Source organism: Theropithecus gelada, chromosome 17 (genome assembly GCF_003255815.1).
Source record: "Theropithecus gelada isolate Dixy chromosome 17, Tgel_1.0, whole genome shotgun sequence".
NCBI classification, from domain to species: Eukaryota; Metazoa; Chordata; class Mammalia; order Primates; family Cercopithecidae; genus Theropithecus; species Theropithecus gelada.
In genome coordinates this window covers 47,141,996-47,214,084 of record NC_037685.1, presented here as the reverse complement: position 1 = coordinate 47,214,084, position 72,089 = coordinate 47,141,996, and the positions used below count along the sequence as shown (strand labels likewise).

Sequence of the window (72,089 nt, the reverse complement as noted above, 5' to 3'; positions counted from 1 at the left end):
TCAAAGGGCCTGTGGATCCTCTTGGCTTTCTCGGTATTTTCCTGTGGTAGTTCTTGGAGCAAAAGTTCGCGATGTGAGTCTCCACCTGCTGCTTTTTCCATCCAAGTGGGAGATGCGGTTTAGTCCTGCCTCCTAGTCACCATTTTCCTCTAGAAAAAAACAACATGTCAAACTTATTACCCAAGAGAAAACACTAGCTGACAGTATAAAGAGCTTCAAAGAATTTAAGAATTAATAGATAGTAGATCCATAATAGATCACTAAATAAAACCATAGTGGTGGCTGCAAACTCCTGATATTCAAGGTTGACACTGGGAGCCAGGAAATAAATCCCTGGAGGGGAACCCCAGAATGTATCAGCAGGAACCTGTACGGATGTATTGCTATGGGCGGAATTGTGCCCCCATTCATATTTGAAGCTCTAAGCCTCAATATGATAATATTTGGTGCTACAACCTTTAAAGAGGTAATTTAGGTTAGATAAAGGTGATAAGATTGGGCACTAATCTAATAGGATTAATGCCGAGAAACAGACAGCAGAGATGCATGCACAGAGAAAAAGCCTTTTGTGGACACAGCAGGAGGACAGCAATCTGCAAGCCAAGGAGAGAGGTCTCAGAAAAAACAAACCCTGGTGACTCCTTGCATTCAGATATCTGGTTCCAGAACCATGAGAAAATAAGTCTCTGGCTGAGTACAGTGGCTCATACCTGTAATCCCAGCATTTTGGGAGACTGAGGCAGGTAGATCATTTGAGGCTAAGAATTTGAGAGCAGGCTGGCCAACATGGTGAAACCCCATCTCTACTAAAAATACAAAAATCAGCCAGGTGTGGTAGCAGGTGCTTATAATCCCAGCTACTCAGGAGGCTGAGGCATGAGAATTGCTTGAACCTGGGAGGTGGAGATTGCATTGAACCAAGATCTTGCCACTGCACTGCAGCCTGGGTAACAGAGTGAGACTCTGTCTCAAGAAAAAGAAAAGAAAAAGAAAATAGGTCTCTTAGTTAAGCCATCCAGTTTGTGGTATTTTGTTATGGCAGTCTTAGCAGATGAATACATATATCATACAATACAGTATAAACACAACACACTCTTATTAACTGATTTTACAAAGCAACTCACGACAATAAGGGCAATCAGGAAAACAAGGAGTGGCATTAAGGCAAGCATTGTTTTTCCTATTTGAATTATGATGAATGCTACCATTGATGTAAAACATAGGTAATTCCCTATGGTGGAGCTCACAAAGCCAATCTGCCAGCAAGCGCCAATGAATGAATATTTCTGCAGTTAAAGGATCCTCAGTTTCTGGCCCCAAATTTCTCCTAATTTGTGTGAATAATAACAGGAGGATAAAGACAGCAGGGCATTTCCAAAGAGGTGAGAAGAGAGGTAGGTGAGGGAGATGAAGTGAGAAAGACTCAGTTTAAATTGCCTGGAAGTGGGGACCTTGTCTTCACCATCTTTGTATCCCCAACTCAAAGGCTTTACTGAACATGGCTATTCTAAAATTAATTTGATGAGTGGCTAAGGAATTAGATTAACTGGTACTAAGTGTTAAGCTTCAGAGCACACTGTGAAACTTGGCAGAGTGGTGAGGGCCCACTGCTGAGATCCAGGCAGGAGGTTCACCAAAGGCCGACACGCAGAGGCTGCGGCTGCAGAGTCCTTGCTTTGTCTTCTTAGGTAAACACATCTTTGCTTCTCACCCTCCACCCGCTTGCTATGGCTCTATGTGGGAAATACTTCCTGTTTTAAATAACTCACAGCCACAGCAGAACAAAAATGATTAACAATCTCTAACATGAGTGCCTAGAAGTGTTTCATAGAGTATAATAGGTGAACACGAAAAATTTAAAAGCACTTTTAGAATTGGGAGCTGTTCTCTTCATTTGAATACGCTATATAATCATTATTTCGTAGATTTAATTCATTTTTGAGAACAAATATAAGAATTTATATTTGCTTAGCCTTTGACAGTTTTAAAACACTCGGCAGACATTGTTTTTGGATCTCTATGTAGTTCTGTAAGGAACAAGGATAGGAATTTCATTCAGATTTATGGATAAGAAAGCTCAGGGGGAAAAGAATAAGGGAAGTGAGTGAGCTTTGTACCCAGCACTTCAGCACAGACTCCTGGGCAAGACCAGGGAACTATTTAAGGACAGCATAGCTTATTTAGACGTTATGTACATATTTGCTGTTTTTCTTCCTGTAAGAGAAATAATAGCTCTCAGGATGTCAATGTGCCACTTCAAGGCAAAATAGGGTAGCCATAAGTGATAAACTGTCTAATATATCAAATTCATGGTGATATGAAAGTGTCAACAACGGTATTTGCTCACTGGAGAGTGTGTGTGTGTTTGTGTGTGTGTGTATGTATGAATATTTTCCTCCCAGAATCACTGCTAGAAACATAAAAATATTTTGGTGGGAAAAAAAATGTAAGTGTTGGCTGGTGAGACTCAGAGAGGGCAGGATAAGGTGAAAAGCATATCCTGCAAAGCAAAAGACCAGTGATTGGCTTGATACCCTGGAGACTACGGAGGCAATGGGAAAAGAAGAGAGATAAAGTGAGGAAAGAAGCCAGGGAGATCTGGGCCACAAGTCTGTAGAGCTGATTGTCAGCTGGGAATGTCATGAACCCTCATGATCCTCTAAATTTTCATTTAAAAAAAAAAAATCACAAAATGCTTAAGAATGGTGGATTTGAAATATACCTTGATGAGTGAGATTAAGCCCTGCATCCAGGCTACAATAGGAAAAGGAGAGAGTGTTACGACAAGGAAAAATAGAAGCAAAAGGAAGCATGATCAGGAAGAGCGCTGGGATGTTAGGGACCATGGGATTAGATTCTGGAAAAGCTACGCAATTTCTGAAAGGCAGGGAGGCTCCTGATGGCATACGGATGGATGGATTGGTTGGCGGATGGATGGAAAGATGAGTTGATGAGAGGCAGACAGATCTATAGTTAAACGGTTATCACGATATTAGACCTAGATGTATTGGAAATTAATGTTTACCTAAGAGTAGTACGAAGATTCTGAACATCATGGAATGTTTCAGAATTTAAGCTAGGGAAGGCCTGAAAGAAGTCATTCAGTTTGATAGTTTGGTATTAGAAGGTGTTGCTGATCTCAGCACATTTTGAGAAAGATTGGCTCCGTTGGTAACACACCCACAATGTCACCCATACGCCTTTTCCTCTGTGGGTGTCCTTTGATTAAGAGTACTACAGAACACCATTTCTCTCTCCTTGGAACATATCTAGGCCAAAGTGGTTAAAATGAAGATAGTTGCACACTAGATCTCACTCCTGAAGTTTCATTTTCCTTTCCACAAAGGAAAAGGCTAAAATTATTTTCTGTGTGAAAGTTACAGCAGACTTTAAAATGTGATTCTTTAAGAAACCATCTCATTATTCACTGACAGTAAAAAATCACCTCCTGTTGGTCTCAATCCAACATTTTAAAGGCTATATCTGATTTTACAGTATTTAAAATCTGTTCTTAAGCATTTACTATTGCTAGCCCATGGCCCTTCTTTTTCTTTTCATTTCTAAGTAAGCATTAGTGTCCAGAGTAACACAAATGGAAAATAGACCAATATCAGGGGCTCGCCATCATAATTGGTCTCAGCTGAGTATGAGCGGCGGCCTGCGCTGCAAAGCTAATGAGTGCTTAGGACAAGGGCGATGAAGCAGAAAGCTTAACAAACTGCACTCATATTGCCAGGCTCTGCATTCTAGATACACTTCACACTAGTTTTTGAGACTCTATGGCACTATTTCCTCATCTGTAAGGTACAGTTAATAATAACATCTGCCCCAATGAGTTGTTACAAAAATCAAATTTGATTTAAACAATAAAAAGTCATGGATGAGGAGAAAATGTTTGCAAAACTCATATCTGACAAAGAACTTGCATCCAAAATAGACAAAGAATTCTTTTTTTTTTTTTTTTTTTTTTTTTGAGACGGAGTCTGGCTCTGTCGCCCAGGCTGGAGTGCTGTGGCCGGATCTCAGCTCACTGCAAGCTCCGCCTCCCGGGTTCACGCCATTCTCCTGCCTCAGCCTCCGGAGTAGCTGGGGCTACAGGAGCCCGCCACCTCGCCCGGCTAGTTTTTTGTATTTTTTAGTAGAGACGGGGTTTCACCGTGTTAGCCAGGATGGTCTCGATCTCCCGACCTCGTGATCCGCCCGTCTCGGCCTCCCAAAGTGCTGGGATTACAAGCTTGAGCCACCGCGCCCGGCCGACAAAGAATTCTTAAAATTTAACAATAAGAAAACAACTCAATTAAAAAGTGTGTAAAAGATCTAAACTGGTATCTGGCCAAAGAAGATATACAGACGGCAGGAAAGCATATGAAAGACGCTTAACATCATAGGTCATGAGAGAATTGCAAATTAAAACAACAATAAAACACTTCTCTTCACCTGTTAGAATGTCTTAAATCTGAAACAGCAACATTAAAGGCTGGTAAAGATGTGGAGCAACGGGAACTCTCATTCCTTGCTTGTGGGAATGCAAAATGATACAGCTACTTTAGAAGGCAAGTTGGCAGTTTCTTGCAAAGCTAACCATAGTCTGGCCATCAGATCCAGCAGTCGTGCTATACAGTATGAGGTATTTGTCCAAATAAGTCAAAAACTGGCATCCACTCAAAATCCTACCTTTACAGCAGTTTTATTCCTAATTGCTAAAAATTAGAAGCAACCAAGATGTCCTTCAACAGGTGAATGGATAAACAAATTGTGGAGTATCCACACAATGGAATACTACTAGGCAATAAAAAGAAATGAGATATCAAACCATGAAAAGACATGGAGGAACATTAAGTGAAGATTGCTAAGTGAAAGAAGACAATCTGAAAAGGCTACATACGATTGTTGCAACTGTATGACATCCTGAAGAAAGCAAAATGATAGAAGTGGTAATGTATTAGTGATTGCCATGGGTTTGCATGCGAGGAGAGAGGATGATGAGGTGGAGCTCAGGGGCTGTACAGGGCAGCAATAATATTCCGCATTACTGTTAATGGTGGATGCAGGACTTTATGCACTCATCAAATCTCACAGAACTTTATGACACAAAGTGATTCTTAATGCAAACTATGGACTTGAGTTAACACATCAACGCTTTTCAAGAAACGCAAAAATGTTCATTAATTATAGCAAATGTCCCAAACTAATGCAAGATTTCATCAATAGGGGAAACTGTGGGGTTAGGAAACAGGGAGTATGTGGGAACCCTGTGCTTTCTGCACAATTTTTCTATAAACCCCAAACTTCTCTACAAAACTAAAGTTTACTAATTTTAAGAAATTAATTTTTAAAAATTAAATTAGATAATAGATGAAATTGTGTTAGAGCAGTGACTGATACATAAATAGCCTAAAAATATAAACAGAAGGAGACAAATATGTGCTATGTGTAGGTGTCAGGATATATCAAAAAAACAATAAAGGGCAGGTCTATATCTCATTGTACATCAATCAAGGATGTGCATATTTTGGGCTGAAGATAAAAAAGCGTTCATAGTCTAGAAAGGGATTAGGAAGTCAAGACATTGAAGAACCAGAAAAAAATATGTCAGACCGAGGAAAAATCCCAGTAACAGTTTCCTGGGAAATACAGGCTAATTTGAGGAGGAGCTGTTTAAAGTCAAAAATGGAAAGAGATTCCTACAAGGCCTGAACCAATTTAGGGTAGACCTTGTCCTCTAACCTCCCTCTCTACAGCCTCTGTCTGCCATCATTCCTCCTCTTTGCCCCCAAGGTCTGGAGATTGTAAGTGTGTCAAAGCCCTCAGGTACACAACTGATTTGGAACTGAACTGGAACCATGGGTTCCAACAAATAGGAAAAAAGTAGAAGCTGCCATGTCGTAAACTTTCATTAGGCACGGAATATGGTTTGAGGAAACACTGAAAATATCTGTTTGGTCTCTTAATATTCTTTCTGTTCATGCTTTTATAAATTTTGGTGTTTGTCTATCATCAATTTAATTGCATTTGAGAATAACCCAACTGTTCGCTTTACTTGTTCAGGTGCTTCCCTCTAGTGGTGAAACACATGTACATCAATGTAAAGGAAGGAATAGGCTACATTGTCTAACCTGAATATTTTGTGGGTTTGTTTCCAAATTAATGTAGCATGTACAGTTAAATAGTTTCATGAGTAAAGAAAAAAATCTGAATTTCAAAGTGATCTCTTGGGAATTTGGCAAACACTATGTGGCCAGGTGATCAGGTACCCTGATTTGATGAGATATGTAAGATATTATTTTCCAAAAGACATATAACCCCCTCCTAACCATAAGAAAAATATCAGATAAACCCAAACTGAGAGTCACTCTATAAAACACCCAATACTCCTTAAGACTGTCAAGGTCATGAAGAACAAGGAAAGACTAGAAACTGTCAGAGACCAGGGGATGTTAGGAGACATGTCAGCTAATGCAATGAGGTACAGGTGACTAGACTCAGGACCAGAAAAAGAACATAAGTAGAAAGACTATTAAAATCCCAATAGAGTATGGAGTTTAGTTAATAACAATGTATCATTGTTGGTTTCTTAGCTGTGACAAATATTTTGTGAGTAATGTATTAAAAATAGGAGAAACTGGGTGAGGAATTATAGGGATTATCTGTACAATTTTGCAACTTTTGTAAATCTAAAGATATTCTAAAATTGAAAAGATATTAAAATTGACATGTTCTCTCAAAGGGTGCATCAAGACTTTTCTCAGCCTACCTTTCTTTCTCTTTCTTTCTTTGTTTCTTTCTATTTCTTTCTTTTCTTTCTTCTTTTTCTCTTTCACCTTCCTCTCTTTCTTTTTCTTCCTTCCTTCCTTCCTTTCTCTTTCTTTTTTCTTTCTTTCTTTCTTTCTTTCTTTCTTTTCTTTCATTCTCTCTCTCCCTCTTTCTTTCTCTCTCACTTTCTTTCTTTCTTTCTTTCCTTTCTTCTTTTCTTTCTTTTGCATATTCCTTTAAGTCCTCTCTTTCTGTGATTCTAATTTCAGGTTCCTAATATTTTTAAGTAAATTCTGTAACTTCTTGCACAACTTTGTAAACATATTAAAATCATTGAATTTTACATTTAAAATAGGTAAATTTTACAGTATGTAATTATATCTCAAGAAAGTCTTAAACTCTGTAAGTTCTATCAATTGATTCTAATTTCATCCTGTCATGTTACTGCTCTTTAAATATCAAAAATATCCCCTTCCTTCTTTTTTCTCTTTTTTGCCTTCTTTATTTGAGGGGAGGATGTCCTTCCTTCTGTAGAGAAGTTTTTAAGTCTTTACATTTCATTATTTGACATTTTCTATGTTTTTCACTGTCAGGTCATTATCTCTTAGACACGTCCCAGAGTCTGAAAAAACTTCTACATTTGTGACCCATTCTGAATGCAATATATCAATTGGTTCTAAAGCAAAAGTCTTATTTTCAGTTTCAAGTGTTATTTCTAACATAAGAGAAAAACATTGTCCCTTCTTGATGATACAGTGCTAGAAATCGGAGAAGAAACATGATACAGGAGGTTGAGCCTAACCTTTAGGCTCAAAGTCAAAACATTTACTTGCTCTATTATTTCAGCAACAGTAAGAGTCTTGATATGGTTTGGACCTGTGTCCTCACCAAATCTTATGTCAAGTTTGGACGTGTAATATTGGAAGTGGGGCATGGAAGGAGGTGACTGGATCAGGACATGTTTCTCATAAATGTTTCCGCACTGTCCCCTGATGCTGTGCTCATGATAGTAAGTGAGTTTTCAGAAGAGATCTGGTTGTTTAAAAGTGTGTAGCACCCCTGCCCCTTCTCACCACCTGCTTCTGCCACGGAAGATGCCTGCTCCTGGTTTACCTTCTGCTATGAATAAAAGTGTCCAGGGGCCCCCAGAAGCAGACGCCACCATGCTTCCTGTACAGCCTGCAGAACCATGAGCCGATTAAAACTCTTTTCTTTACAAATCACCCAGTATCACATATTTCTTTTTTTCTTTTTCTTTTTCTTTTTTTTTTCTTTTTTAAGACAGAGTCTCGCTCTGTCGCCCAGGCTGGAGTGCAGTGGTGCAATCTCATCTCACTGCAAGCCCTGCCTCCTGGGTTCATACCATTCTCCTGCCTCAGCCTCATGAGTAGCTCAGTAGTTGGGACTACAGGCACCTGCCACCACTCCCAGCTATTTTTTTTTGTATTTTAATAGAGACGGGGTTTCACCGTGTTAGCCAGGATGGTCTTGATCTCCTGACCTTGTGATCCACCCGCCTTGGCCTCCCAAAGTGCTGGGATTACTGGCGTGAGCCACCATGCCTGGCCTCATTTATTTCTCCATAGCAATGCAAGAATGGACTAATACAAATTTAGATCAAATTTACCTTTAAAAATAACTTAGAAAAACAAAAGTTGGGTTCTAGGTTTCGAAACCATGTGGTTTTTTTTTAACCAGGGTTTTATATACTACTATCTACTATTGATCATGTCTTCTATTCATCTAGCTTAAATGATTATACCTTTACAGACAAATAAATGCTAAGGGAATTCATTACCACCAGACCTGCCTTACAAGTGACCCTTGCAGGAGTGCTAACCATGGAAATAAAGACCATTAGGAGCCATCAAAAAAACACACTTAAACACCTCAATACTATAAAGCAACTACACAATCAAGTCTATATACCAACCAGCTGACAACACGATGACAGGATCAAATGCACACATATCAATATTAACTGTGAATGTAAACAGGCTGAACACCTCACTTAAAAGGCACAGAGTGGCAATTGAATAAATAAGCAAGACCTAACTGTATGCTGTCTTCAAGATGCCCATTCCACATGCAGTGACACCCAGAGGCTCAAAGTATGGGATGGGGAAAGAGTTATCAAGCAAATGGAAAAAAAAAAAAAAAAAAAGAGCAGGGGTTGCTATTCTTATTTCAGACCAAAAAGACTTCAAACCAACAACTATTATCAAAAAGGACAAAGAGGGGCATTACATAATGATAAAGAGTTCAATTCAGGAAGAAGACTTAACTATCCTAAACATATTTCCATCCAACACTGGAGCACCCAGTTTCACAAAACAATTCATAGAGCCCGATGAAGAAACTTAGATAACCACACAATAATAGTGGGAAATTTCAACACCCCACTGATAGCATTAGGTGGATGTTCGAGACAGAAAAGTAACAAAAATATTCAGGATCTAAACATTTGAGCAAATTGACCTAGTAGACATCTACAGAACACTACACCCAACAAAACAGAATATGAGAATGTAAGAATTCTTCTTATCTGCACATGGCACATACTCTAAAATTGATCTCATGCTCTACCATAAGGCAATTATCAACAAATAATAAAAAAAAAAACTGAAATCATACTGGCCGCACTTTCAAACCACAGTGCAACATAAATAGATACTTCCCAAAAGGAAACATACATGCCCCAAAGGCATATGAAAAAAAGCTGAACACCACTGATTGAGAAATGCAAATCAAAACAACAATGGGATACCATCTCACACCAGTCAGAATGGCTAACATTAAAAAGTCAAGAAATAACAGATGCTGGTGAGGTTATGGAGAAAAAAAGAAACACTTTTACACTGTTGGTGGGGGTGTAAATTAGTTCAACTACTGTGGAAGACAGTGTGACAATTCCTCAAAGACATAAAGATAAAATTACCATTTGACCCAGCAGTCCCATTACTGGATATGGGGTATAACTAAAGGAGTATAAATCATTATATTATAAAGACACATGCATGCATATGTTCCTTGCAGCACTATTCACAATAGCAAAGACATGGAATCAACCTAAATGCCCATCAATGATAGACTAGATAAAAAAAAAAAAAATGTGGTACATATATACCATGGAATACTACACAGCCATAAAAAAGAATGAAACCATGTCCTTTGCAGAGCTATGAATGGAGCTAGAGGCCATTATCCTTAGCAAACTAACACAGAAACAGAAAACCAAACACCACATGTTCTCCCTTATAAGTGGGAGTTAAATGGTGAGAACACATGGACACGTAGAGGGGAACAAGACATACTGTGACCTATTGAAGGGTAGAGGATGGGAGGAGGGAGATGATCAAGGAAAATAACAAATGGATTCTAGGCTTAACACCTGGATGATGAAATAATCTGTACAACAAACCCCTGAAACACATGTTCATTTATGTAACAAACATGCACATCCTGCACGTGTACCCCTAAACTTAAAATAAAAGTTAAAAACAGAAATTAATACCAAGAAGGTAATTCAAAACCATGAAACTACATAGAAATTTACACAATCTGCTCCTGAATGACTTTTGGGGAAACAATGAAATTAAGGTAGGAATCAAGAAATTCTTCAAAACTAGTCAAATCAAAGATACAATACACCAGAATCTCTGGGACACAGCTAAAGCAGTGTTAAGAGGGAAATTTGTAATGCTAAATGCCCACATCCAAAAGAGCTAAGAGCCAAATCAAGAAAGTCATTCCGCTCACAATAGCCAGAGATAAATAAAACACCTAAGAATACAGCTAACCAGGTAGGCGAAAGAGCTCTATAATGAGAATTACAAAACACTGCTGAAAGAAATCAGAGATTACACAAACAAATTGAAAAACTATGCTCATGGATAGGAATAATCAATATTGTTAAAATGGCCATACTAACCAAAGCAATTTACAGATTCAGTGCTATTCCTATCAAACTACAATGACATTTTTCACAGAATCAGCAGGAGCTATTACAGAATTCATATGGAACCACACACATAGACACACACACACAAAAAAACCCCAAATAGCCAAAACAATCCTAGGCAAAAAGAACAATTCTGGACACATCACATTATCTGACTTCAACATACACTACAAGCCTACAGTAACCAAAATAACACTGATACTGGTACAAAAACAGACGCATAGACCAAAGCAACAAATAAGAGAACCCAGAAATAAAGCCACACACCTTTAGTCATCTGATCTTCGACAAAGCTGATGATAACAAGCAATGGGAAAAAGAATTCCTATTCAATAAATGGTGCTGCGAATATGAAGAAGACTAAAACTGGGCTCCTTTCTTTCACCATACACAAAAAGCAAATCAAGATGAATTAAAGACTTAAATACAAAGCCTAAAACTATAAAAATCCTAGAAGAAAAACTAAGAAATATCATCCTGGACATGTCCCTGGCATAGATTTCCTGACAAATACTCCAAAAGCCATTGCGATGAAAACAAAAATTGACAAGTAGGACCTAGTTAAACCATAGATCTTCTGCACAGCAAAAGACATCATCAACAGAGGAAACAGACAACCTAGAGAATGGGAGAAAATATTTGCAAATTATGCATCTGACAAAGGTCTAATATCCAGAATCTACAAGGAACTTAAGTCCACAATCAAGAAAACAAGCAACCCGATTTAAAAGTGGGCAAAGACATAAACAGACACTTCTCAAAAGAAGACATACATGTACTCAACAAGCAAATGAAAAAATGTTCTTCATCACTAATTGTTAGAGAAAAGCAAATCAAAATACAATGAGATACCATCTCATACCAGTCAGAATGGCTATTAATTCAGCTACTGTGTAAAGCAGTTTGGAGATTTCTCAAAGAACTTAAAACAGAACTGCCATTCCACCCAGCAATTCCATCACTAGATATACATGCAAAGGAATATAAATCATTCTACCATAAAGACACATGCATACATATGTTCATTACAGCACTATTCACGATAGCAAAGACATGAAATCAACCTAGATAACCATCCACAGTAGATTAAAGACAATATGGTGGTCAGGCACAGTGGCTCATGCCTGTAATCCCAGCACTTTGGGAGGCCGAGACAGGTGGATCACGAGGTCAGGAGTTCGAGACCAGCCTGGCCAACATGGTGAAACCCCATCTCTACTAAAAATACAAAAAATTAGCTGGGCATGGTGGCGGGCACCTGTAATCCCACCTACTCAGTAGGCTAAGGCAGGAGAATTGCTTGAACCCAGGAGGCAGAGGTTGTAGTGAGCCAAGATCGCGCCACTATACTCCAGCCCTGGCAACAGTGTGAGACTCCATCTCAAAAAAACAAAAAAATAAGAAATAAAAAAGGAAATATGGTACATATACACCATGGAATACTACACAGCCATAAAAAATGAAATCATGTCTTTTGTAGCAACATAGATGGAGCTGGAGGCCATTATCCTAAGCAAACTAATGCAAGAACAAAAAAACTATAAACTACATGTTCTCGCTTATTAGTGAGAGCTAAACACTGAGTACACATGCACACAAAGAAGGGAACAATAGATATTAGGGCTTACTTGAGCGTGGGTGGAGGGAGGAGGGTAAAGATTGAAAAAATACCGATTGGATACTATGCTTATTACCTGGGTGATGAAATAATCCATACCCCAAACCTGTGCGACATGAAATTTCCCCATGCAATAAACCTGCACATGTAGCCACTGAACCTAAAAGTTGGAAAGAAAAAAACAGACAACCATTATCTGCAATATATTCAACAGAAGCATCATCAATTTTTTAAAAGTTAATGATGTAAAAAAAAAACTTCTGAAAAATATATTATTCTGTCATTCATTAAATTATTTAGATATTGCAGAATTTGTCACTGATTTGATGAAAATTTATAAAACTCTTTTTAAAAAGACTATTTAATAGAAAACCCGGGACCCTGATCTCAAACATGCAACCTGTTTTTCATCGATGTCATCAATAAACCACTCTGCTCATTGTCTTCTTAGAAACTAAAATGTACTGCCTATCTATGAAGAATATTTACAACATATTGCCTTAATCTGTAGTCATAATATGTGGACAAAATTAGCATAAACTATCAATATGTAAAGTCCTTATGCCTGCATTATTTTTCTAATTCTTTAATTTGTAAAAATAACAAGAGCAGTCTACTTTGGAAACACAAGTGGTGGCATTTGCTGAGGCATTTAGTAATGGGCAGGAGACTCTAGGATGGCTTACAAACATGGCTTAACAAATGGGTGGTACAACTGTTTGAAGGCAAGAGCCTTCTTTTGTTTACCATTGCACCAGCTGTGGTTATTGAAATAGAATGTGTTGGCAATGGAGCAGGTAAAACCACGTGTAATTCATATTGAGAAACGTAGGATCCCTTTCACCACACTTTTGCAGAGATGAGCTATCAAGTACGTCCCTGGAGTTATCACTCAAGCAATCACTGCAATTCCAATTAGTCAGTGTCATAAATGAAAATGACTACAGCCTCTCAAACTCATGTGTGGTTGGAACTTACCTCTCTGTCTTGCATCCACTCAGATAATGTAGGTTAAAAGGAACTTACTTTGAACTAGATTTCCTTTCCTGCAACGTGGTGAGATGGGGCTTTGAGAGTACAAACCACATCTTGGTTCATGAGACGAAGATTTTAAACACGAAGATAGGTTGTCACCTCTGGCGGTATTCACTCTGAAACTGGGTGATGACATTCCAGAGGGGTAGAGGAGATTCCTCATTAGGCAGTTTGCTGTTTTAGAAACATCTTATTCACTTTCACTGTGATTTTGGACTCTTATCTAGAAGCCCTGTCAATTCTGAGGCTTATTTTTGAGAAAAAATTGAAACAATTTATCTTAATTTCCAAGACAGTCAGATTGCCATGTATTATGCAATAGTCTTATCTGAAATGCAAATACAATCGTGGCTGTGTTTTTATTCTCACCAACTCTCTACACCATCCTTCCTTATGCGGTGCTTTCCATTCAGCGTCTCCTGTTCCATGGGCAAGCGGGAGCCTCCACCGTATACTCCCTCCCTCAGAAAAGCCCCTGTGAGGGTTCACCAGCTTCTTATCATTGTAAATGGAGACTGTGGGGTGGTGGTGGGAGCAGCCCGAGGGGTAAAGACCAAACAGCACTGTCTTCCCTACTCATCCCCAGCTCACACCTCCAGGGTGGTCCCATATGGACATGCCCAGGCCTCAGAAATGATCTTCCTCCTGTACATTTTCTTCCTCATCCATCTCCCTCTTATTCTGTTTTCTTGATGCTGCCACCCAGTTCCTGAATCCTGGCTGCCTTTCAGTCCTGCAAGGTTAAATTTAGGGCAGCCTTCTGCTCTCATGCTGAAGTCTTTGCCCCAGTTGTCTAAATCTTGGAAATATGTAGCCTCTGGGGTGGGATATAGTCAGAGCTGTTGTGTTTCTCATTCGCGCTGCTGGATGTGGTTCTGGGACCTGATGGATGGACCCGAGCGGTGTTCTAAAGGCCAAGGTGCCGCTCTGCTTTCTCTCTCTTTCGCTTTCTCTCTCGTTTTTTTCCTGTCTACCCAAGATATCTTAAAACAAAACAACAATATAAGATAACAAAACCAGATATTCCTCAGTTTCCGGCCAATTTAGCTTTCAGATTGGTTTTCATTGCTAAAATGAAACCAGACAGTACACTTCTCTTTCCTTCTTTTGAATTCAAATTCAAATTCCTCTTGTTATGTCTGTGTATGTGGGTATAGGCATGTGTGTCTTTTAAGCAAAAGCATTTAGCACGTATAATATGCAAGGTACTATTGTAAGAGTTTTTACATGTGCATATTTTTCCACAAATTCAGTGTTACTAATGTTATAAAATTAGCAGACAAATTGATGTTTGAATGCTAGACCTTCGGCAAAAGCTCTTAACTTATCCTCTACTCCTTCCCTCTAATATCTTCTAATAGAACTGCTACCTAATTTTCAGGACCCAGCACTAAATGAAAGTGTAGGTGTCCGTATTCGTTTGTTTTCACACTTCTGATGAAGACATACCCGAGACTGGGCAATTTACAAAAGAAAGCAGTTTAATACACTCAGAGTACCACGTGGCTGGGGAGGCCTCACAATCATGACGGAAGGTGAAAGGCATGTCTCACATGCGGCAGACAAGAAAAGAGAGCTTGTGTGGGGAAACTCCCCTTTTTAAAACCATCAGATCTCATGAGACTCATTCACTATCAGGAGAACAGCCCAGGAGAGACCTCCACCGTAATTCAGTCACCTCCCCCTGGGTTCCTCCCACAGACTGTGGGAATCGTGGAAGTTACATTTCAAGATGAAATTTGAGTGGGGACACAGCCAAGCCATATCAGCACCCTTGCTCAAAAATGATTAAGATTTCCAAGATGGCAACAGTGGAGTATTAAAGTAAGCACAGAGCCTCTCTGAGTGTGGGTCCTTGGACATAGGGGGCATGCCAAGAAGCCAGCTGTGTCTTCAAACATTCCTTTCTAATTGTATATTTTGTTTGTATGTGTGTGGCTACAGTGGAAGTCAGGGAATTATTACACCTAAGACAGGATGAGCTTTACTGTAATTTGGCTCATTCAGGCAGCAGGGCATGGGCAGATAAAGCTGTCCCTGAGGAGGAGGGGTATAGTCTGGCCAGGAGAACACAGTGACCAAGGGCACTGAGAACAAAGCTCAGATCAGCTGTATCTGATATGGAAGATAATGTCAAGGTTGTCAAAGAAGAGCGTGGCAATGGGCTATCTAAGGGGAAATTGATACATGGGCTCTATGCCCTGACTGTGTTTGTTTTATGGGAGTCATAGGAGGTTGAATGAGTACGGCACAATAAAATTAATTCTGGAAAGCATCAGTCAAGATGGGCTCAATTACACTGCAGAAACAAACATGCCTATAATGTCAGTGACTTTGGGCAATAGAAATTTATTTGTTGTTCACATTGCTTTTCCATCGTGAATCTCACAGAGCAAGTGGCTGGATGAGGGAGTTCTCTGATCAATATAGTTTCTGAGGGATCTAGGCTGATGGAACAACACACACTGTTTTGAAATTTTTTGATCATGGATCAGAGAGAAAAAAGTATTCTATAGGGCTCAGTTCACAATGGATTAGTCAGAAATAGTCACATGGCCACATTCAGTGACAAGACTGTATCATTCTACCATGTTCCCAGGAGTGGTAAGAACTGGAATGAATTAAATATTCACACAGGGACACAAGTACAAGAATGTGTATAGGAGTATTTATTGTAAAGGGAAAAAGAAACAATACCAATATCCATGGCCAAACATCTATTTGCCCAATGTTTCCATCAGATGGCTAACAGCCATCTCCAAATTAAACCTACTAGAACAATCTATGTTTTGTTCTTCTCCAATTCTTACCATCCTCATCTCAGTCAATAATGCCTTTTCAGTTGATGAATCCAAAAACTTGAAAGTGAATCTCACACCTCATGTTAGAAGATAGCTTGTTTTACCTTCAAAATGCATACAGAACCTGACCATCTCTCACAATTTATCTCTGTGGCCCTAGGGTAAGGGAGGTCTCTAATGAAGTTGCACCCTCATCCTCAAGTGTATTAGTCTATTCTCAAGCTGCCAATAAAGACATACCTGAGACTGGGTAATTTATAAAGGAAAGAGGTTTAATGGATTCAGCGTTCTGCATGGCTGAGAAGGCCTCAGCAAACTTATAATCATGGTGGAAGGGGAAGCAAATACATCCTTCTTCACTTGGCACCAGCAAGGAGAAGTGTCAAGCAAAAGGAGGGAAAGCCCCTTTAAAAACCAACAGATCTTGTGAGAACTCACTCACTATCACAAGAACAGCATGAGGGTAACCAGCCCCATGATTCAATTACCTTTCACCAAGTCATTCCCACAACACAAGGGGATTGTGGGAACTACAGTTCAGGATGAGATTTGGGGGGGACACAGCCAAATCATATCGTCGAGTATTTGTATATAGGCCACTTTCCCATCTGGGTGTTTCCTGGCCTCATGCAAATTGCAGTCTGCTCCCCGACCATGCCCTCCCCACCCTCTTTCGTGCAATTTAACAGCACTAACAGTCTGAGCGCAACTTCTCTCATGATTTTTTTTTTGACTTGGCTTCAGGACTCCTTGTTTTTACTCTTTCTTAATGGTAATTTCTTTTTAGTCTCCCTTGCTTATTCTTCCTCATCTCATGGACTCCTGAACGTTGACATTCAGAATCCATTCTTTCACTGTCTTCTCTGCTCTTTGGGCTTATACCCCTGGTGATCTCATGCAGGGTTTCTATTCCCACCTACATAGACGGTGTCTCCATTTTGATGTTCACTTTTCAACGAAAATTTAATATGTTCAAAATTGAACTCCCTTCCTGCCCACTCTGAAGCTGCTTCTTCTAGTCTTCCTCATCCTGTTAGAGGATGTTTATTATTCATGTTACTCTGGCTAAGGCTTGGGAGTTATCCTTCATGCCTCTCTTTTTATCTTCCTGCCCCCATGTTTAGAGAATAAACAAATATTGTGGGCTACACTTTTAAAGATATTATACAGAATATGACCATTTTCAATATTCTCATTGTCAACACCTGTGTTTGATTATTAGACCTGTCATAACAAAGTGTCACAAACTGGATGGTTGAAAACAAGTACTTCTCACTGTTCTGGAAGCTAGAAGTCTGAGGTCAAGGTGTTGGGAGGTCTTTGCTTACTCGGAAAGATCTAGGTGAGAATCTTTCCTTGCCTCTTTTAGCATTTGGTGGTTGCTGGTAATCCTTGGTGTTTCTTAGCTGGTAAAAGCACCCATCTCATCTCTGCCTTGATACTCACGTGGCCTTCTCCCTGTGTGCATGTCTCTGTTTCTTCTCTTCCTCTTATGAAGACACCAGCCATTAGATTTAGGGGCCTACCCTACTCCAGCATGACTTCACTTAAGTTACATCTTAACTACATCTGCAAAGACCTTATTTCCAAATAAGGTCACCTTTACAGGTACCAGGAGTTGGGACTTTAGCAAATATTTTGGGGAAATATAGAAGTAGTAATAATGATCCAGTGATAACTATCTTTTCCTGGTTGCAAAGTTTATTAGATTTAAATAGTTTTCTTTATTCCTGCTTTGTTGAAAGTGTTTACCATAAGTAAATATTGAATTGTACTTTTCCCCTCCTGGATCTACTGAAGTGATCATGTGATATTATCCTTGAATATTTTATTCAACACAGAACACACAATTCAGCCACCCTAGTCAAAGCTACCATGATTCCTTGCCTGGATTATGGCTACAAACCCCTGTTAATCTCCTGCTTTCACCTGTTCTCCTATGTAGACTAAACAGTACAGAATTCACAGTGATTCTTTTACAAGTAAGTCAGATCACATCACTTCTCTGCTCAGAACTTTCTAGGGTTTCTTTTCTCACTCAGACTAAAAGCAATTCCCTCCCAATGCTCAGCAAGGTCTTGTAGGCTCAGTGCCCTCCCCTCCCTACCTCTCTAGCTTCATTTTCTACTTTCTCCATGGATCACTGTGGTCCAGGCACCCTGGGACCACTGTCGAGGACCACTGTCCTCGACAAACACACTGAAGGGGTTTTGCTCTCTCTTTCCTCTCTCTCAAATACTCTTCCCCATAACTCTTACTGTATTAGTCTGTCTTCACACTGCTGATGAAGACATACCCAAGACTGGGCAATTTACAAAAGACAGGGGTTTAATTAGACTTATAGTTCCACATGGCTGGGGAAGCCTCACAATCATGGCAGAAGGCAAGGAGGAGCAAGTTATGTCTTACATGGATGGCAGCAGGCAAAGAGAGAGAGAGCTTGTGCAGAGGAACTCCTCTTTTTAAAACAATCAGATCTCATGAGACTTATTCACTATCACAAGAACAGCATGGGAAAGACTACCCCCTTGATTCAGTTATCTCTCATTCAATTACCTACCACAACACATGGGAATTCAGGATGAGATTTGGGTGGGACACAGCCAAACCAAATCATTTACATTACCTTCTGCGTGCCCTTCTTCAGCGAGGCCTTCTCTGACTGACAGGCTGTATGGCGTAGTGCTGAGGTTGACGGACTTACAACTAAAGGACCTGGGTTCAGATCTTGCCTTGCCATTTACAGCAAATGGTTAGGCAATTTACATAACCTCTCAGTTTATGAAATAAGTTTATGAAATAAACTTGAGTTTATGAAATAACTCTCATCTATGAAATAAGGAAATTAATAGTGGCTTGATCTTTTGGAGTTTCTGGAAAATTGAAATAAATTAACACCTGGAAGAGTCTCTCACACGATATAAATACTTAATAAATATTTGTGATTGTTATTAAAGTAGCACCACATCTTCCTCCAGTAATGCCTTATGTCTGCTACTTTATTGGACTCCATAGTATTTGTCCTCATCTAGCAAACCATATGTTCTGCTTGTTTATTTTTTGCCCCCTTCCCACTAAATAATTACCAGGAATATTGCCTTATAAATATTAGACATTTAATAAATATTATTTGAAAAAATGTTAAAATGTCTAGACTCTTTGGTATAATGTAGAAGTGGTAATAATAATCCAGGGATAATTATCTTGTTCTGGTTTCTTGCCAAGTTTACAAGATTTTTAAAGTTTTCTTTATTCTCACTTTGCTAAAAGTGTTTACCATAAATATTGAATTGTACTTTCTTTCTTGGATTTACTGAGGTGATCATATGATATTCTCCTTTAATATTTTATTATAATCACTTACATCTGTTGTTAATATAGATATAAATTTGCAAATATGGATCAAATCCAACTTGGTTATTATGCATGCTCTTTTTAAATATACTGCTGAGTTCAGTTTGCTAGTGTTTTACGACGTTTGCATCTATATTCATGAGTAAGATTGGCTTGTAATTTTTACTTGTAATTCTGCTCTCAGAATGTTTTGGTATCAAGATTATAGAGGAAAATATAAGTTGAACTTGAGAGTATTCTCGCTTTCTTGTTCTCTAAAATAATTTACATAATATAGAAATAGTCTGCCCCTTGAATATTTGAGAAAATTTTCCCATCTGGGCCTGACCATTTTTTTGTGTGTTTAAATTGTAAACTACTTCAACATCTCTAATGGATTCATTTTTGTCTCTTTTATACTGATCAGTTTTTGTCAATTTATATTTAGGAATTTATCTCTAATCTAACTTGTTAAAGTTTATTGACAAAACATTCTTAGCATTTTTTTTTTTTCATTTTTCTCTTTGGCATCTATACTTTTGTCCCCATATTCAGTTCTAATATTGTTTATGTTGGCTTGCTGTACTTTTGTTTGAAAATATTGATAATGAAATATTTCACAAGAAACCTTGAGGTTTATATGTGATAAAATAAAAATACTTTACTTTTATGATAAAAGTATCTTATTATATTTGTTTATCTCTATATTTATATGTATTTATCTCTGTATAAATTTTTTGGCCTTATTGACCTTTTTAATTGCCTGTCTTTTCCTGTTTCTGAATTTCTGCTCTTATCTTTCATTGCTTTCTTCTATTCCTTTGGCTTAGGGTTTTTCTTGTTTATTTTGTTTTTATCTTGCTTTTGTTTTGTCTTGTTTTTGTATTTTTCTTGCTGTTGGTGCTTAGCTCATAACTTTCAGTCATTTTTCTCATATAATATAAGCATTTAAGTTTATAAACCCTATGTATGCACTGATTTTCCTACACCCCAGGGTTTCTTGTGAAGTATTTTGTCATCTAGTTGTAAACATTTTCTGATTTCTGTATGCTTTGTTTAAGCCATAAATTATTTAGAAGTGATTTCTTTCCACTTTAATTTCCAAGTGCATATTTTCCTTACTTTTTAATCACTGATTTCTTTTACTAATGATGCCATAGAGGAACTGTAATTGTTATAAAGCCAACTATTTAAAATGTGCTGAATCTTGCTTTATAACTTAGCATGTGGTCAGTCTTCACAGGGTCTGTGCATTAGTTGCTGTATTAATGTTAGTGTCTTGACTTTTACCCTTGTGCTGTAAGATGTTAACACTGGGAATATAAGTGAAGAATATAAGGGTTTCATTGCACTTTTCTTTCTCATATTTTTAAAAGTCTGAAATTATTTCAAAACGAAAAGTCAAAAAGTTTTAAAAACGTGCAAAGTGATTAGTTCAATGCTAAAGAATTTCCTCCCTTCTCTTATATCTATAATCCTGTTGTCTTCCTTTCATCACCATCATCAAACCTCAAATGGTGAGGATTATGAATTCTACATTGCACCTTTGATATGGGTTAGCTATGTCCCCACCCGAATCTCATCTTGAATTGTAGCTCCCATAATTCTCATGTGTTGTGGGAGGGACCTGGTGGGAAATAATTGAATCATGATGGCAGTTTCCCCAATACTGTCCTTGTGGTAGTGAATAAGTCTAATGAGATCTGATGGTTTTATAAGGGGTTTCCTCCTCCACTTGGCTCTGATTCACTCTTTGCCTGCCACCATGTAAGATGTGCCTTTTGCCTTCCACCATGATTGTGAGGCCTCCCCAGCTATGTGGATCTGTGAGTCCATTAAAATGTTTTTCTTTATATATTACCCAATCTTGAGTATGTCTTTATCAGCAGTGTGAAACAGACTAATACAACCTTCTAATTACAGCAGAGCGGGGGTTGGGCCCAATATGTGATAAGAGGTTGCTGCCAACAAGATTGCCCTCAGTGATACCTTTTGTGATCCCTACAAGATGCTTGTCCTGGTTGAATTTTACTACCTCATAGTCAGTTCCTCAGAAGAAGAATGCTTGACCTGGTATTAGCTTTTCTCAGTTATACATCTACTTAATATTATAAGTATATATATTAATACTCAATATTATACCAATAATATATACTTAATATTGTACTAAAAATCCCACAAAATATACTGTACTGTTGGATAAATTCAACTCTAAAGGTAATAATATAACTGATGTCTCCTTCTAAATAGTTTAAAATTAAGTAGTTAGACAGATGCAGATGTGAACAGATCCTTTTTCAGATATGGAAAATATTCACATTTCCAAACTATCGAAGCCTAACACAAATTAATTTATCATGTTTCACCTGATTTTAAAAATAACATTTAATTATATAGTGAGAATGCAAAAGGTGGGTGTTGCTAGACAAACTCAGTCAGACAATGAGGCAAAAGGCAATGAAGGTTTTTATTTGTTAATCCATATTAGCAGCAACACCAGAAAAATCATTAACCACCCCTCCTAGCATTGAAACTCTGACTCCACTTATCGCTTCTTCTTTTTAAATTACAATGTAAAATAAAATGAACTGCAAAATATATTTTATTTGAACTTACTGAAGTCGAAATCATAGGAACCAGATACCTAAACAAAGTTTAAACTTAAAGTTTAGATTTTAAACATAAAATGTAAATGGTTTTCTTTGTTTTGAAAAGTATATCCTTGAAAAGTATTTTGATATAAATGGGAACATTTTCATAGACTGGCATCTACTTTTCCACCTACTGTTTAATGAAGTAAACTGTTGAATGATGTAAACTGTTAAATGAAGTAAACAGTTAAAACTAATGACATAAAAGACAAGCAAAGCAAAGGAAACATGTTATAAAAGATAAGTATTACAGCATTCTTAAGTATGGTACTTTATAAAATGAAAACCGGGATGATGTCTTCTGAGATATCAACATATTTATAAGGAGTACATGGTACGTGACATACTTCAAGATGCCAAGAATTTTAATTAAAACTCAACCTCTATAAAGTGAATATAAAACTAATAAGAGGAATATTTTTAAAGGTTGGGATATGTAAACTACAATAGCAGCAGTTTGAAACAGAAGAGGAAGAAATAAAGGGAAATTACATTACATTAGTATAAATGTATTCAGTAACTTCTGTTGGAGATTATGTTATTATATATGAACAATTATAGTTATTTTTCAATCAATGCTTTACATGCATAAATTGAAATTACCTGACATTAAATGTTTCTGAAATTCATTATAGCAAATACACATGAGCATAAACAAATGAGGATATTCTCTCTCTCCTGTGAAAAAATGTGTGGGTAATATATTACATCATAGATAGAAATTGCATACTTGAAATAACCATAAAATACTTAAATAGTACATGGATACTATTTTCAGCCAAGTTGTTTCATATTTAAATTTAAACTTTTAGTTATTTCATGTAACTACTGCAAGATTTCTAAAATTTTTATTTTTTACTTTTTGTAATGTTGACCAAAAAGGAGGGAGTGCATTTAACATAAAAATAGAAAATGAATCGTGACATTTCTCATAAATGTCTTAATGTCCTAGAGATGTGGGCACTTCTTCCATAGTAAATTATGGACGCCACATTTTACAAAATCCTTACTACCCTTTGAATTGTGTCCTTCCTCCAAGATAAGAAGCGATGACTCAATTGTTCAGCATGGAATTATAGTGAAAAGCCTTTCTAGTTCTATCTTTCCCTAAATGGGCTCTGGTTTCTTGTAATTCACATGACACTCTTTGGCTGTGGCTGTCTGTTAAATTTCCTGTTTTGGACTAGTTTCAGCAAACCAAAACAAATAGCTCACAGAAAAGGCAACGGTAACTACTTTTTTTTTTTTTTGGTATATCCAGTTAGATTCTTTCTTCTTAGAGGTACAGAGAAAGGGAAGAAAATAGTTACAGACATGGTATAAGTAGGTCACAGCAGTTTCAATGCACCAAAAAATGTGACATCTCCATCCAGTGATATTTGTGCATTTTCTCGTGGTATTGCAAGCTGAAGTTCATCTCCTTCTTCCAGTTTTGCAATGCCTAGGAAAAAATGATTTACAAGAACTATAAGTGGTTATACAACAGAAAAGAAAAAAACCTAAATAAAACTATTTTGTTCTGTAAAAAAAAAGTTAACATAGGCATCCACACTTCAGAATATACCAGTGGGCTTCTAAACCACTGCAATTATCTTAGCCTAAAAAAATTTAGAAGAAATAAGCGAAAGGAGTTACAACAGATACGTATGAATTTATTACCTACTCTTTAAAAAATGAAGTTCCCCAAAAGAAGCCCAATATATAACTTTTTAAACAATTAGGTAAATCATGGCACATCCCTTGATAGAATATTAAATGATTAGTGATGATTTTTATTTAATTTTGTTGACAAGTTTTTATAATAATGTTAAATAAAAATGTGAAAAATTACGCACACACATATATATACTAGATATTCCTAATTATATTTTTAAACATACATATGAAAAGCATAAATATTAAAAAGTGAAGAAAACACCATTTCTTAACATACCACATTTATTAATACAGTTTTTCTTGAGAGTTCAGACTATGGGTTTAAGCATTATCTGGATTACTTTTCATAACCTCTTATATTTTGTTTTATTATATAACCACATTTGTCTTCATAATCAAAAACAACAATGAAATTAACTCTTCAAAAATGACCAATAAATCTGTGTGCGACTAATTTACAAGGACAAATGCATCTGTGAATTGGTAATACAAAATACATTCAGGGACTACCCTCAATGTATCAAAAGAAAAATGTGAAGGGGAAGAAAGAGGAGGAATAAGGGGAAGAAAAGAAAAAAAGAAACAAACAAACAATAAAACTGTCATCTGAATTGTCAATAATTGTGGCTATTTTTAGAAAAGTTGCATTGTTTCATTAGCATAGTGAAAATGTACCTACATAAACACATGTATGTTCATGTCTATTCTAACCTAAAGCCCAAAGCATGCAGATTTGCTCAGGCAGCAGCCAGGGGGAGTTTATTTATTGAAAATTTACTATGTACCAGGCACCCTTCTGGAAAAACCTACAGTAGTGATCAAGGATGACAAAATTTCTGTCCCCCCTGGGTATGCTTTTTTGTAATGGGCAAAGACAGACTACAAACAAAATAAAGTTTTTTAGGACTTATTACAGGTTATGTGTACACTTTCTAGAATTGACAAAACATTTGTGGACTACCTTAAGCAGTAAGAATAAAATGATTGAGATTTATTTGTTGAACAGACTTGTCATTATCATAGAGATTGGAAATGAGCTAACATTTTGACAAAGATCATAGCTCACAGAGCATTAAGTAATATTAACTCTAAAGATTAGGTGGGTGTGAACAACTATAGAGTCTATTTAACATTTTAACACTAAGTTATTGGCTATTTCAATTCTTCCAGATTACAGCAATCAGGTATAATTTTTCTAATAAACATTTTATTAATACAATAAGTAATAAGATTCAGCTTTATGTATGTAAGTGGTTCTTTGATATTATGTTGGGTTTCTTAAGTTGGCCATTCACATCTTTTCAGGTTACTATGGAAACATTTTATGTACTTATACTCTAATGTGTGGTTTTAAATGGCTTTAAATAAATTCGCCCTAAAACAGATTAAAATTGCAAGCCTGAAACTTCCTAGAGGACAGGACTCATAAACAACAGTAAGCTACTAGTAATGAAAAATATTTTTAAAGTCAGGTGAATTATTCTTAAAGTAAGACACCTTAAGAAATCTAGCAGACTCCTCTAATAGCAAGTAAGTGTAAGAGGAGCAGATGATTAGAAAAATGTTTTAAAGAGTTATTTGTAAAATTTTTAGTATTAATGACTATAAATAAATAACAGATTGGAGTAGTCTCACCATTTATAAATATTTTGCAACTCCAAACTACTAGTCAGCACTGGGTGAAGGGAAACATCTCTTTATGCAAATTAGGGAATTCTAATTTTATAAACTTCCTCATCTCCCCACCAATGCTATCTGTGGCTGCAGATCCAGAATGACATCATTTCCATTATTAGAAACTATTTTTCTTAGTTTCTAACTGACTTATTGGGCATTTGTTTGTAAATGCCTTTGAAATACAGTATTTCAAAATGCATAGCCAGTCTCCATTCCTGTGTGTCACACAGTCATTCATAGTAAACATCTGGAACTGAAGCCATTCCTCAGGGTTCTGGATTTTTACAAAATCAACAGAGAAAATAAATGTCTTTAAGGTAAATATTTTTCTTTAAAACCAGCCTGGATTAATTTTAAATCACCCTTGAAAAATAAAATGAAGGAAATGTTGGCAATTACAGCTGAAACAGACCTGAGGTTTACAAGACCTGCTCTGCTCTCTGCCTCTCACTGCACCTGGGTGCAAAGGTAGGTTTGCTTCTACACTTTCACATTCCTAAGTCACCTGTCTGGTGTCCACTGACACAAGATGTCACCTGTGTGAGAAAGAAGCCATTGTACAACTTTCCCTTACCCTCAAACCCGGCCGGGGCATTTCTTCCACAGCATGCAAGAAGAGGTTTGGTTGCTCCCAGTGTGGAATCAGACTGGCTGGTTTAAACTGAGTCTAAAAATTAGTAGCTGTGTAACCTGGGACAAGTTACGTTACCTCTCTGTGTCCAGATCCTCACTCTCTTAAATGGGAAGATTAAATAAGCATGCATATATAAAATGCAGAAAAGAGTGCCTGGCCAGTGGTAATCACTCTATCATTGTCAGATATTATTATTGTTGTTATTAAGGGTTGAAGAAAATATATTTGAATTTTTCTCAGTGTAGAAGTTACTATGTAGAAGTACTATGTACAATGTAGAAGTTGCTATGAAGTTACTACCCTTTCTAAATGTATATAAAGATGGTAAAGTTATTAGTAATAATTCCATCTTTCTCAATTAAAACAGACTAGCTTATCATTCAAGATTTAAAAAACACAATATATTGAGGAATGCCTTTCTGTCTCTTCATATTTTAGGGCACCATCCTTTCATTTTCGCATTTTGCAGCTCAGATTTTTCATCAAACTCTCTTCATTTCACAATTAGCAGGGTGTGAGAACTATTATTTACCAGCTGAATAGCAGGAATTATTGGGTAGTGTTTCAGGCATATTTTGAATACATCGAAACAAAGTCACCAGACTCAATTCATCCCCAAAGACATGGACTTTTTTCCTCTGAATTAGATGTCCCATGGCATAGGTCTTATCAGTGTATAAAACCTGAGAAACAAACCAAAAAACTTTGTCAGAAATGAACACAAAATGGGAGGCTTCAGACAGTAACATCAGAATTAGGGTTTGAACCTACCTGACCATATATAAAAAAGTAACCAGTTTCTTTGACCAATATTTTATTCTCTTTTTCTTCTAGGGCACTTCCCCTTTTAAAGCTGAGAAGCCATGGAACAAATGTGTAAGATCCTGCAATGAAGAGAATCATTTATAAGGAAAGAAACCAAGAAAGGCAGTTTTCACCTCCACCTCCATTTAGTTGTTAAGCTACCTCTGAAATTTAGAAGATAATTCCATCCTAAAAAAAAAAAAAAAAAAAAAAAAGAAGAAGAAGACAAGTCACATTACTGCATTGGATTCTTTGCCATCACTTATATATTAACCTGGGTTAATATATCAGATACAAGAACCCAAGAGCTAACCCTTTATATGAATGTCTGGGTTTTCCCTTTATTGGTCTATGTTTCGGCTATTTCATAATAAAAGCTGGTCTGGATAAGAGAGTTTGAAGCAAAAAGTGGACAAAATTTCTCTGAATAACACACTAGTAGAGATTTTCCTTTGATTCTCAGAGAGGAAAGAGTATGTGAAGAGTTTGGCAAAAGGTTTCCGGAGGAAGAAATCTCTCCATTCCTTGGCCCAAATGTGGCAACAGAAGGGAGCCTATGGGAGAAAGAAGAAAGTGACTAAGACACAATCTTTACTAAGAACAGTCAAGGAACTTTGTAACAATGATCTATCATATTTGAGTTTCAATGGCTTCTCCTCAGTTCACTGATAATTCTCCTCCATTACCCATCAAAAATCACTTGGGGAGTGACAAGGAGGCCACTGTGCTCAAGGGTGAGATGAAAGAGACAGAGAGAAGACAGTAGCCATCAGTGAATAGGCACATGGGCGACTACATTGCTGAGCCAGAATCTGTAAGTGCGTTCGGACACCAAAACCCATTAAGAGAGCAGAGACACTCCTTTCCTGTGAATTCATACTTTACATTCCCTGGATTTCTCATGGGTGTGTCATGTGACTATCTGAGTAAAGGGTGAGCCCTAAGGCTAGAGGTTAGGAAATTTGGGGAGTGTAAATTAAGTGATGTAAAATGAATAAAAAGAAGATTAGGGGGACTGTAATATAAGGATAAAATAGTAAAACAGAGCTGTGGAAGTTAGTCTAGAATCATACTTTAAATGTCGCTGTATAATTGGTAATGGTGGACCATACCTGTGTCCAAATTTCATCCTGATCACAGCAAAAATGAAAACAAAATTGATAATAAAATTCAGAGTCCACAACAGACAACAGGCTAGAAGCCAAAGAAGATAACAATTTTTCTAGAATTGAAATTAAAGAGCATTTTTTTCCTGTGGGTTTTCATGAGGGGCACAGGATGATGTGGTAGTTAACAAGGTGCTCACATTCCGTACATACAACTGTCAAGTGTACGTGCCTTCTTCACATAGTTTCCAAGGCAAACCAAGTATATTTAAACTTTTTCCAAATAAAATTCTTTTTTGATCTTACGTTTTAACCGACAGATAAAATTGTACATATTTGTCATGTACAACATGATGTCTTGAAATATGTAGGCATTGTGCAATGACTGAGTCAAGCAAATTAAAATATACGTTACCTCGTATAGTTGTCATTTTTGTGGTGAGAGCACAATATCTACTCATTTAGCATTTTTCAAGAATACATTTCATTAACTGTAGTCACCATGTTGTACAAGAGATCTCTTGAACGTATTCCTCCAGTCTATCTGAAATTTTGTGACCTTTGACCAACATCTTTTCACCCCCACCCCACCACCAAGCCACTAGTCAACACCATTCTACCCTCTACTTCTTTGAATTTGACTTTTTTTAGATTCCACATATACATCAGATCATGTAGTATTTGTCTTTCTGTGCTTATTTCACTTGTTCTAATGTCCTTCAAGTTCATCTATGTTACTGAAAACAACAAGGTTTCCTTCTTTTTATGCCGATATATTCCACTGTGTATATATCGCACATTTTCCTCATCCGTTCATCTGCAGATGGATACTTAGGTTGATTTAGTATCTTGGCTATTGTGAATAATTCTGCCATAAACATTGAAGTACAGATATCTCATCTATGGTCACACCACTCTGAATGCACTGTATCTTGTCTGACCTCAGGAGCTAAGCAGGGTGGGGCATGGTTAGTCCTTGGATGAGAGATATCTCTTTGACACACTGATTTCATTTTCTTTGGATATATACTTGGTAGTGGGATTGATGGATCGTATGGTATTTCATTTTTAATTTTTAAAGAAACTTTTATACTATTTTCCATAATGGTTATACTAATTTATATTCCCAGTCCAAATAAGATTCTTGAGGGAAGAATGTAAAATCAGAACCACATATTTCTGATTGTTTCTAAGGAGTAAGAATTCTAGGTGACAACAAAACAAACTACATTGTAAATTCAAGTTGAAATAAATAACATTTCCTTAGTCAGACCTTTGAGTTCCTATTACCACAGACAGAGGGAGGAAAGATGTCAGGGAGAGTGGGGAGGAAGGATGGAGGATCTATGAGTGGATCAAGAAACTTCCCAGGTCTTCTTCAGCACATGCTTTTGTCGACCTGTGCTTCTTGCTCACTCCCAGGAGCCACGTCCATCACTGTTTCTCACCAAGGGTGAATGTGCCCTGATATGGGCAGGTCTTATCATCTTAAGTGGCTTTTCCCAAAGAAGGGAACATTCTCCTTAAAAGAAAAGCCCTCTTGTATAGTAATAGTTAACACAAGATCACCTCAATGACAAATTACAAATGCAAAATCATCATCGCCTCTTTTATGATATAATTTCAGTGAAAAGATTATCATAAAATAGTTTTTAATTTTGTTTAAATGACATAATGTATGCCAAGCACTTTTTGGAGTGCTGAAAAATGAGGAAGAGTTAATACAGTTACTGTCGATATTGTAAAACACAAACTGATGACTTCACCAAGGCAGTTGCTTTCATAGCTTAATGATATTCATTTGATGCTTGGAGTGAAGAGAGATGTTAAAAAAAAATACACTTGATAGATACTAAATTTTCTGAGCTAAAGGGCCATTTGTGTTTGGTTCCATCATTTTCCCAGGGCTTAACATCATGACTGACCCACTGTAGACATGCAGCAAATATTTATTAATTAATTCAAATTTAAACATAATATAATTCAAAATAGCAATGTACTATAAAAATTAATCGCAGGTATTCAATTGGTTTTTTTAAAGCACTTTACTACCAAGTTACTGCACTTCTTGTAATGAAATGCCCTCCATCATAGAGCTAGTATATTCTCTTAAATTGAAGTAAAATACAAATTTCTAAAATCACTTGTTTACATCTGGCTAGAGATATTTGTTTACTAAAATTTTCATAATAATTTAGATTGATTTCTTAGATTTTTTACATTCAATTAATATCTATATAATTAAAGACCCACTTCTTAGTAAATGTCACTGGTGTATTGTCAGCATAGAAAATAAAACAAGTACATAGTAGGTCTCTATTCTTAATGTCTCTTAATATTTTATTTAGGCATTTTATCATCTCTTCTGGCAATAATCTTATTAAAGTGATAGAGAACATGTTTACTTATTTTTATTTTTATTTATTGTCTTTATTCCTCCCACATCCACACACACACATATGCACACCCACATACTTACCTGGGCTCTCTGCAAACAGGAGATAAAGACTAAGGTTAACTGCAGACAGCCTAGTGAAGGGTTGAAGAAATACCCCGGTTCAGAGGCTGTTTGTAAACACCACGAGAGATTTTTATTTTTGTTTTTCGACTTCTAATGTTTAACAAAATCTCTGTCAGGATGAGGATTAGCAATAAAATAATCTCTATCAGGCCAAGAAAACAGATAATAGAAGAAAGACTCCTATGTCCACACGGGACAAGGAATAGAGTCTAGGCAAAAAAAAAAAAAAAAAAAAAAAAGTACTTTGGAAAAATTACTGAACAAGAGAACAACTGCAGTCCACATCAATTAACAACAGAAAACCCTGAGGATGGGAGTAATTTTGAGTTCCAGATTTGCTACATTGTAACATCCAAACTGTCCAATTTTCAAGAAGAAACTTCAAAGCATACAAAGAAAGAAAATTATGAACTACTCAGTGGACCAAAAGAATAGTCATTATTACAAGATTAATACTCAATAGGGAATCACTTTTCTACCAGTGATCTAACACTTTTCTACCAGTAATAAACAAGTGGAATTTGAAATTAAAAATACAATGGCATTTAGATGATTACCTCAAAAAATGAAATACTTAGGAATAATCCAACAAAATATGTAAAAGATTTAAATAACTAAATAAATGGAGAGATACTCCATGTTCATAAATAGGAAGACTTAATATTGTCAAGATGTCATCAGTTCTTCCTGTAGATTCAATGCAATGGTGGTTGGTTTTTTTTTTTTTTTTTTTTTTCCGAGTCTTGCTCTGTCATCCACGCTGGAGACAGGGGCACGATCTTGGCTTACTGCACCTTCTGCCTCCTGGGTTCAAGTGATTCTCCTGCCTCAGCCTCCGGAGTAGCTGAGACTACAGGCATGCACCACCATGCCCGGCTGGCTAATTTTTGTATTTTTAGTAGAGAGGAGGTTTCACCACATTGGCCAGGCTGGTCTCAAACTCCTGACCTCATGATCCCGCCTTGGCCTCCCAAAGTGCTGGGATTACAGGCATGAGCCACTGTGTCCGGGCGACTCAATGCAATCTTAATCAAAATCAAAGCAAGTTGAATATCAACAAACTGAGTCTAAAGAATATATGGAGAAGCAAAAGATAGAAATGCCAACATAATATTAAAAGATAAGAACAAAGTGAGAGAACTAACACTACTCTACTTCAAGACTTACTATAAACCTACAGTAATCGAGACAATGTGGTATTATTGAAAGAAGAGAAAAACAGATTATCGAAACAATATAAAGAGCCTAAAACTAGACTCACATATAATCAACAGATCATTGACAAAGGGCAAAGGCAATATGATAAAGAGAAGATAGTTTTTTTAAAAAAAATAGCACCAGCACAACTGAACATCCACATGTTAAAAATAAATAAATAAATTGAAACACACACATTGATTTTAATAAGATTTGGAATCTTTTTGCCTTTACCCTCCTTGAAGTTTACTGAACTTTTTAGATGTGTAAATTTATGACTTTCTTCAATATTGGAAAGAGTTTGGCCATTATTTCTCCAAATATTCTTTTTTCAAATTTTATCTCTCTTCTCCTTCTGTGACTCTCATAATGCTTATGTTTAATATATCCTGGGGGGTCTCTTATAATCTGTTCACTTTTCTTTATTCTTTTTTAACTTCATTTTTAGAGCCATTTTAAATTCACAGTAAAACTGAGAGGAAGGTACAGTGATATCTCATAGACCTCACACTCCCTACAGATGCATATCCTCCTCCATTGTCAAAATCCCCCACCAGAGTGGTACATTTGTTACAGTTGATAAACCTACACTGATATATCATGGAGGAAACTTAAATTTCTATTACTAAAAAAAAAAAAAAAAGAAGAAGTGAAAATAAAAATGTTACATACTGTGCAATTCCAACTACATGGCACTCTGGAAAAGTTAAAAGTATAGAGACATTTTAAAAATGCCACTTCCAGGGGATAAGCAGCGGAAAGGGAAAGGTAGTTGGAGTGAAGCACAGAGAATTTTCAGGACAGTGAAAATACTCTAATAATACAATGGTGAATACATACCATTATACATTTGTGCTAATCTATAGAAAGTACAACACTAAGGTGAACCCTAATGTAAACCCTGGACTCTGGATGATAATGATATATTAGTGTAGGTTTATCAGTTGCAACAAATGTATCACTGTGGTGGGGGATTTGATAATGGGGGAGGATATGCACCAGTAGGGAATATGAGGTTGATGAGATATCTCTCTACCTTCCTCTCAATTTTTCTGTGAATCTAAAATGGCTCTAAAGATAAAGTTAAAATAGAAAAGAATAAAGAAAGGTGAACAGATTATAAGAGACCCCCAGGATACATTAAGCAGATGAATATATGCATTACGAGAGTTACAGAAGGAGAAGAGAGAGAAAATACGAAAAAGGAATATTTGCAGAAATAATGGCCAAACTCTTTCCAATGTTGAAGAAAGTCATAAATGTACACATCTAAAAAAATTTAGTGAACTCCAAGAAGGGTAAACACAAAAGATTCCTACCAAGACTTATTAAAATCAAGCTATTAAAAGATAATGACAAGGAGGAGATCTTGAAAGCAGAGAGGCAATTCATCAAATATAAAATATGCTCAATAAGATTAAAAGCTGATTTGTCATCAAAAACCATGGAGGCCAGAAGGCAGGGGAATTACATATTTAAAGTACTGAATGAAAAACACTGTCTACCCTGTATTCCATATGTGGGAAAATATCCTTAAAATGTGAAGAAAAATTAAGTTATTCTCAAATAAAGAAAAACTGAGGGAGTTCATTGGTAGCAGACTTACCCTGTGAGAAACGCTAAAGTAGATAGAAATTTTAAAAAAACAAAAACAAAAAACACTAAGTGAGAACTGAAAGATAGATGAAGAAATAAAGAATAGAAGTAAAGGTACATACGTAGGTAAATATAAAAGCCATTGTAAGTGTATTTTTAGTTTTTAACTTCTCTTTTGTTTCCTATACTATTTAAAAGACAAATACATAAAATGATAATTATTAATTTATGTTAAGGGCTTACAGTGTTTAAGGGTATATTTTGTGACAATAACAACATAAGAGAGAAGCTAAGTTGTTATCAATTCAAACCACAGTGTTATAAATTTAGGATGTTTATTGTAATCACCAGAATAAGAACCATGATAATAACTTCTTAAGATGCACAAAAAGAAATTAAGAGAAAAACAAAATGGTGTACTTATAAAGGTATATTAAAAACAAAATAAAGAAGAAATAAAGGAATTGAGGAACAAAACTTATAAAAAAACAAACAGCAACATAGTAGTTCTTTCCTTATCGGTAATCACTTTAAATATAAATGAACTGAATTTAAATTTGGCAATTAAAATACAGAGATTGGCAAAATTAATTTTTAAAAGCCCAAACTCATGATCTAATTATATTCTGCCTACTAGAGACTCACTTCAGATTCAAAAACACAAACAGGTTTTTGTGTTTCAAGGTTTCAAGATCAAAGGATGACAAATATGCCTCCTTGCAAATAGCAGCCAAAGGGAACAGGGATGGCTAATACTGATATCAGAATAAATACATGTTAAGCCAAAAATTTTTATGAGACAAAGAGAGTATTAAATATTGATAATAGAGTTAATTTATCAAGAATACCTAATAATTATAAACATCACTCAACAGAACCTCAAGATATAAGCAGATATTGGCTGAACTGAAAGGAGAAATAGACATTTCTACAGTAACAGCTGAAGATTTCAGTATCTCACCTGAAGTAATAGCTAGACCATCTAGGGAAGAGATCAATAAGGCAACAGTGAACTTCAACAACATTGTAAACTAACTGAACCTAACAGACATATAGAAAACACTCCACCCAAAATCAGCAGAATACATATTCTCAAGTGCACATGAACATTCACCAAGATAGACCACGCCGTGCAACAGAATAATTCTCATTAGATTTTAAAATATTTAAATTCTACAAATTTAAATTTTAAAGTATTTAAATTCTACAAAAGCATATCTTTTATTTTAAAAAGATATGCTTTTCATCCTTTGACCTTGAAACCTGTTTATGTTTTTCCGTCTGAAATGAATCTCTGGTAAGCATTCATTCTAGCTACCTTCAATAACATAAGGAAAATTGGAAAACTCACAAATAAGTGAAAATTGAACAAATTCTTAAACAACAAATTGATCTATGAATAAATCCTAGAAGAAAATAGAAAATACTTTGAGATGATTGAAAATAAAAACACAACATAGCAATATTCATAGGAAGCAGTGAAAGTAGCACTCAGAAAGAAACGTACAACTGTAAATGCCTATGTCAAAAAATATCTCAAGTCAATATTCTAAGTTCAGCTTAAGGAAATAGAAATAGAAGAGGAAACTAAACCCAAAATTGACAGAATGAAGAAAATAATAAAGATCAGATAATATAATAAAGAAGGTAATAATAAAGAAGGTAGATGGAATAAACAATGGAAAAAGGGCTGGGTGCGGTGGCTCACACCTGTAATCCCAGCACTTTGAGAGGCCAACGCGGGTGAATTATTTGAGGTAAGGAGTTGGAGACTAGCCTGACCAACATGGTGAAACCCTGTCTCTACTATAAATATATATAAAAAAAAATTAGCTAGGTGTGGTGGCACACGCCTGTAGTCCCAGCTACTTGGGAGTCTGAGGCAGGAGAATCACTTGAACCTGGGAGGCGAAAGTTGCAGTGAGCCGAGATCGCACCATTGCACTCCAACCTGGGTGACAGATACTCCATCTCAAAAAAAAAAAAAAAAAAAAAAGAACAGGACTGGAAACAGTAACACTGAACATTGGTTTTTTGAAAAATACGAACAAAGATGACAATCATTTAGCTACATTGACCAATAAAAAAGACTCCAATTAATAAAATCACTAAAGAAATGGAGGCATTGTTAATGGCCTATTAGAAATAAAATGTTTATACCTTTTTATTATTTATAATAATTGTACTCCAACAAATTAGATAATGTAGATGAAAGGGACAAATTCCTGGAAACACACAAACTACCAAAATTGACTCAAAAAATAAATTTAAAAATCTAAACAGACCTATAACCAGTATAGAGTTTAAATTAATCCAAGTCTTCCCTCAAAATTCATAACTAGATGACTTTATTGGTGAATTTTACTAGACATTTAAAGAAAAATTAACATCAATCTTCTCAAACTCTTCCACAAAACAATAAAAGAGAAGGGAACAATTCCTAACTTGTTCTGTACATCTAGAATTACACTGATACCAATGCCAGACAAAGACACCACAAAAAACTACAGGCCACAATCAATCATGAATATAAATGTAATAATCCTCAAGACTACCCTAACATCAGAAACAAGACTATGCCTGCATTTACCACTGCTATTCAACATATACCGGAAATTTTAAAAAAATCCAAATGCAAGGAGAATAGTAAAACGATCTTTATTTGCAAATATCATAATCCTATACGTAGAAAATTTTCAGCCAGGCGTGGTGGCTCACACCTGTAATATCAACACTTACTGGTATTACTTATTGGTAACACTTATTGGGAGGCTGAGGCAGGCAGATCTCTTGAGGTCAGAAGTTTGAGATCTGCCTAGCCAAACATGGTGAAACCCTGCTTCTACTGAAAATACAAAAATTAGCCAGGTGTGGTGGCACGCACCTGTAATCCCAGCTACTTGGGAGGCTGAGGTACAAGAATCACTTGAACCCTGGAGGCAGAGGTTGCTGTGAGCCCAGATCATGCCATTGCACTCCAGCCTAGGCAACAGAGCGAAACTCCATGTCAAAAAAAAAAAAAAAAAATCCATGAATTTACAAAAAAATCTACTAAAACTAATCAATGAATTCAGTTAAGTTGCAGGGTACAAGATCAACACTTAAAAATCTGTTGTGTTTCAATAACCAGGAATGAATAATCTAAAAATGAAATTTTAAAAAAGAATCCCATTTACAGTAGCATCTGTTATGGACTGAATATTTCTGTCACCCAAAATTGATATGTTGAAATTTTAACTTCCAATGTGATGGTATTAGGGGATGGTGCCTTTGGGAAATAATCAGGTCATGGTGGCACAGTCTTTATGATGGGTTAGTGTACTTACACGAAAAGACATAAGAACTTGCTTTTGTCTCTGTTCTCAGCCATGTGAAAACACAAGGAAAAGACCACCATTCACAAACCAAATCTGTTGGCACCTTAATCTTGAATTTTCCAGCCTCCAGAAGTGTGAGAAATACATTACTATTGTTTAAGCCATTCAGTCTACTGGAATTTGTTATAGCAAACTGAACTGACTAAACAGCATTCAAAAGAACATAACACCTAAGAGTAAATTTACCCAAGGACATAAAACACTTTAACACTAAACACTACAAAAGATTGCTATAAGAAATGATAGGACATATAAATAAAAGAGAAGATATCTTGTGTTCATGGATTGATAGATTTAGTTTTGTTAAGATGGCAGTAATACCCAATATTATGTACAGATTCAGTCTAATCCATATACAAATTTCAGTGACCTTTTATTTTCCAAAATGAAAAAGCCAGCCTTACAATTCATTTGTTATCACAAAAGAGTATCAAATAGCCAAAACAATCTTAAAAATAAATAACAAAATTGAAAGATTCACTATTCTAAATTTCAAAGTTTACTATAACTTTAACAGTAATCCAAATAGTATGGTGGTCCAGCATAAGGCAAAGCATATAAACAAACAAAATAAAATTGAGAGTACAGAAATAAACCCATGCATCTATGTCCAACTGATTTTTAACAAGCGTGCCAAGACCATTCAATGTGGAAGAAATCATCTTCTTCAACAAATGATGTTGGGACAACTAGATATCCTCATGCTAAAAGATGATTTTGGACCTCTGCTTCACACCATATACAAAAATGAATTAAAATAGATCAATTGCCTAAAGATAAGACATAAAGCTACAAGACTCTTAGAAGAAAACATATGGGTGAATCATGATGTTGAATTTGGCATGAGTTCTTCAATGATGACACTAAAATCACAAGAAAGAAAAAAATGATAAGTTTTACTTCATTTATCTAATGCACAATACTCTTGTGCCTCAAATGACATTCTTGAGAAAGTAAAAGACAATCCACAAAATAGGAGACAATACTTGCAAATCAGATACTTGATAAGGGTCTTGTATCCATAATATATAAGGAAGTTTTACAACTCAACAACAAAAAGACAAACAACTCAATTAAAAAATGGACAAGGTACTTGGATAGATATTTTTCCAAAGAAGATATACAAAAACCAAAAAGTACATGAAAAGATGCTCAACATCATCGGTCATAAGGAAAATGCAAATAAATACCAAAATGAGATATGGCTTCACACCCACTAGGAAGGCAATAATAATAAAAACATTGAAAATAAGATGTGTTGGTGAGGATGTGAAAAAATTAGAACACTTGTACATTGCTGGGGGAATGCAAAATTGTGCAGCACTGTAGAGAACAGGCTGACATTTTCTCAGCAATTCTACTCATCGATGTATGCTCCAAATAAATGAAAAGAGGCACTCAGGAAGTACTTTATGCAAATGTTCACAGGATCACTACTCACAATAGCCAAAAGGGGGTAACAAACCAAATGCCCATTCATAAAATTATGGCTTACATGTAATAGAAAAATATACATTCATACAGAGGAATGAAGTAGGAATACATGCTAGAATGTGGGTGAACCTCAAAACATTATGCTAAGTGAAAGAAGACAGGAATTAAAAGTCACGTATTGTATGATTGCATTTATATAAACCATCTGAAATAGGTGAATCCACAGAGACGGAAAGCAGATTGCTGGTTACAGGGGCGTGGGGAGACAGAGAAATGGTGATTGACTGCTTAATGGATACATGATTTTCTCTGGGGCTGAAGAAAATATTTTGGAACCAGAGAGAGTTGGTGGTTGTAAAATATTGTGAATACTACATGAGAATGAATTGTGCATTTAATTTTATGGTATATGAATTTAATTTCAATTAAAAAGATATAACTGAAAAGGTAGATACCCCGATCATTTAGCATTTAGAAGTCTACACTAACAGAAAAAGCAAAACAAATAGCCTACGTAGTAAGCAACCTCTTCAAAACTATAAAATAGAAACTCTTGTTAACGTGAAAAACAATACACGGTATAGCACAATATCATGAACGAAAGCCAAATACATTTCTGAAATAAGTAAACCTAAATTGATTTATATCACCCAATAAATGAAAATTATTTTAAGATGAGATAAGAAAACAAAGAGCAACTCTGTTTTGCATACATGGGAAACACAGAAAAATTATTTCAGAGAAGTTAAAAGTAAAATTTTGGGCAAAGTCATGCTAGGGAAATGCAATCCAAAAATAAAAAGAAAACATTTTAACCTTAATAGTGAAAAGACATATCATGGAATTCAAGGTTTTTATACACAAAAAGAACAACCAGCTGGAAAATATAAAGAAAGAAAATGTTTCTATTTATCATAGCATTTGAAAAGGTAGAATACCTTGTAATGATATTAATAAGAAATACACAAGAACTTCTTGAAGAAAATTTCAATACATATTAAAAGAAACAAAAGGAGACTAAACAAATATAAATATATATCATGTTCTTGGATTGGATTTGATTTGTACATCATGAGGGTATTTTTCTTAATTTATAAATATGAAATCCAAAAAAAAAAAAAAACCAGCAGGCATTTTTCTTTTTCCTTTTAACTAGGTAAATTACCTAGCTGATTTTATAGTTCCTATATTTAATTTAAAAAAATGGAAAAATTCTAGAAGGGAAAAGAAAAAAATGAGCGAATTAAATTTACCAGAAAATAAAACAAAGCCTTAGGAACCAAAATGCCATTTTATTGGGGTGCATAAACAGACATTCAGTCAACATGATATAACAGAAAAGTATTTTAAAAGTGAAAAAAACATAGACTAAACACGAGAATTTAATAAAAGTTAAAGTTAATATCTTCAAGCAGTGTGGAAAAGATGGATAATTAAAAAAACTTGTGATGCCCTCACGGGGGAGAATTAAGTTGGTTGCATACCTCACATCTTATACCAGGATAAATTGCAAATAGATACATTATTTAAAGGTAGAAAATAACTATAAAGGTTTCAGAAGGAACATGAGATCTTTCCTTAATACGTTTAAATGTAAAAGGCCTTTCTAATCACAACCCCAAATCCAGAATCCTTTAAAAAAACGGATAAATTTGACAGAAAAAAACTTCATGCAGAATTAAGACAAATGACAGCATGGGAGGAAATGCTCGCAATTTGTAATATAAAGAATTAATCTGCTTGAGATATAAGGAGCTCACAGAAATCAAATTAAAAATGACCAAAGTCCAATGAAAAAAATGGAAAAAAAATATGAACAGATGGCTCACAAAAAATAAAAATAGAAATGAAAAATTAGAGGAATGTAAAGACAGAAATACAAATGGTTCTTAAAACATATAAAATAATGGCTTAAAGAAAGCTAAGAGATGCTATTTTTCACCTGATGTTCTTTTGCTGCCAGCGATAGCATCACATTTTATAATCCCTATAGGACCACTTAGCAATAACTGTCAAAATTCAAAGTCTGTCCCACACATAGGCTGACATATGAGAAGTTACGGATGCACACAATTATTTTTTGCAGCACCTGCATTGCAAAAGATGGACACCAAGAAGTCTATTGGTAGGAGAATGATTAAATACATTAAATTCATACAATGGAATACTATGCATTTTTTAAAATATGAGCAACTCTGTACACAGGCAACAAAATATCTGCAATATACATTGTTAAGTAAAGAATGCAGGTTATAATCTCATTTTCAAATCATACGTATTGCAAATATGGTTTTTAAGTGTTTACTATAGGAAAGGAGGAAAGCAGAACTACATTTGCATTTGTTTGTGTTAACATAGAGACAGTCTGAAGTCTACATAGGAAACTAAAAGTGAGGTGAGTGTGGGCAGGAACAGATGGGAAAAAGAGCAATCCACACTCTTTGTGCTTTTTTATTTTTTGCAACATGTGAATGCATTACCTATTCAAAATTTAGATTAAAATTCAAAAAAACAAATGAACAGAAAAGACATGAGACTACATTCTGATAAACCCCTCTTGTCTTCTTCTGTTTTGTGAAGTTTACCTCTGCCCTCACTGTCTGGACAAAAGTATGGGGGAGAGCAAGCATAGGAACTCAAAATATCAGATGGACGTAGCCCTGCTCCTTTGAACCTCCATATCCCCGGAATACATAACATGATTTCATCTCACGACCTGATGTTATGTATAATACACTAGGATAATACATAGAATATACTAATAATATTATAATATATAATATGCTAATAATAATACATTGTTTCCCCAGAAGATAATAATATATTAATTTTATTATACATAATTATTATAATACATTATATATTATATAATGTATAATTATATATTATATGCTAATAATACTAATAATATATTATTATTTTTTCCCAGAAGACTTCTTATTTTACTGTGCAAGTAAAATGCTTCATTGAGTACAACCTTTTTTAACAAAATGCAACCTGCCTCTATCTCCCTGCTAAATGTCCATGCACACTAACATTTATATACTGGTCAAGGGTTTGCTGACATCACAAGGGCAACCTCTTCATCCTAAAGGTTGGAGCACTGCAAGCAAGCATCCCAGGTAAGCATCCCAGTTCAGCACCCCTGGATCTGTGGGAAGCGGTCACCACTCCAGGAAGACCACAGCATACTGTCCAATTCACAAGCACATTGGAGTATAGCAGCTGCATCATTTGGTGCAATTTATAGCATTTTGGGGGGTAGGGGAAAATGTGTAAAGTAAACCTTTTCCAAGGAACTTTTTAAAACTGGAACTTTGGCCCTTAAGATCTCCTGGCTTTCTTTTCCTTCTTAGGAAACAGTGTGCTGCTTATTAAAAGTTGCAAACATGATTTGGGAAAATGTTGAGCAATAAATAATAGATTTACAAGTAGTTTAGTACTTGTGTTGTATCTAGGACAATTAAAGTCACACAGAAAAAAACACAGATGAAAAGAGCATGCCGGGGAATCATTACCAGGGCCAACTCACATTCATTATCTGTGCTTGTTTTGTTTTGCCCATTCCTCATTGCCTAGCTTAACCTCCAGATACTCCTGAACTCGTAGTTGGTTCACAACACAAAACTTCCTCCTGCCCCTGCCTGCTTTGCTGCCCTCCACAGCATTTCATCTCATCTATATTTTACTTGTTCATTTGAGGGCTGCTGGGTCTTTTGTTTGTTTTCTCCTCATCAAGAGGTAAGCTCTTTCAAAGTAGAAAACCACATATATGGACTTGCGATGGTTTGGCTTAGACTTTTCAACTTTACGAAGGTATGAAAGCCACATACATTCAGGAGAAATCATACTTCAGTCCCGTATTCAAAACATAATATGAGCTACTCAATACTTTCCTATAAAATGGGCTTCGTGTGAGATGATTTTGTCCAATTGCAGGCAAATGTAAGTGTTCTGAGCATGTTTATGATAGGCGAGACTAAGCTATGATATTTGGTAAGTTAGATGTCCTAACTGCTTTTTTCAATGTACGTTATTTTCAGCTTAGGTTGGGTTTATCAGGACATAACTCCATCGTAAGCCGAGGAGCATCTGTACATATTTTAATCACTGATACCCCCAGTGAACATAAAGTAATTAGAAATTGTATGTTCTTAATCAATAAATGTAAAATAAATGAATCAACGAATGTGTGAGTGAACAAATGGTTCTTTTTTAGAACATTTTTGTTCCTTAGTTATCTTACATAAACAAACGTTACTATAGAGCAGCAATTTCCATTTCTTTTCGGAGAGAGGTCGATACATCATAAAGTGGCATAGTCACAAAAATTTGTGAAAACTGGATGAAACAAAGTTAAACAAATATTTTTTTATTAAAGTAGGACTACTTAGATTCAATAACTTGCTAATGTGCCTTGTGACCCAAAGAAAAATATATAAGATGCTATGTTTCCAAATTTATTTGACACTGAAACTCTTATTTCAAGGACCATTTCTCTGCATTAATATTCTGGGTGATACATATTGGGAAATGACATTAAAAGTTGTTTCTTTGTGAACCTGGATTCAGGCCACTATTACAGAAAACACTTGTCTAAAATTAAAACTAAAAAAAGCTTCAAATAACTGAAAAATGTAAAACATTCTACCTCTGTGAGAAAATGGTAAATTATCAAGCAATAATTTGACATTGGAAATTTATTTTAAAAATACAGTTTTTTAATAATCTGTTCAGTTTTATTTTCCTCTTTCTATGATTTTTACAACTGAATATAACAGGAGAATTTGTGTTTGTGAAGATGGTCTTGACTCATTCTAAAAGACAAAATGCTGTCTAAATAATAAAAATTAAATTTGATTTAGTATTGATTTTTATTTTATTGTAATGTTAATTATTTAACATTTCTAAGTATTAGTGCCTCTAAGGTCATTCTCCTTATTAGATCATTACTTAAGCCTTAATTATTATTTATTCCCAAGTCATTTTGAATAAATGTAAGTTTATTATTTTTTATTTGGTTATAAGAAGTTTTGAGAGGGATGATTGACTTTAGATGCAATTCAAATATAGTCTTTAGACTTGAAACTTACAAATATTTGGAGTGGACTGAATTCTAAGTAGAAAAAGTACTGGGGATATTTTATTACCTTTTTGTATAGTTGGTGTTTCACTGTCTGCAATCAGTTGCAAGCAGTCTTGAATGACTAAAAAGCAAAAATTTATCATTTTAGTTACTTGAGTAGAAATAATAAAGAAATGAACTGAGAACACAAAGCTACAAACCCATTCTTCCAGAAACACTAAATCAATTACACTTTTTACATTGATTGCATAATATTATTCTTAAAGTTACTTTACGATATTTGCCCATTGATTTATATATATATTTATATATATCATATATCTATGAAATTCATGACATTTCAGAAAAGCTCTATGTGCTGTTAAAATATAATAGGTATATCACCTGTACAGTTTAACCTAATTTGCTTTGAAAAGTGGCTGAAGAGAAAGCAAGTTTAATAATTTGTTTAGCACATCTACCAAATACATGAAACAGTTAACCTTATAAGATCATTCTAGTCTTTTGCTTTAAAAAATCTAACATGAAATCATGACTTATTACCACAGAAAATACTATTTCTGACACTTCTGAAAGTTAAAAAATGCTAATATTTATTGAACAGATTTAAGTGCAGACAGTGTACCAAGACTTAGTATATATCACTTCCATTTATCCTCACAGGAATCCTAAAAATTAGAGATTGGAAACTAAGGCTTGGAAAGTGTAAACAGCTTGTTCAGGAACTCAGAGACAGAAAGTGATGGGACCAGAATTTAAACCCCACCTGTTTCACTCTGGATCCAAAGTCAAGCTTTTGGTAAAATATACTGGACCAAAGAGAGAAAGAGAGATAGAACATCTTTTACAAATAAAATGCAAGACTTCCATGAGACTGCATATAATCAGTAAAGCTTCCTGAAAACATCAATTAACATCATATATTACATATTGAATATTTCAGTCAATATTTAAGAAACTAACATTGCGTTAAATAAGGAGAAATGCCTTTAGGCAAAAGCAAATTAAGGACACCTGCTGGAAGGTGTAGGGAAGATACAATAAAGCAGTAAACATCTGTGAAAAATATGAAACATAAATCTAAGCTTGCATGTTTTAGATTAAGAAAATATTAGTTTAGTTTTTCATCTAGCAAATATTTTACTCAGAGTTAAAATAATACTTTATGAAGATGATTCTCAATGCATACAGCCTCCGGAGTAGCTGGGACTACAGGCGCCCGCCACCACACCCGGCTAGTTTTTTGTATTTTTAGTGGAGACGGGGTTTCACCATGTTAGCCAGGATGGTCTCGATCTCCTGACTTGGTGATTCGCCCGCCTCGGCCGCCCAAAGTGCTGGGATTACAGGCGTGAGCCACCGCGCCCAGCCATGACTTCCTATTTCAAGTCATCCTTTCCCTGTTTCCCAAAAGCTTCAGTAGGAGATGGCTATGGTCTGAATGTCTGTGTTGCCCCCAGATTCCTATGTTGAAACCTAACTGCTGACGTGATGGTATTAGGAAGTAAAGCTTTGGGGAGGTGATTATGCCTTGAGGGCAGAGCACTCATGAATGGAATTAGTATCCTTATAAAAGAGATCCCAGAGAGCCAGCTTGCCCTTTTTTCCCACATGAGAACCCAGTGAGGAGGCATCATCTACAAGCCCAGGAAGCAAGTCCTCATCAGATACCAAAATCTTCCGCCATCTTGGTCTTGGACTTCCGGCCCCCTGAACTAGGAGAAATAAATCTCTACTGTTTATAAGCCACCCAGTCTATGGTAGTTTGTTATAACAGCCTTGAATGAACTAAAGCAGATTTAGATACTCTGTGTAGTCAGAGAGAAGTTTACCTAATAAGTAATGCCTTGACACTATGAAAATGTCTCCATTTTAGTCTCCACAGCCCAATTAAAACTTGGCCACAACCTACACGTTGAAAAACAGTGTTCTATTCTCTCATGTAGTAGCAGAAATCTAACATTTAGCAGAAAATGTGCTTTAAAGAGAAAAGTTTATTTCAAGAACTGTTCTTCAGAAGAGAAAATAAGATATAAAATTGACGTTTCAATAATGAGGTGTAAATTACAGCCACTGAAGTTGTGTAAGTATGCTCTGATGTTTGCACAATGATAAAATTGCCTAGGGTTGCAGAATGTATACAGAATGAACAATTGTCCTTGTTCCAGAGAAAGTTACTTGGCTTTTCCAAGACAACTCACTTTAGGAAATTTGATAGCTATTATCAAATTTCAACTGTTTCAGCTATTATCAACTTATCTCCTATTCAGTCTTTTAAGACTTTCTTTCTCATTCAACATAGATCTGGTCTTAGGCTGGAAATTAGCACTCAGCTAAAGATTTGTCTCACAAAGAAAGGAGCAAAAAAGGCGATATTATTTTTAATGTCTTCCAGTAGCATAGATATCTAACCACAAGAGTTTTGAAAACGCATAGTCTAACATAAGAAACACAATTTGATAACAATTGTCATATTAATTGATTATTGTTTGGTTCTCAAATGCCTTTTACACATCTCTCCCTCTACTGCAATTGAAAGGAATTACACAACAGGTTAAGAATAGATTTTTTATGTTTTTTTTTTTTTTTTTTCTTTTAACTAAGCAAGGCAATAATATACATTAAAACCTTTCTGAGCCTATGGAGACACATTTCTGAATATACGTTTCTGGGGATTATGATGTAATAATGTATAAAATACGTAATCTTATAAAATACCATTTTACAGCATAAGAAAATTTACTCATCATAATAAACTTCACATAAAATATTTCTAAAAACAAAATATTGTAATGACAAAAATGTTTACAAAATAAAGTTGCCAAAATAAGAACTTTAAGGACAAAAATAATTTGCTATTGATCAATATTTGACACAATAAAATTCAATACTTCACAATTAGAGTGTAATTTAAATACTATCCCTATGGGAAACATTTTTACAGTTTGAAAGGCCACCTTTTGAAGCATAATGTCTAAATACCATTTAATCAGAAAAAGTGATTTGAAAGTTTAGATAATTGTTACTATCTGTTATACTATTTTCTGTACTGGAATGAATCCATTAAAACTTGAAACTGGTTTATTATACATTATTTCAACACAGCTAAATCTAATATGAACTACCATAAATAATGCAATTATTGCAGATTGTGTGTGGCTCCCATGAAAAACAGAAAAACATTACACACACAGCATTCCCATTACGTTTATCCCATCCGTACCACCTGCACCCACGGATTCTTCATAGTGCTTCTCATTCATCTCATTCAAGAAGCCTCCTCCAGCTTTCAGTCTGGATGAGATGTGCGTCCTGTGTCTTCCTTTATCTCTTTGTGTTTTTTTTTTTCCTGTCATCTTATTTATTACACCATACATCATTAAAGAAGGAGGATCTTGGATGGCAATGCCTCACTTTCATTTCTGCATAACTTATCATTTGGTAGATATAAGTTATGACGAATGTAGCAGTTTAATTTTTCTTGAACTAGCTTTGAATAATCAGTGGCAGAAAAATGTTAACTAGAGAAAACCACTAAAGATCTCAATATTGATCTAATATTTGACGTAGACTTATGAGGAAAATGGGGAAAGCATGATATTAAAGTAACACTTTCACTGAAATGAAAATACATGAATTTAGAGGATGAAATGAAAATACATGAATTAGTTTATAAGGTGTTATTTGACCATCGATAAGCAGTGTGCTTTGGTTGCTTACTTTAAAAAGTAATAAAATTTGAGAACTTTGAATTTTGAGAGAACTAGATTGAGAAGTATATATTGGCCTACTAGAAATCCTTGTAAGAGTTCTCAGTCTTGGGAGGGGTCTGCCTGACAGACCCTGTGCTTGAGGAAAATCATGTTCGTGTGTGTGTGAAGTGAGCTCCTGTGAAGGGAGGGTGACAGCAAAGGTCTCAGTGATTGACTGGGAAAAGACATAGGGTGATGATGGTTTGCCCTCAAATGCAGTTATGCAAATGCAGCATCTAAGATACATTGTGAATAAAAATTGAAGTCATGACCAATAGTCATGTGTGTTTGAAAGAGAATTAAACATTTATAATAAAAATAAGTTTTTAATTTTGGAGAATTCAGAAAGATAATAGCACTACAGTGCTCCAGAGAAAGTAAGAAAGGGGTGCCGGGTATTTTTTGGAAGGGGGTGTGGGAAAGGAGTTGATAGAATAGAAATAACCACAGCTGATGGAGTAATGATAGATATTTCAAATGATAACTTTCTTTTCTTTTTTTCTTTTTCTTTTCTTTTCTTTTTTTTTTTTTTTTTGAGACAGGGTTCTGCCCTTGTTGCCCAGGCTGGAGTGCAATGGCACAATCTTCGCTCACTGCAAACTCCACCTCCCAGGTTCACATGATTCTCTCGTCTCAGCCTTCTGAGTAGCTGGGATTACAGGCTTGCGCCAACACACCTGGATAATTTTGTATTTTTGGTGGAGACAGTTTCTCTGTGTTGGTCAGGCTGGTCTCGAACTCCTGACCTCAGGTGATCCACCTGCCTCAGCCTCCTGAAGTGCTGGGGTTACAGGTGTGAGCTACCACACCCGGCCTCAAATGATAATTTTCTATAACTTGCGTGTGTGTGTGTGTGTGTTTGTATAGACAGAATCTTAAGCAGTAATTGATCATTGTCATGTATCCACTCATATTTTAACTATGTTTTATGCTTAAAGCAATATAGGAGATGTAAAATTGCAGGCCTTTTGCATTGCCTCATAGGCACTAAGAGTAAAAAAAAAAAAAAAAAAAAAGCATTTTCATCACTTAATGTTGCTTCAGTTTACTATTTATCTAATATTTTAATTTTAAATTGATAATTTTATACTTATATCATCATCTGTCTTTCTCCACGATTTCACTGAATTATGTTAGAATATTTCAATTTATTAATAATATATTCTCAGAATGCACTGAATATCAGGATCCTGCCAGTGAAGAACAGTAGCTTCATGATATCACATGTAAACCAACCTGATGTCAAGTAAGATAAAGCCAAAAATATAAACACAGATGAACACCTGTATAAAGTTACTAATGAATTGCACAATCAGCAATTAAGTCTTCACCTTCCCCTTGGACATTTCCATTTGGATGCCTTAGCGATGCTTCAAATTCAACGTCTCGAATATAATGCTTTACCTTTCTCATGCATACTTATTTTCTTTCTGAGTGAATATATAACTATCCTCTGAGTTGTCCAAGTTACCAACTTTATAAACATGCCTGATTTCTCCCTTCTCAGTCTTGGAGTTCAACTAATAATGAAGTTTGAATGGTTTAAATTTTTAACTTTTGTTCAATTTAGATTCCATCTCTTATCCACTTCATTTTAACAAATGTACTGAGGACTTAATCTATGTCAGGTATTGTGCTAAGACTAGAAAAAAAAACAAAAACAAAAAAACAGCGGATGCCATCCCTGTAAACTCCCCAGGGAGTTTACAAGCCAGTGGAAGAAATGGGTATTACTCATCATCACGCGGACAGAATTAAAGTTTCAACTTTAATTCCTGGTGCCCGGGCCGGGCATTTGATCCAATCAGGAAGGCTTCTCTGGGAGGTGACACTTCAACTAAAACCAGAAAAAAAGAGGAGCAATAGGAGCATCACGGACAAAATTAACAGTTCATGAATCTATGCAGAGGGTGATGTTAGGAGGGACACAGAGAGAGAAGGAGGAAGATGAGGAGCATAGCAGCCCAAATTCGGATCCCTACCTCACCATTCCTGACAACTCCATTAGCCTACCAAGTGGTGTCTCTCTTTTCCACAATTCCTAGTCCATCATTTGCATTTCCTCCTGAATTATCTTTCTAAGTGCAAATTTGTTCTTCTCGTTCGAATGCTTACAATTCACTCACTGCATCTCCCTGGAATACAAACCAGTTCCTCCACGCCCTGGCCCAGTCAACATTCAGTCTCGTGCATGTCACCCACCCACACCCAGTTGTACTTAAACACACCTCAGAATGACAGGTCATCTTCCGTGCTTCCACAACTGTATGTCTGCTGTTCCCTCCTACTAAATATACTTTACCTTCTATCCAGTGGAACTCCATTCATCCTTCAGTACTCAAATCAAATACAAACTTTTTCTACAATCCTTTAAGCTACATATTTGATCCCACTATACTTTACATATCATCTACTGAAATACATGTTACTATACACACGATTGTTTCTGTAACTGTTTCTCTCCCTAGATTGTGAATCACTTGATACTAAGGACAATCATTCACAAATTTTCAGTGTCTGATTTACAGCAAACTTAAAAAAAAAATCCGTAGAATAATATACGAAACAATATTTACATGAAAAATAGCACTCAATTTTTCCAAACAATTCTTAAAAACCAGTCACTAAATCCAGCTTTATGAAACATGTTAAATCAAATTAAGTCAATGCTTGAGGGAAAAGGGGTTCCGTAAAACAAAACAATTTCCATGAATTGTGGACCCTCTCATAATAGACTTTGAACCCTCAGTTATGTAGCAAACACTTTCCGCAAGAGAAAATCTTAATAATACATTTTTTAATCTCTATCCACAGGAGTGTAGCATTCTATAATATTTTTAAAGTAAGTGGTTGTGCACCATTTTCCTAAAATGTCTTAATTTGTAATTTCCAGAGGCTCCAGTGGGGCAGACAAAGAGAAAAAGGCCTGAAAGTGAGACTTCATAGCTGCTGTCAGGAGCTGTCACAGCACAGTTATTCCCCTTTCTCTTACCCTTCCCTGTGTCAGCCTGATGAGGAGGAGGTGGAGGAGGAAGAGAAGGGGAGGAGGAGGAAGAGGAGGGGAGGAAGAGGAAGAGGAGGGGAGGAGGAGGAAGAGGAAGAGGAGAGGAGGGGAGAAGGAGGACAAAGAGAAGGGGAGGAGGAGGAAGGGGAGGAGGAGGAAGAGAAGGGGAGGAGGAGGAAAAGGAGAAAGAAGAGAAGGGGAGGAGGAAGAAGAGAAGGGGAGGATGAGGAAGAAAAGGGGAGGAGGAGGAGGAAGAGAGGGGAGGAGGAAGGGGAGGAGGGGGAAGGGGAGGAGGAGGGAGAGGGGAGGAGGAGGGAGAGGAGGGGAGGAGGAGGGAGAGGAGGGGAGGAGGAGGAAGAAGAGGAGGAGAGGAGCAGAGGCGGAGGAGGGGAGAGGAGCAGAAGCAGAGGAGAGGAGTGGGGAGGAAGAAAGCTTGCATTTGCAAAAACTCTTCAACAGATGAGCACTTGGAAAAATTTACAAATTTAGAAGAGGAAAGGGATAATATAAAGATGTTTGCATGGGATAAGCCTCTATGCCTACTAAAACAAGACCTTTTCTTGAATTATTTCTGTTTCCTATTTCTACCTTGTCCTCATAACCTCAGATATTCTGTCCTCTTACCCAAGTCTGCTCCATCTTCAAACCCACTTCAGCTCTCTTGACCACGGTCTAGATAATCTCGCAGTCTGTGATCTCTACCACTAACAGCATTCTCTGATTCCTCAACTTGATGTCTCTCTCACTAGCAATAATCGTAATACCCTGGAGCTTGTCAGACCCAATACTTTTTCTCAAATCTGGTGTCACATTTGAAAATTAAGCATGTACAGCTATTATCATTGAAAAAAATCAGAATTTACAGTCAATAGATAATGAATTCAAATCTTACCTCTCCAATCAATTAGTCGTCAAACCATGAGTTTGACACTTAATTTTGAAGCATTTTAAATCTGTATAATGATGTCAGAGACATGTGAACCAGAGCAACTCCATCTTGAATAGGAGCTGGGTAAAATAACTGAGACCTAGTGGGCTGCATTCCCAGATGGTGAAGGCATTCTAAGTCACAGAATGGGATAGGAGGTCAGCACAAAATACAGGTCATAAAGACGTTGCTGACAAAACAGATTGCAGTAAAGAAGCCAGTCAAAACCCAGCAAAACCAAGATGGTGAGGAGTGACCTCTGGTGGTTCTCACTGCCACACTCCCACCAGCGTCATGACCGTTTACAGATGCCATGGCAACGTCAGGAAGTTACCCTATATGGTCTAAAAAGGGGAGGCATGTATAATCCACCCCTTGTTTAGCATATCATCAAGAAATAGCCATAAAAATGGGCAACCAGCAGCCCTCGGAGCTGCTCTGTCTATGGAGTAGGCATTCTTTTAGTCCTTTACTTTCCTAATAAACTTGCTTTCACTCTGTGGATTTGCCCTGAATTCTTTCTTGCATGAGATCCAAGAACCCTCTCTGGGGGTCCGGATCGGGACTCCTTTCCTGTAACATTTCTCTGGTAACCACAGAAGGGACCATCGTACAGAAACCCTCGACCCAAAGATTAACTTTGGGTAAGTTTTGGGTCCTGTAACAATGGGAGTAGCAATATCCATTTCATACTGTTGCGAAAATAGACGGAAGTCATAATTTAGATGTGTTTTATGAATTGTAAGTAACATCTATTTTATGGTTCTTTTAAATTTTGCATCAATTTGGCTTAACTTCTCCAACTATTAATTAGCTTGCTGAGAGAGGCAATTTATTTTCCGGGTTGCAGTTTTCTCATCTAAAACGAAAACAGTAATGCCCAGCTAACAGAGTTGTTCAGAAGTTAAATGATATACATTCCCAGAGCCCAACACAGTGTTTGCACCTGAAACATGCTTAATAATTGTTACATTGCTCTCCTCTTCTCTGTATATTATGGAGTGCCTACCTCAGATATTTGCAGAAACAGTGGGTGACAAATCTATTCGAAGAGAAACCTTCTCTTTCTCTAACTCTTCAGAAACGTTAGTGTCTTTTAAAAAAATATATCGCCACGACAAAAATGCAGCTGCTCAATGCAGTTCTTTTAAGTAGGAGTTGATCTATAAAAAGAATAAGCATTAAAACTAACATTTTCCATTCACATGGAAGTATTGATAAAAACAACACAGGCATAAACATTTTGAATTTATTAAAAAAATCACCTACCCATGTCTGCAATGTTAAAAAAAAATAAGTCAAAAGTATAAAGAATTATTGAGCTTTCAAGAAGAGACAGAAGGGCTTAATTAACCTGGCCTCTCCATTCAAAATGGAGCCACACTTCTTTCCCTTCCTCACCCTTCACATTCCTGATACCCATTACCTGGCCCTAACCATTTAACGTTTTCAACATATTTACCATTTTTTGGTATTTTAATTTGCTAATTAACTATATGTACTATCATTTTTCTGTTTCTCTTCAACTCACGATAATGTAAGATTGTGTAAAAGAGACATAATATCACATGTGGCTGTGTGGAATGATTTGTTTCCTAGCTCTTCCGTTTCCCAAAATCTCAAGCTTAACAAGAAGAGGTCAAAGATTTGGTTGGAAGGTCAGTGTTTTCCATTTTAAATACTTTTCCAGAAATTGAGCAGAAGACAGTTCTTGCAACATTGAAAAAAAGTCTCAGTATTGAAGCAGGGGAAAAGAAAAAATAACTCTCAGGGAAAGCTCTGGTCAAAGATCGCCTAAGCAGCAGCCAGCTGGTTCTGTTCCACGAAGGAACACACCCTTGCTGGGTAAGAGGCTCAAGTTAGACTAATTTTGATAAGGGCTGGATGGTCAAGTTCTACACTGCATGCTTCCAACACTCATGTTACAGCCTGGAACTCACAGCTAAGCCAGAAATGCCAACCGGGCAAAGACTGGACATTACAGACTGGTCAGACATCTCATCTTTCCTTGCAAAGGAGTTGGACTTTGGATTTCAAAAAAGAAGACTCAAAAATAGTATTGATATCTTTACTTTTAGCAACTAGAAAGGTTTATCCTATAGAAAACTTAAGTTATAATATTAGGTGTTTGTTTATATATGCTACATTCAAAATTTTAATTTAAAAAATGGTAAATACAGTGTGATATCCTGATGGATCCTAAAACATAAAATCATTAGTGGAAAAACTCGTGAAATTCAAATTAAGTGTAGAATTTAGCTAATAGTTAAGTCTCAATGTTGGTTTCCTTTTTGTAATGAAATACCACAGTCATATAAGATGTTAGGATTAGGGAAGCAGGATGGGGTACATGCCAACACTCTGTACTCTTCGCAAGCTGTGTGTAATTCTTACACAATCCCAAGCTCCCTTAAAAATGAAGAAAAATATAACTTAAAGTAGATTGACCAAAATCTCACAATAATTATTTGGAAGGTAAACTATGGACAATTTTTTCTATTCTTGCTTTACATTACTTTGAATTGTTCATGTTTTTACCATTATTTTATTATTATAATTGAGACAATTATAATAAACATTATCAATAAAAATAATTTTGTCTTTCTGTAACCTAAAACACATAAATTTCCAATAGTTATTAATTAACAGGAAAGAAAATACAAAGGTTACCTAATTTTAACAATGAACCTTTTTAGGTCAGTGATAACCCATTTGAAACAATTCACTTTCTTGACAGACTCTAAAGACGTTTATCTTTAGGTTCTTAAAATTAATAAAATTATAGTTAAGTGATGTTCAAAATGTGGATCTTCATGATTCCATTTGTAAATAAATTTTATTATGTAATATTTTCAAAGCCATATTGTTTTAGTTATTTTTTAAATTGGGAATATCTCCAAACAGAGTTATGGGCTTAAAAGTGAATTTTTGGCTAATATGAGCTATTTGGCAATTTTTTAATCCTGGATTTCCCCACATTTCTGTTTATTATACTACAATCAAAAATGGTATTATGAAATGCATTAAGCTTAATGAGATTTTGGTTTGAAACACAAAGTAATTAAGAAAAACAAAACTAAAGCCAAAGTACTAAATTCTAAAATTAAGAAATTAAGTAAAATCACTGTTTACCCATGGGATGCCTGGAAGAAAGTATCACTGGGACATGTTGGCTGATGGTAATTCCCCTCCCTTCATCTACAGTTTGTGTGAAGTTCCAATAAAAATACTTGGTTCTAAAACATGTAGACAATTAATAAACATGAACATAAATAAACACTTTAAAAGTAAAAAGGACAACTTACGGTTTTGAGTCCTATTGAAAATAAATCAGAACTTGAATGAAAACAAAAATCAAAGAAAGCTGCATAGAATTTTCTCAATGCCAAAAAATTTCTACTAAAAAAAGTCCTTGTGTTACAACTTTTTTGGGAATATAAACATTAATTTTGGAGTATGCTAAACAAAATAAATTTTCCCTCCACCAAAGAATAGTATCTAGAGCAACATTCAAATGAATTTCATAATTTTATTAACAAGGAATAGTAGACATCACCTGTCATTAAGATTCTTATCTTCAAACCTTCCACCTTGGATTTATGAATGTTATGAGTGTCCATACTATGTCCTATTTGAGTATATACACGTAACACACACACTATATATATACACACACCCATATATATATTTGTGTATATATGTATGAATATATATTTATGTATATATATTTGTGTGAATATATATTTATGTATATATTTGTATAAATATATATATATTTGTTCATATACATATATGAACAAATACAGTTGATCCTTGAACAACACAGGAGTTAGGGTCACTGATCCCATGCAGTCAAAAATTTGTGCTTAACTTTTGACTCCCAAAATCTTAACTACGAACAGCCCACTGTTGACCAGAAGCCTTTCTGATAACAAAAACTCAATCAATACGTATTTCATAAATTGTATGTATTATGTAGTGTATTCTTATAATAAAGTAAGCTAGAGAAAAGAAAATGTTACTTAAAAAATCATAAGGAAGAGAAAAGGCATTTACCATTCATTAAGTGGAAGTGGATCATTAGAGAGTCCTTCATTCTTCACATTGAGTGAGCTAAGGGGGAGGAGGGAAAGGAGGGGGTAGTCTTGTTGTCTCAAGGGTGAAAAGTGGAAGAATATCCACATATAAGTGGACCCTCGCAGTTCAAACCTGTGTTGTTCAAGGGTCAGCTATAATGTCATGACCCTTCTTTGCTTCTTGGGAGCATTTCCAGCATCATTAGTCGCACTTTCCATAGGTCTCATGGTGTTATTCAAGGTTTATGATATTGCATTAAGCAAGATGAAAAATACACACAAATAATGAGAAATCATTCTTACTGCAATTCCCAATTTATTGGAGATACAACTGGCTCATGCAGAGATGATGAGCATCACATGGTGTTTTAAGCAGATACACCACTTGAGCTCACTGCAGTAGCAACAGGAGGTGGCTATGAAATTATTACAGTAGTACAATATGTACCACAGTTAATTTTATGCAGTTATGACTTAATACTGCATGTTTATGTTTGTTTCCATTTCTCTAGACTACAAATGGCGCCATGTACAGTCTGTTTGTATGCATATGTTTTGAGAATTTTTAACTGTTGTGTATATTTTATGATAGTAATAAGAAGCCGGGCGCGGTGGCTCAAGCCTGTAATCCCAGCACTTTGGGAGGCCGAGACGGGCGGATCACGAGGTCAGAAGATCGAGACCATCCTGGCGAATACGGTGAAACCCTGTCTCTACTAAAAAATACAAAAAACTAGCCGGGCGCGGTGGCGGGCGCCTGTAGTCCCAGCTACTCGGGAGGCTGAGGCAGGAGAATGGCGTGAACCCGGGAGGCGGAGCTTGCAGTGAGCTGAGATCCGGCCATTGCACTCCAGCCTGGGCGGCAGAGCGAGACTCCGTCTCAAAAAAAAAAAAATAAATAAATAAAAAATAAAAAGATAGTAATAAGAAAATACACTAGTATCTACATATATTTTATCCATTCATGACACGGCTAATTAATCTTAATATTTTCAACATTTCAAGGATACACAGTTCTTCCATGAGTTTTTTCAAGTTATTGCAAATCTACAAACAATTTTCCAATAGGTTTATTGAAAAAAAAATCCACCTGTAAGTGTACCCATGCTGTTAAAACTTGTGTTGTTCAAGTCTCAACTGTGTGCAATATATACCTATCTGCACACTGTATCAAGGTTTACTAAAAAGTCTAGGACAAACCATGAAATAATTATAGTAACTACTTCTGGGCTGTGGAAAACTGGGTACATGTTTTTTCACTTCGTTTGAATCTACAAATTGCAAATCATTTGGTGAGAGATTCTCATCAGTATACTATTCCTGGATACCATTAAAACACAAATACATGAAAGTATTAATAGGAGAATTTTGGGACAACGTGACCCAAGAAGATATTTCTTTCCTACTCTATTATTTTTTTCCTTCTTCAATCTGCTGAAATGAGTCTACGCCTTTTTTTAAATTGTAAAGTTAAAGTTTATTTTTAAAACTAGTATTTAGAAACAGGAGGATACTAGCAGTGAAGGTTAAGGAGATTGAAGAATCCTGACCCTACTAGTTATTGAAGCCTCTTATAATACAAATGACCTTAAAAAGATTATTTAAAGCATATAAATAGAATAATTAATCAATGGGAAAAAAAGAGTCTCACATAGATTCAACTCTTATGAGGAACTGAATGAAACACAGTAAGCTTTTCAACACCAAGGAGTTACAAAGAACTATTTAATACATTTGGTTGCGATAGCAGTTTGGAAGGAAGAAAGACAGAGGGGGAAGTTAAAGCCAATGCGAGATGATTCATCAAAATAAACAACAGAAGGACTAATGAGTTAAAACAAAACACTCAACTATCAAAAAGTCAAAGTGGCGGGGAGTCAACTACTTAACAAATCATGAACAAATGTATTTTTAGCTTTAATATTAGGGAAAATTTTTTAAAGATTATCGCTTTACTATAAAGAAACGCAAAATGTTCAAGTAAAAAAAGCAGCAAAACCGTTAAAATATTTACATCAAAATTTTGATCAATAATCAATATATCTAATTAGGAAGAGCTTATCCAAAATTATAAAAACATGGGACAGACAACTGGAGACAGTTATAAATAAAAATTTGCAAAAGATAAAACTATAAATAATCAAAATATGCAGAAAGTTTATTCATATTAGTAAACAAGCAAAAGATAAAACTATAAATAATCAAAATATGCAGAAAGTTTATTCATATTAGTAAACAAACAGAAAGTTTATTCATATTAGTAAATGTGAGATACTGTTTTACAACTACTAAACTAGTCAAAATACATTTTAAAAATAACATGCTAGCAAGAATGTGGAGAAGTGGCACACCACATTTTTGATTGCATGTGTAACTCATTTGGAAAACAATATGGCAGTTGGAAACAAGGATGATGAAGATGTTTCTTCTCCCTAGCTCAGCTATTTCACTATACGGATTTTATATGGAATATATAATTTCACAGAAATAAAAGAATTCTGTACAAAACTTTTGCACGTTTTATTATAACAAAGAGAATAGAAATAACTAAAACAATTGTTAGATAAATGTATACAGATATATGAAAAATACTTAGAAATAGGAAAAATCCTTATTGTATAAGTCAAAACAAAAAATGCCATAGTATATATTTCATATTATTTTCAATTATGTCAGAAATATAGATTATAAAGTGCAAACAATAAAAATAATTGATGTGTTAAAATAATAAAAATGTGCATGTTTCCTAGTTTAAGCCCAGTTATTCCTGATCACTGGTACAAAGCTATAATAACCAGATACCAAAAATTACGGTTTTATAAAATAAAAAATAATTTTTTTATGAATAAAGCATATAGTCAAAAAATAAATTTATAGTCAGGGTACCTCACACGTGTGTGTGTGTGTGTGTGAGAGAGAGAGAGAGAGAGAGAGAGAGAGAGAGACAGAGATAGAAGGGTCCCTGGTCTATCTCTCACTACGTTTCTTATGTAATTCTCTCCAGAAGTGAAAATACACATAAATTATTGCAAGTATTCTGTGGACTTCATAGAGCCACTGTGAAGGTTAAACAAAATAGTATGTTTGAAAATGCCTATTCTGGTCTATAGCTGTACGATACGTTCCAGGTGTTCAAAAATATTCTTTCAGTATATTTAATAGAAGGACGATAATATCAAGAAGTTGTTACGTTATAATTTAATAAATGTAATACAAAGACTCTTTTCTTCATCTTCAAATGAAAGAACTAGAGCTGATCATTTTGGTAGGCCCTACCAACTCTGTAGAGTTCTGGGGAATGAGCAGAACATGAAGAAAGTCAGAAATCACTAAAGGATGATGATAAGAAGATGATAAATGCATGGATCTCCTGGAAAAGCATACCTTCAAGAAAAGCTTTAAAATCTGTGTGTGTGTGTGCGCGCGTATGTGTGTGTAAAATAACCTTTTTAACAAATAAAATTAAAGCACAACATACAGGGCCTTTCATTACAACCTTTACCTGGTTTCACAACATGTAATGCACATTCAGAAAATAGATGTCTATCACTTTCTATGACCGAGATAAGCAAAGTCTAAATCTAACACGTAGGGCTTTTTTTGATTTTTCTGGAACGATGAATAATGCTTCTCACATGGGAGGGCATTATCTACTTGAGGAAACACATATGGCCCTTTTACCTCCTCTGTGCTTAATGCACAGATAAATACTTACACATGCACAGAGAAATGCTTCCACTCACACCATCTGCTCATTGGAGGAAAAAGCACACCCATGTAGCCTATTACATTTGCCAGTGCTGGGGCTTTGCTCTAAAGCAATGTCTGCTTTGGATGGCAAATTTTATAGTCTCTATTTAATAGGTTCATAGAGGGGATACTCACCTCTAGCTCCCCCACACTAGATGTTTTTCTCTAATCCCTGACTCCTAAGGGAGTGTCTGCACCCAAAACATACCTGTTTCTTCTGTACCCTGAATAGCACGCTTATTTCTGCTGCTCTGACTGGAGTTGCCTTCTCCTGGAGCTGGTGGTTCAAAGATCTATGAACAGAAAAATTCCACATTATTGGAAAGACAGCTGAGGCGAGGGAGAGGCAGCAGCGTAGGCAGGATCTTGCCTGAGGCTTGCAGCTGCTGCAAACTCACTTTCAGTCCTGCGGTGACAGCTGGAGCTTCCCCCAGACCGGCCTTGGGGGCTCTTGCTCTTGCTGGCAGCTTCTCCGCGTGGTGGCCCTGCAGCTCTGCCCGGAGGCTGGCCAGGTCCCCTTGCAGGGCGGCCACCTGGTAGAAAGACACCACTGTGAGGCAGCAAGACAGCAGTGCCAGCAGCAAGGCTGCAGCCAGCAGCTTTCCGTCTTTGGAGGATCGAACAGAGGGGCTTTCCTTCTGTGGGAGGATGGAAACACACTCCTTCAGTTTCATTTCTTCTCTTTTCTTAAGGCAAGAAGTAAGGCGTGACTGCTCCCTTTCTGTGGAGTCATCCATATCACTACTTGAACTTTGAAGGTTGGGGCCTTTAGAATAAGTGACCACAGGGAATGGATCATTTCCTGTTATCTGTGTTTGTTGATGTCCTGTGTGCACTACATGGCAGGGCTTGGCTCACCCCTCAGGAGAGTTCTCCTGAATTTTCTTCTTTCTGCCTTTCTGCATCTCTACCCCTACTGTACAGTAGGTTTGCTGGCATTCACCCTCCAATTGGATTGCTCAATCTGTCTTCCTCATTTCACTTTCAGTTTTTGTAAGAATTTCAAAGTCATCTCCCAACACTCACGCTCAAGTAGATGTAAAGCCCCTTAAATCTGCTGGGGAAACTTGGAGTTTGGATTGGCACCTTCAAGGGAGAGCTTTTAAGATATGCACAGGTCTAAGAAGCCCACCGTTAAGCATAGTAAGGGAACTGTGTCTGCTTGGGGCCACGTGGCTTCATAAGGAAGGGGGAAAAGCAGCTGAAAGTTCCTGCTGCTGTCATAAAAATAATTAATGTGAAGGTCACATAAGCTAAGTGCTTTAGCATTGACTTGTTCTTAGCTAGAGAGTTATTTATTAACAGTCTTCAAGTATGAAATAAAATGGAGACTCCTTGAAGGAAGTGTGGAAGTAAGTCCACTGGGAAATATTCATATTATTATACTAATAATGTCATAAAAAGAATGAGACTACATTTTACAGACATATTTAGATTAGCTATCTGAAGGATTCCCTAAATATAAGTGAACATATTTTTAAGGAAAACATGCATAAACTTTTTTCTTCTGAGACTCATCACTGAAACTCTATCATGCATATGAATGGCCTGTCCCGAGGAGCCTGGTCTCAGGTTTGCTGCTCAGACTTCTGAAGCTTTAAGTCCTTACTCAGTCTGATACTAGTTGAGGAGAATCAGCCTTCTCTCCAGCTCCAAATGCCTGACTGCTACCATCAACCACTCTCAAGTAGCTTTTCTACAACTCCCATGTTGACTGTGCGGCAGCCTAACAGGTCGGTATACAAGAGGTCCTTGATCAAACAAGAGCCACCTTAGCTTTTGATTTTTCTGTTGTTGACTTGGGGACCTGTGAGGACTATTGCATTAATTCTAGTCCTGCCTTATCCTGATAGCTGGTTCCTGGACATTCCCCAGTTTCTCACTCTTTGCCCCAGCATTGAAATATTGATTGATCTTTCAATTAACATTACTGAGCACTTAGCAAGCCCTGGGTAGTCACTACTCCCCTGTGGACTAAGACTGGTGAGCTTTAGTTCTGTCTCACTCTACATTTCCATACAGTCTTCAGTAAGAAATTTACAGAAATAACATAGTGCAGAGTGGAGAACTCTAGACCCAGGCTTCTAGACTGCAAATCCTGCCTCACCCCTCACTCTCCTTAGGTAAAGTACTTAAACTCTCTGTGATTCCATTTCCTCACCTCTGAATTCCTATGACGGTATTAACTGTCCCTGAGATACGTAATGAGGCTTACAAGAATGTGGAAACAAATTACACTTTGGATGCTTCCATTTAAAAAAAAAATTATTTCCACAGGTTTTGGGGGAATAGGTGGTATTTGATTACATGATTAAGTTATTTAGTGGTGATTTGTGAAATTTTGGTGCACCCATCACCCGAGCAGTATAGACTTTGAGCCCAATTTTTAGTTTTTTATTCCTCACACCCCTCCCACCCTTTCCCCTGAGTCCCTAAAGTCCATTATATCATTCTTATGCCTTTGCGTCCTTGCAATTGAGCTTCCCACTATGAGTTAGAACATGCAATGTTTGGTTTTCCATTCCTGAGTTACTTCACTTAGAATAATAGTCTCCAATCCCATCCAGGCTGATGTGAATGCCATTAATTCATTCCTTTTTATGGGTGAGTAGTATTCCATTATATATATGTACCACAGTTTCTTTATCCACTCATTGATTGACGGGCTCTTGGGCTGGTTCTACATTTTTGCAATTGTGAATTGTGCTGCCATATATATGTGTGTGCAAGTATGTTTTTCATATAACGACTTATTTTCTTCTGGGTAGATACCCAGTAGTGGGACTGCTGGATCAAATGGTAGTTCTACTTTTAGTTATTTAAGGAATCTCCACACTGTTTTTCACGGTGGTTGTACTAAATGATTGGGGAAATGCAAATCAAAAGCACAGTGTGATGCTTCCAGTTTTTCATTCACTTTTATTCTTTACATTCAAAGTATGAATGAAACATTTTTCAGTTACAAACAGTGCTCTAATAGACATTTTCTACAACTGTGCTTGTAACATCTGCAAGGGTTTCCCAGCAAATGTCTGCTGAGGGATAAGCCCATCTTCACTTTTACAGGCGCCACCCAGTTACCCTCTGATGAGTTCCCATTTCCTCATTGTCTCACTACAAAATGACGCAGTCAGACTTACTTGTTTTTACCATTAGGACTGTTCTTTTTTTTCCTTTGCATCTGCAAGTTTCCAAGATCTTTTTAAAATAACTCGTTATGATCATTATCCTGGCCTCAAAAATAGGCTGCTCTCTAATTTCTCTTACCTATAACTCCCACAATAAGGTGACTGTGCCCCAGTCTAACAGGTACATAGATAAGAGGTCCTTCCATCTTCCAGGTGGAAGTCTTCTTTTATAAGGATGTTTGTAAACCCTTTTGCATCAGGTATGACACAGTACAATTCTTTTCTGTCAGTTCTTGTTCCAGATCAATTAGGGTGAGTCATACGGAGCAACCTTGCCATAAAAAATGGAATTCGTATGAAGATTGTATGAAGGCCTTCTTACTGAAAGTAATTGAGATCCTTCAGATTATGTGTTTGTGTATTCTTATGACCTAAATACATGCAGAAATGAAAGGATGCAAGGCAGTGCTAGAAAGCAACTTCTCTCTGCGTTTCGCTCAGGGTTTCCCGTAGCCACTGCTTCTCTCCGTCCGTTGACATTCTCCCACTTCTGGTGAGTCATTCCCCTCCATATCCCTCAGAGAAAATTTTGAAGATAGGGAATAATTTGACTGCTTTAGGGAATTCTCTCTGCCTTCGTCACTCTGTTGGGCAGAGACTTTCATGCCTGACCATCTCAAAAGAAAGTCACTGGACAGCCTACACTCAGCCATTTTTAAACCAGTGGCCGATGTTTGTTGCGGCAACGAGCAGTACCATGCACAAAATGGGCAAGTGCTTCTTCCACGAAGGGCAGCCGTGGTGTCCCTCTGGCCAGAGGGACAGCAAGCAGGGATGGCAATGTGCACGTCCTCCACAGGGATCTGACAGTTGCATTTTCTCTAAAGACAGGTAGAAAACAAAGTGACATTCATGACTCTTCAATCTCTTATTCGATGAACAAAAGGAAGTTATTACTCCATAAATCGAGAATCTGTTTCCTGAAGAGGAAATGGTTTGGCAATAATTTAACAGAAATTCTGTTAAACAAGAAGTATATTCACGTTCATTGAATAATACACCACATCACAAGTTTATTCAGGGACAAAAGACCACGGTATCTGAGCCAGATTGTGCAGCGATCTTCTTATACTATATTCAGTGTTTACTGACAGTGTTTAGCTGCTTTTTACACACATCTTTTTCTCAATGTAAGTGTAAAGCATTCTTCTGTCATTCAATCAACAAACTGAGATACTAGTGCTTTGTGATTGATGAAACTGTTCTATCCACTCAGAAATAGGCAGATGGGGTTGAAAAGAATATAACTTGTGAGTTTGTCCGGGAGTCAGAAACAGCAGAAAATAAACATTCACTCTCTACGTTCTTACACTGACAACCTCAAAAATATTTTTAAAAATGAATTATAAATTTCTGGCTAAATAGTGCTATAAAGAATTACAGGTTTGAGGAATCTCTCCTATGCCCCTTTTCTTTGAGGAAAAGGGTGTTTTTAACAAGGATTTAGACCAGTCAAGCATGGCGACAACAGCTCTTTTAGATCTGTAAATGTACCTAAAAGTATATCTAGATAAAATTGGCATCCTAAAGCACTCAGAATATGGAAAATAGCATGATATAGGTTAAGTATTGCATTTCAGGAAAATATGCTGTTTTCCGGTAGAAATATTATACATATATACATAAAATAATATATATAAAAATGTACAGATATACACACTATATATAATGGAGACAGAGTATGTGCAGTAAGTTATTATATAGTTAAACTTGATTTGAAAGGTGAAATGTTAATCACTGTATACAATTTTTAATTTAAAAAAATTTAATTCACATATTTCATATGAGATAGTGTTATGTTTTGATATATGTATACAATGTGTAACGATCAAATTAGGAAAATTAACATATCTATCACCTTAGACATTTATCATTTCTATCTGGTGAGAACATTGAAAATCCTGTCTTCTAGCTCTATTGAAATATGTAATATATTATTGTTAACAATAGCCGCCCTACTGTACAACGGAACACTGAAAATCGTTCTTCCTATCTAACCCTGACTTTGTACCAGGTGACAAACCTCCACCCCAATACCTCTGGTAACCACTCTCCTACTCTCTACTTCTATAAAATCAACTTTTTAAGATTGTACATGTAAGTCAGATTACACAGTATTTGTCTCTCTGTGCCTAGCTTATTTCACTTAATATAATGCCCTCCAGGTTCATCCGGGTGGCTACAAATGACAGGATTTTATTTTTTATGGCTGAATAGTAGTCCACTGTGTTATACCACATTTTAAAAATTCATTCATCTACTGATGGGCACTTAGGTTGATTCCATATTTTGGCTATTGTGAATAGTGCTGAATCAACATGGGGATATTTCTTTGATATACTGATTGCTTTCTTTATAGACCTAGTGATGGAATTGCTTAAGTATGGTAGTTCTATTTTTAGTTTTTTGAGGAACCTCCATACTGTTTTCCATAGTGGCTGTACTAAATTTACATTCTCATTAACAGTGCACCAGCGTTCCCTTTCTCCACATTCTCACCAGCTAGAGGTCATTATGCTAAGTGAAATAAGCCAAGCATAAAAAGACAAATATCACATGTTCTCATTTATATGTGGGAGCTAAAAAGGTAGTTCTTATGAATATAGAGAGTTGATAGGTGCTTACCAGTGGCCAGGAAGAGTAGGGAGAAGGGTGGAGGGATGAAGAGAGGTTGATTAACGTTAGAAAAAATAAAACCTAATGCTTGATAGATTAGTAGGGCAACTATAGTTAGCATTAACCTGTTGTACATTTCAAAGTAGCTAGAAGAGAATCATTTTAATGTTCCCACAAAACAAAAAGATAAATATTCAAGGTGATTAATATCCCAGTTACCCTGAATTGTTCTTTACGTATTATATGATGTATCAAATTTTCACATATATCCTGAAAATATGTGCATGTTTTGTATCAATAAAACAAATAAATTTAAATTTAAATTTAATAAATGGACTGCAAATATTTTAATGGTTTATTTTAAATTTTGCTTATTAACTTTTGAGAAGAGGATGGGGTTAAGAGTGTAGACTCTGAAGCCAGAAGAAGCGTCTGTATGCCCAATTTTGCTTCACCATCTTAACAGAATCTTTCTTGCCCCAAATCTAGAAGCCGACTTTGTTTAGATCTCTATCTCTGTGGGATGCTGACATAATCTCACACTTTAGGGAAGTCCTAATCATGAAATCTACTCACGATGACTCCATCCACATCACCACTGATTGCTAAGGGTGGACAAATGAGACAGGCTTTTTACAGTTGGTTGTGAGGTGGTCTCCTGGGGGGAACTGCTAAGAGACAGTTCCTCATTCTTAAAGAGATTGACAAGAAAGAGATGCTGTTCTCCCAGTACACATTACAAGCCTGCCCGTGATCACCGAGAACTGCCATCTTGCAACTGCCGTCAGGCAGACTGAAACACTGTTGACGAGAACATGATTCTGGAGGGAAGCTGGCTCTGTTAGGACATAATTGTCCTGCTGGATTACTCAACTCTTCACACTTGTTATTTGGATCACACTATTTCCTAACTGTTTATGCCAATGTGAGACAAGATTAGGTGTTAATTCATCCAAAGACATCCTAAATCTGCTAGTTAGATTAGCAGTTTGATTAGGATCCAAAGACATCCTAATTCTGCTAGTTTTAAGAATTGTAATCTTATACAACCAAAGAACTTTGTATAAGAGAGTTTTAAATGTTCTTTCAGAATTTTTCCAAATGTCCACTTTTTGAAACTGTGGTGTAAAGAGAAAAGGTCAACACCCACAAGCTAGAAAAACTAATTCATTTATTAAGAAGAGTCTTATATCCAGTTTTAATATAAAGTTATTTTTAAATAATTTAAGCTCTTTAATATGTTAGGAATCTTAAGAAAAAGTACTATTATGTGAAGATGTATTTAATGAATCTGTCTTTTCTATGTGGAACCAAAATAAATGTAGTCACCTCTTTCAGAAAAAAAAATGCAAAATCAGAATTTGTGCATCTCCATGTAAGAAGGGAATAATTTCAAACTAAGAAAAAAACAAGAGAGATATAGTGTATTCTGAGAAAACTGCAACATGAATGCATCTTTCTTCTCCTTTACTGACAGTTGTAAATTATCTTTCTTCTCTGAGCCATATTGCAGTAGAACTTAGAGGTAATTGGGTGTTAGTGAGGGACTTTTTGCTCTAATTGGCCCTAGATAGAGAAAAATAATGTTTTGAGGTTTATTTCTCAAGAGTATTTGTAGTACTATATCTGAGACCCAAGTCTCAATGGGTCTTAGATAGAATGATTGAGCAGAAATCTGTGGGCCCCAGGCAGTGACTACATCAGCCTCACAGGAATATGCCAAGTTTCCTAGGCCTCTGAGCACCCACAAAGGAAGTAAGTGTTTAGGGTTAGTCCTCCATGTCCCTAAAGCTGAGAGACTATCAGAGGATCACAAGAAACAAAAGTCTCCCCCAAATGCCTCAGAGTAGACTAGAAGGTTCCCTGCTAGTCCAGTCCTGACTCATGGGTTAGACAGGACTTGATTTCTCACCTCCTGAGGCTAGACTGCCCCAGCTGAGCCATCAAATCAAACACAGGAGGTGTTTAAGAGAGAGAAGCCATCAAAGAAGGTGAGCACAGAACATCCCAGCCTGCACACAACACAAAGGGATGGAGACAACTTGAATTTTAAAAACTAATAGAGGATTTAAGATTAAACTGAAGAAATTTTTTAGGAACTAAAAAATATCTCTATAGTTTTCAATTAAACAATTTAATATATGCATTGAAGAAAAGGATGGTCACTTTTGAGCACTGAGTTACTGGCCTGTAGGCTCAAACAGAATTAAAATCTCAAAACTCAGAGTGTTTTGCAACTCACATGCAAGAAAAATGGGAACATAAAAGGAGGGAGAGGATATAGATTAAACAGAGGCAATGACATAAAAACTTACAGGAGAAAATAATAATGCTTCTTAATCTATGAAAGACCTGAAACTACAGTTTGAAAGTGCTTATCAAGTCATAGGTTAAAATGCTGAGAAAATCTGTATAGGTAGCTTTTTGGAAAGAAAAAGGAAGGGAAGGAAGGAAGGAAGGGAGGGAGGGAGGGAGGGAAAAGTGCTGAGAAAAATCGACCCAGGTAATGTCTGATGGTATTACTGAATATAGAAAGAGTTGTTGGGATATGATGAAAATAAAGTATATAAAATCTTATAAAATGCATTTAAAGCTGTTTTTATGAGAAAAAAATGGTATCTTTGATGGCATGGTTTAAAAAGAAGAACGGAAAGAAATAATCTGAGCATACAGTTCACAAAGCCCTAACAAGTTAAAAGGTGAAAACAAATTAAGCTAAAAGATAGGAGTAAAAAATATAAAAGAGATTAGTGAAATAAATAATAACTATACAATAAAGAGAATTAAAAATTGGTTGTTTGAAACAACAAAGAAAATGAATAATTTGTAGTAAGACAAAGTAAAAAGAGAGAAAGTATGAAATTTAATAACAGAAATTTTAAAAGAGGGACATTTTAGAGCTATTACAGATCCTAAACAGGTAAGAGGATATTATGAATAAATTTGTGCAGTAAAATTAAGGGCAAATTGAAGTATACATGCATTTCTCTTGAGTACAAAAAAAAAATGAAATAACAAAGTAGGTAAACCAATTGCAGAGGAAGGATATTCACCGTTCACTCTCAGTATTGTTCTAGGTACTAGGCATACAAAAATTAAAACAGGGAGGAAAAAAGTCAGAAAGAAAAAAGAAAACTCCTGTGCCATGGAGTTAAATTCTATTGTATAAGATCATTTTAAACGATTTCGGTTTTTACCTGATAAATTTATACAAAATAGTTTCTCATCTGGTTTTTCATTTCTTTTGTATCTGTGGTTACGCATTTAAAAAAATTGTATGCATATGATTTCTCCTTTTATTCTTGAAAGAATAGCTAAAACTTAACTGCTTTGTTACTGTCATGTAAGTAATCAGCAGATGGTTCTATTATCGTTATGATTTGTCTCATTCTGCTTAAGTTTGTTTTGTTGTTTTCTTTAGTCTGACTTCTTCAGCTGAGTGTTCAAACATTCATTTCCTTTCTTATTTGTTGATAGGCTATTAAATTTCCTAAGAGCATTGCTTAGTAAAATTCAATGATATCAGGTATGTATTGTATTTTATTATTATTATTTTTTATATATTGTGCTTATTATTTTCTAGAAAATATTAATAATATAAATTAATCTAAAAATTTTCTTTGGATTTCCAATTTGACTTAAAAGTTATTTAAGAGATATTTGTTAATTTGTTTTAATTTCCAGAATTTATTTTCATTTTTCTCACTAACTTCTATTTTATTGTATTGCATTCAGATTATTTTCTCTCACTATTTCTACTTACAAAGCTTAATCAGAGTTTCTTTAGGGATTAATAGTATTGTCATTTGTGTGAATACAACAAAGCTACTTGAAAAGAAGGGATATCCTTAATAATTTTATTATTTTAGTCTACAATATCTCCATTTTTGTTTATATGATGTCATAGAATAATACAGACGAGTAAAATTTCCCATATCTACTGTTTTTTCCTGTGTATTTCCAATTGTTTTTCTCGTAGTTTTAGTTTTATGGTTAATGAAACTATATTATTTAGCATTATAACATTCAGTGCAAAGATAAAAACGAGAGGGAGATAATAAATTATGTTTATCAAAAAGATAACTTTTCCCCAAATGTACAAGGAATACTTAAATTTTTTTTATTTTTTTTTTATTTATTTTTTTTTGAGACGGAGTCTCGCTGTGTGGCCCAGGCTAGAGTTCAGTGGCGCCATCTCGGCTCACTGCAAGCTCCGCCTCCCGGGTTCACACCATTCTCCTGCCTCAGCCTCCTGAGTAGCTGGGACCACAGGCACCCGCCACCGCGCCCGGCTAATTTTTTGTATTTTTAGTAGAGACGGGGTTTCACCGTGGTCTCGATCTCCTGACCCTGTGATCCGCCCGCCTCAGCCTCCCAAAGTGCTGGGATTACAGGCGTGAGCCACCGCGCCTGGCCTGATACTTAAAATTTTAATCAAAATGGACAACTTTAAAAAGTAGTCTTTTACAGGCTACCATGATGGATAGTTCGCAAAGACTTGAAGAACTGCTCTCTGGTGGCATGCCTATTTGCAATGTGACTGATAAAAAAGTTGGTCTGTCTCCTTACCCCCTAAATCTGAACTGACCTTGTGAATTGCTTGCTTTGACCAGTAGAACACACAGGCACGACCTAGGTTTAGTTTTCACTCTCATGGACTACCTCCCTGAGACCTGCACGCAAGAAGGCTAGCTTACTGAAAGTCAGTCTAGCTTACTGGAGGATGAGAAGATACATTGAAAACCACTAAAGTGCCTCTGAATCACCTGCCAGCACTTACTGCCAAATGTGTGGGTGAGGTTATCTTGAACCTCTAGCCAGCCTGGCTGTCACAGGCATGCTGCCACACACATGAACTCAGGCGGAGCTGGCCCAAGAGCCACCTGAAAAACTCACAGAATTACAGAAATAATAAAGGGGAGCTGTTATAGGACACTAAAGTAGAGTGGTTTATTACTTAGTAATACCTAAGTGATATATCCCATTTATTGAAATAATCTCATAAAAATAGAAATCATTACAAAAAGATGATCAAAGAGTTGCTTACTTGAAAATGTAAAACTACATTCACAGGTCAAGTTTGTATCAAAGAAGTATGCAAAACTGCGGTTAGAAATTATCTAGAAAGTCACAAAAGGGAAAACAACTTATACCAAACATATGAGCCAAAGTAGTACTCATTAAAAAGTTACAGCATTGAAAACAAAGCTATAATATAAACACAATGATGTTCAAAAGAATTAATAATCATCCAAAGAAATTTAAAAAGGAATAAGCCAAAATAATCCAGGTAATGAAATTAAATAAAGATAGTTAACACTGATGATTAATTATATATTGTTAGTTAAAATGTGAGCAAAGATTATTTTTTATATATATATACATACATACATATACATACTTTAAGTTCTGGTTTACATGTACAGAACGTGCAGTTTTGTTACACAGGTATACACATGCCATGGTGGTTTGCTTGAAAATGTAAAATAATAAGGTTGTTTTGGAAGCCAATCTAATGATACTAGAAATATTAAAAACATATCTACACTTCAACTCAACAGTCTTACTACTGAGCATTTATCCATGGTATCCATGGTGAAAAAAGAAAACACAATAGAAAAAGTGTGTGTGTGTATGTGTGTGTGTACATGATGTCAAGTAAAATTAAATTCTATTTTGTTTAGTACTCTATGAGGGTTCAAAGATTTCTCTTGTGTTTTTCTGCTACTCAAATATAAATACTCTTGTCCTCAAATTGTTTTATTACCATGACTGATTGCTAAAACAGAAATATAATTTATATGAAAACTCCCAAAATCTGTTTTAGATACTTTCAGACAGTCATAAAACATGTCTAGTAGTGGAGACAGTATGAGTTCATAATTGTACTTGTCGTTGGTTACTTCTAAATTTACTAAATTTAAAATGCACTTGCTAATTTTTTGTCTATTTTAAATATAAGCCTCTGGTTATTAAAAAGTAAACAAAAACTGGTGGGTGATTCCCAGAATTTTAACCAAAAGCATAATCTGTTATCTCATGGCAACAGCTGTTTACATACTTTAAATTGAATAATGAGCTTTCAACAGTTTCAAAATTTAAACACAATCCAGACCAATGTTGATATTTCCACACTCAGGACAAGTGGCGCAGTGTAAAATTCATGTGAAAATCTCATTATCACTATCAACCACCAACACTAGCAACAATTAACCAAGGATAACAAGTCAAAACAAATAAGTATAAACTGTACTCTACTAGTGACTATTAAAAATTCAGCATTTCAGAACACTAATCTTCAATCCTTTATCAAAAGCATGTTTTGACTTTTAAAAATGTGGTAAAACACACATATATTATACAATTTACCATCTTCATTATTTTTAAAGTCACTCTGCAATTTCTCTTTAATATCATTGACTTGTGAATTTATAATTCTCACTCTGTCCCAAACAAGGGAACCTATTACATTTTGTAAACTTCTGTAGGTCATGAATTTTGCACCTCAAAGAGGATCTGTGTATTATTGAAGGCTTAAGAGGACAGCAGTGTGTGAAACAAAGTCCTGGACTAGCACTCAGAAAAAAATGGGTTCTGGTTCAGTTGTTCAACTACATTTAGTCATTTGACTCTTGAGTCTTATCTACTTATTCTTTGTGAAAAGATGTTATGTTTTCTGTAAGGTCTTTTCCACTCTAACTGGTGGCAGAGAAAGGTGTTTGGATTCTCAGGACTGTCTTCTTTGCTTACAATGTCTCTTCCAGCCCTGGATTTTTAAAATGTGATTTAAAAAAACAAAACTTTAAAAGATACCATCTTAACCATTTTTAAGTGTACAGTTCAGTAATTTAAAGTATATTTACATTGCTGTGCAATCAATCTCCAGAACCTTTTTAGCTTTCAAGAATGAAACTCTATGCCCACTGAACGAGCAACTCCCCATATATACATATATACACGTGTGTATATATATACATGTGTGTGTATATATATATCTCTCTCCAGCTTTTTCTCCGGAAAATTCTATCTTATTTCGTTCATCCATTCATCAATGTTCACTTGGGTGACCTCCACCTTTTGGCTATTGTGAATAATGCTGTTATGAACATGAGTATGCAAATATCTCTTTGAGGCTCTGCTTTCAATTCTTTTGGATATATACCCAGAGGTATAATTGCTGAAACATATGGTAATTCTATTTTTAATATTTTGAGAAACTGCTATACTGTCTTTCATAGTGGCTACATCATTTAGCATTCCCATCAAAAATTCACAAGAGTTTCAATTTCTTCCACATTCTTACTAACATTTGTTATTTTTTTTTTATGTTTGCCATCCTAATGGTTTTGAGGTGATAGTGCATTGTGGTTTTGATTTGTATTTTCCCTAATAATCAGTGAGTAATCATGACATTTAAAGAAACGATGTTTAAATTTTTTCTTTAAGTACAATACAAATGCTACTTTATCTACAATGTAAAATAAAGCTGTAGACTTTATATACAAAAACAAGTTCTTGTTCACTGATCAGCAAAT

The 72,089-nt window shown here is 35.8% G+C and overlaps 1 protein-coding gene across 2 annotated transcripts; it reads right to left on the bottom strand.

Annotated features, from left to right (window-relative positions):
* Positions 1-21,950: 21,950 nt before the first annotated feature.
* On the bottom strand, positions 21,951-59,855 carry TNFSF13B (TNF superfamily member 13b). Of its 2 annotated transcripts, XM_025364424.1 has the most exons (6): positions 59,149-59,855; positions 58,959-59,043; positions 43,305-43,361; positions 26,891-27,003; positions 26,652-26,802; positions 21,951-23,593 (listed from the first exon to the last, which is right to left on the bottom strand). In XM_025364424.1, the coding sequence occupies exons 1-6, from the start codon at positions 59,485-59,487 to the stop codon at positions 23,481-23,483; spliced, it is 858 nt and encodes a 285-aa protein (XP_025220209.1). In that variant the 5' UTR covers positions 59,488-59,855; the 3' UTR covers positions 21,951-23,480. The 2 variants fall into 2 exon arrangements, with proteins under 2 accessions (XP_025220209.1, XP_025220210.1); XM_025364425.1 differs by lacking the exon at positions 43,305-43,361.
* Positions 59,856-72,089: the final 12,234 nt, after the last annotated feature.

Coding starts and splice junctions, on each gene's coding strand:
- TNFSF13B (XM_025364424.1), bottom strand. CDS start 59,487: ATGGATGACTCCACAGAAAGGGAGCAGTCACGCCTTACTTCTTGCCTT. Junction 43,362..58,958: donor TCAGGGTACAGAAGAAACAG/GTATGTTTTGGG, acceptor TTTGCTTTTTAG/TCATTCAAGACTGCTTGCAA. Junction 27,004..43,304: donor AACACCAACTATACAAAAAG/GTAATAAAATAT, acceptor TCTTCATTGCAG/GATCTTACACATTTGTTCCA.